Consider the following 60,948-nt stretch of genomic DNA (forward strand, 5'->3'; position numbering starts at 1 on the left):
AAAGCACTCAAACAAAGACATTCCATTGATGGGTGGTTATCTAAAGCTCTTCTACAATAGCAAGACTACATAGTCACCTATGAGAATTGCACAGGGACTTCTAAGACTATGTAAATATTCCTTGAAATTGTACTTCAAAGGGACTCCTCGATGGATGGTCCAATGTAAATTGAGGACGGTATAAGGCCCCGAAAGAGCTATAGCAGTACTGTGTTTAACTTTCTGTAATGGCTGATTTCAAATTATCATTAACCATTCACTTTGTGTGTGAGCTCAACAGCCATGCAGAGTTCTCTGCAACTATTTGGTGTGTACACTTGAAGATAAAAAAATTATTACACCACAAGCTGATCAGTTGTTTATCATTACGAAGATGTCTGAATGTGAAATCCTTTTCCCAAATAATCTCAGCTGCTGATTTCCGGTTTTGACGAACTTCGTCATAGCTTGCAATATATCAATGGTAATGAAGGAGGTCAATAATTTCTCTTCATCTAAAGCGAAGATGAATTTTGACTGCAAGACCAAGTGTTGTTTGATTATATAATTTGGTGATCAGTGCCTGGATTGACCTAGTCAAAAGAGTGCGATTTGTTTGTAACAGACCCCTTCGATACCAAACGTGAAATGAAAATAAGAACACCGTCATTACATTTCTCTTCAGCTTTAACCACTGTGACTTCAACCATGTTATATGTCTTCACAGCCTTGGCTAGTTGTGTGATTGAGTCACTATCATTCACGTCCACTAGTTTTAATGTCTCAGGTGGATACTTTCAAACACAAATAATACTAGCACACCCATTTACAGAGGACAATCATACTATCACTAAAATTATCCTCTAACCTTTCAATCAGTTGAGCTCTTTATGGCCGATTGTTACCGCAGCCTTTTTAATATTTGTCGGTAATATCAGAACTACGTTGATCAAGGCTGGTAGTATCAGACGTACATGTGGAATCATAATGTATGTTGCGAAAGAAAATGCAGTACATATCATATAACTCCACCGAGTTGCATATTCTAGCAGGATCATCTTGCAGGGTATCTACAACATGCTGAAATACACTATCTGCCGGATCTATGTATTTGGTTCTTAAAGCAACCAAAGCTGCAACAATGTTTCGTTTTCTAGTAATTCCTATGTAGCAACCATAATGATACCGTGCATCTGCTGCAAGCAAGTCTAACACGGCTCCGTGGATTCGTCAACGAACTCCAGCTGCTACTCCATCACCCCTTTCATCACATATTTTGAGAAGATTCTCTTTTTTATCCAGTCGTACAAAAAATGTCCACAACTCTTTTCCAGCGATCTCGATGTTGGGGATCTATAGACAAACCCTCCTGATTACAAATTAGACAATGCTGTTGAAAATTAAATCAAACAAGTTCAGACCTCTTTGGTTATGGAGGCTCATTAAGTGCGCTTGAAGTATTTCTTAATGTGAAATGAGAGAGTGTATGTAGAAACACATGTCTTAAGGAATTTAATTTGTATAATTTTCTAGTCGGGTATTTTTTTCAGTTGTATGTGGTTCATCATTCCTAGTGATGTTGCAAGAAATTATTTTGTTGATTCTCTGTTATCTGTCAGTAATTAAATCAGCATTTTGTTTCACATTTAAAGAAGCATTCAGATGATTCCATGATGTATTAATTTCATACTAAAATTGACGTGGTTAATACTGTTTATATTTTGACCTCAGACCACATTAAATGACCGCTGTAAACATTTAGGTGTGATTGTAGTTATTTTAACCTATGTTTACGTCATCTCCATTTTTTATTTTGATTGATTGAAAATATATTTTATTACATAAACAACAAAAGGATTGGGCACAGGTTTGCCTACTTACTAGGCCCTTTTCTATATACATACAATATAATGGCAACAATTACATATTTAATAATAATAATAATAATAATAATAATACAATAGTACTGTATACATATAAAATTTGTATACAAATGTATTTCTATAACAATCAAATTAAAAAAGAGGGTATTATTTAAAACAGGATTTTGAAAGAAACAAGAAAAGAGACAAAGGGCATGTGAAATCAAACCATTTAATCAAAACGATGTGTTTATTTTAATAAATATTTGAACATAAATATATTTTTTTTAATATTAATACACCTTTAAAGTAGTTGGTTTAAAAATTATTGTTTCAGTTGATGATAAATATATAGCGTTATCGTTTCTTTGCTTTAGCTGCCATTCTAGCAGTCATCCTGAAACAAGAAGTTATAAAATATTTCTTTTAGAAAGTGAATGTGAGGACTGAATTCTTTGCACAATAGAACCTTGCATTTCAAGTATAAATTATTCTTTGGGTTAAAATAGAAAGTCAGATCCTGCTATGTTCTTACCCATGGCTTCATCATTTTCATGGTTATCTTCGATTTAAATGATATACAATATTTGACTTAGCAAAAGCTTCTCATAAATAGATCCCTCGGCCCATATAGCTCAGTCACTAACATAAATATATTTGCCTGGTCGATGTAAAATGGGATGCATTGTAATTTCCTTGTTCTGACTGCTGTAGTGGTGGCAATCTTGGAGTTAAATGATGTTGCAACTTAGAATAGTTCAAATGAATCCCTTGATCTTTAAAACACCGTCACAGATATCAACAGTTTTATCAGAAGTGATAAAATACCATACTTATTGCCAGTTTGGCTTTTGGGCAGCTATCTTAGACGCCATTTTGAATATTTTAAAATGCTCAAGGGTGCCGAGTTTGCACCCTTCGAATCCTCAATCATCACCTTCCAAAGATGCAAAAACCGCAAAGAACAGTTGTGGGTACCAAAATGCAAGATTCAGACAAAAATTAGTGTTTGGTAAACAGATTATACATATATGTATGTATGTATGTATGTATTTTTATATTTTGAATATCTCTATTGTATGTATGTCGGGTTTTGACTTAAACATACATATATTCAATGACGCACTGGCACAGGGGATATTAAAATCCTTTATTGCCTTCACAAATTTCCTCACGCCGTCACCGAGACCCGAACCTGTGGCACGCAATCGCCCGCAATTGTTGGGCCGGAACGCTACCAATCAGACCAACTACGTTCCACAAAAATAGAACGATCGTTAGTCGACCATATTCGTACCGGTCCAACAACCACGCGGTTCTAAGGCCCCATGGCTTGGCAATGTTTGACTTACATGCAGATGTGGACAGACCTGGCACTGGCTATATATGTATTTTTATATTTTGAATATCTCTATTGTATGTATGTCGGGTTTTGACTTAAACATACATATATTCAATGACGCACTCGCACAGGGGATATTAAAATCCTTTATTGCCTTCACAAATTTCCTCATGTCGTTACCGAGACCCGAACCTGTGGCACCCAATCGCCCGCAATTGTTGGGCCGGAACGCTACCAATCAGACCAACTACGTTCCACAAATATAAAGCCATCGTTAGTCGACCATAATCGTACCGGTTATCCAGAGTTTATTGAACTTGTAAATAAATATGATGTTTTATGTTTTGTTGAAACTAAAACAGATGACTGTGATCAAATAGAAATATCGGGTTTTCAGTTGATACATATGCAAAATAGAGTACCCATGGCTAATAGACGATCGGGCGGCATTGCACTTTTCGTTAAAAATAACCTTGTACCATATGTAATTTCGGAAAGTGATTTTATATTATGGTTTGAAATGAAAGGTTGCGTTTTAAATGTAGATGATGATATATTGTATGGCGTTGTATATATACCGCCTGAGAACTCTATTTACTCATCACCAGATGCATTTTATCAAATTGAACATGAACTTTTAACTATGTTAGCCGAATACGAAATAATTTGTTTAACTAGTGATTTTAATAGCCGTATTTCAAATGATGATTGTATATTCAATGATAAAGATGGTGAATATACTGAATCACTTTCTGACGCATACAAATTAGAAATACTTAACATTCCTCTTAAGAGAAAAAGTATGGACACGAAAAAGAATAATTATGGAAATTTACTTATAGATTTGTGTAAATTTAATAATTTGTACATTCTTAATGGTCGTGTCGGTGAAGATAAACATTTTGGTAAATTTACTTGTAAAAACTCTAGTGTTGTAGATTACTGTATTGGTACTAGTAGTTTATTAGGTCTGGTTGATGACTTTTGTATACTAGAATTCTCAAAATTATTGTCTGATGTTCATTGCCCACTATCCATTAAGCTAAAGTCTCATCAGACTTTACAAACTGATAATAATAATGATGAGATATATATGTCTGATAAACCACAGAAGTGGGATTGCAGCAAAATAGACGATTTTTGTGGCAATATTAATATTGATACAGTGCATGAAACTTTATGATCAGTTATGTAATACTAGTACTGAGTTTAATACTACTACTGTTACATTTATCGATGGATTATTTGATAAACTCAGTAAATTATTGTTAACGGCTGCAAAAAATACATTTGGTGCTACAAAATCCAAACAGAAAAAATCAGGTAAACATACTAAATGTAAACCATGGTTCACAAGAGATTGTAAATCAGCTAGACAGAATTATCACAAAGCTAAACGATTATATAAGAAATATGGTTCTGTTATTTTTAAAAATGAAGTAACAAAAACAGAATGTAAATATAAGAAAGTACTAGACAAAAGCTTACGGTCTTACAGAATTAGCATGAAGAATAAATTAAAAAGATTAAGATCATCTAATCCAAAAGACTATTGGAAAATATTAAATTCTAATAAAAATACCAATGAGAACAAGAACAGTATTGATATCAATACATTGTTTGATTATTTTAAGAAACTGAATTCTAATGACGGTGTCAACGAAGAATGTAGACTTGATAATATTATGCCAAATATGGATTATACAAATAATGAACTTAACAGGCCTATCACAGGTGAAGAAATAAAATGTTGCATAATGAAAATGAAAAACAACAAATCATCTGGGAATGACCTGATCATCAATGAATACATCATTTCAACATGTGATATTTTATTACCATTTTATGTTACATTGTTTAACATTATATTTGATACTGGAATAATTCCTACTGCTTGGCTGGAAGGAAATATAATCGCTATATATAAGCAAAAGGGTGATCAGCTTGATCCGAGAAATTACCGACCTATTACATTGTTAAGTTGTTTCGGAAAAGATTTCGTGATGACGGTATTACCATTCTTTTGGATTCAGACCACATTGGAATGTTTGAAAACCACTTACAAGGGCTACATCCACCCAACATCAAATGGATACTAAACTCACAATAACGAAAGACAAAATCATCACTGATGTATATTCAAACAGCTGTCATTCGTATCTACCCCCCCCCCCCAACACACACACACACACACACACACACACAAGCTGTCATTCACCTGCGGTATTCAAAGGCCTTATAGCGGGAGTAGGTACACGTCTGCGCATGCTATGCAGTGAGACGCAAACTTTAGAGAAAAGGATTGAAGAATATGCCAAGTATTTTGTATTGGCCGGTTGGGATTATTCCAAGGCTGTTACAGAATTAAAGAGAGGTGCTAACACAAACAGAAAAGAGCTGCTTACAAAACCAAGAACAAAGAAAAAGAAAAAAATATCATGGATTACTACATACGATCCGAGAGTTCCATCCATATATATATATATATATATATATATATATATATATAGATAGATAGATAGATAGATAGATAGATAGATAGATAGATATAGATATATAGATATAGATAGATAGATAGATAGATAGATAGATAGATAGATAGATATAGATATAGATATAGATAGATAGATAGATAGATAGATATAGATATATAGATATAGATAGATAGATATAGATATAGATAGATATAGATAGATAGATAGATAGATAGATAGATAGATATATATGGGATGTAAGTGTCAATAATGACGTGTTGTACCACTGGATTAGTCGGTGGGCGGACATACCCTACCTCACCCCAACCCAATCAAACCTCATTTTCTCACCACCATTTATATTTGCCTGTCGCCTCATAACGCGACTTAAGAGTGCCTGCCCCCTCCTCCTCCACCACCACCACCACGTCATGCCTACATTATAAAATCCCAGTTACAATTAAATAGTAATAACATGGCAGAGGCGGATCTAGGGGGAGGCAGAGCCCTCTGCCCCCCTAAATTTTGCGATAGTTATAATTTTATTATATATTAAATTTCTTCTTTTTTGTACGATCCCCCTCCAAACCTCCACCAAAGTTCCCTTGGCATTCCACTTAATCTCACTGCGCCCCCCCCCCCCCCCGCCAAATGGATTTTTTTGGATCCGCCACTGCATGGGAACAGTGTAGTGGAAAGAAAGAAAGAAAGGTTTTATTTAACAATGCACTCAACACATTTTATTTACGGTTATATGGCGTCAGACAGATTTTGCTACTCTTTCCGATTAGCAGCAAGGGATCTTTTATTTGCGCTTCCCACAAGCAGGATAGCACAAACAATGGCTTTCGTTGAACCAGTTATGGATCACTGGTCGGTGCAAGTGGTTTACACCTACCCATTGAGCCTTGCGGAGCACTCTCAGGGTTTGGAGTCGGTATCTTGATTAAAAATCCCATGCCTCGACTGGGATCCGAACCCAGTACCTACCAGCCTGTAGACCGACGGCCTAACCATGACGCCACCGAGGCCAGTACAGTGTAGTGGAGGTAGCAGAGGCGTGCTCCCTCTTTTTCGCCGACTTCAAATAAATAAATAAAAGCTTGTTTAAACACCTCTCACCCTGTTCAGCGCCCCCTCCCCCCTCACCACCACCACAACCACCACCATCACCATGAACCCCTGGATATGCACCTGGGAACTGTTGTAAGCATAAAACAACATAGACCGAATTATCCATACAATTCAGGCCCGTACGCAGGGTGGTGCGAGGGGTGCGTACGCATCACCACCCCCCCCCCCCACCCCCATAGTCTGCGTAGGTCCGTCAGTGGCTGTGTAAAAAATATATTTGACATATTTTGAGGCAAAGAAACATTTCAAATTTACTTCCCAGAATGCAGGAAAATGCATCTCTTGCATTCTAGATTTAAAACAATTTCGGGGGCATACCCCCGGACCCCCCTTGCAACTCCGGCCTTTTGGGCCGTCGATTACGCAACCACCCACACCCCACCCCCATATAAATTTCTGCCTACGGGCCTGCAATTTATCATAGACTATTTTAAAACGACAAACATATATATATATTTGAAAATATTATCATGTCTGCTTATAGAACTTATTATAAATTTGTAAGAAACACTGGTGAATATTTGCTGTATTAGCCACTCTCGAGGAAACCCCACAAGAATGTGCCCACCCCTGCATTATGGTGAGGAACAGTACATGCAGCATGAGTAATGTTACTAAGAAATCACATGGTCAATTTCTGGAAAAATGTTTAGCTTTGCTTTACGTGTCCAAAGGAAGTAATATTAATGTTACTGAGAAATCACGTTGTAAATTTCGGGGAATTTTCTAGTTTTGCTATACGTTTCCAGAGTTTAATACATATTTTATTAAGCAGTAACATCAGGTGATACTTTCAGATGTAAGTTGTTGTTGCTGCTGTTGTTGTGTTGTATTGTACGTAATTGTTATCACAACTGACTTGTATTTTCGCCTGTCTATTTTAGTATTTAGTATAATCACAGTAATGTGGGACGTGTGGTAGGTCAACGCGGAAGTATCTAACGGCAACTTAACGGAGTTGCAAAACAGAATGAGTCATGGGTGTGATCAGCCTGTTCTCGGGGGAAAAACTTTCCTTTCGGGAAGTCTTCTACGTTGCGACTAAAATGTTAGCGTGGCGACCGATTGAATTTATTATCGTCGCCATCTGGCGACTGACTCCAAAAACCGTAACGTCTGAGTATTAAATTATTTGCCATGTTCGTTCAGAGTCCTAACAGTGAAAACCAATGAAATTTGTTGGCATCATTGTGCAGTCGGAACACTTCGTTATTTACGAAGTTGTCCGATTGATCACTGTGAATTCCGTATTAATTTTCGGTACCGTTCGGAACTCATCGCGAAAACAATCCAGATACTTGCCAAAACAGTCCAGATATTTCGATTGGTGTATTATTTTAATGCACACAACCATTTGGAATATCTCAATTGATATGGATTTCCGGATCATGTATGTAATCGGCCACTAAAGAAGTTCCGAATACTGTATTGTACCGATTCACTATGGTACATTAGTGGTGGTTGCATTCGATTGAAGAACACGAGTACAAAATCAAGTAAAGGTTGCTCACTCACTGTTCAAACTATACACATTGTAATCAAACGTGAAAAATGGAGATTGAGTATTAAACAATACATTATAAATGAGCATTTCAACAATTACGTAACGCTCTTTGGTGCAAAATGCGATGCGTTACAAACATTATGGGGGAGGGGTTGTTTGTCAAGATTAACTTACCGGCAATGTCTTTAAAACAATGTGATTTTTTTTAAAAGCATACACTAAATACCGGCAGCCATACATGGCTATATTTTCTATTACATGTAGATGATTTTTTTAAATAAATTATTTATTTAAAATAAATTCAAAAGAAAAAAATGCAAACCGAATGATGTTGGTTAAAATGCATAACTGTGACAAGGGCGTTACATAATTTTAGAAGGGATGGTGTTCTTAATGTTACAAAATGTTATGTGGAGCAGGGTAAAAAAAACAAAACCTGCCAAAGTTTCCACTATGTAATTATTGAACGGACACAAGTGTTGCGTTTGATCTACTAACCCATTACGCATGTTACTACACTCGTTCAAATCGAATGCAGCCTCAGTTAGAGGCGTTTTTGTTTTTCTTGCTGTGTAGATGTATGTTGTTTTCGCCCAGCATGTAGATGCATGGCAAACACTTTCAAAGCGGAAATTTTTTAAAATATTACAATTCTTTAGGAAAACGAAAATCTAAAATTTTAAAAGCTAATCAAGAAGATGAGACGGGTGAAACAAGTACTGAAAAGTCAAATGAAAGCCAATCCGAGAAATCTGCAGCTGAAACTAAAACAGAGCCAGCCAAAAAAACGTAGAAAATTTAATGAAACTTGGCTTTCAGTTTCCGTGGCTTCAGCATGACGATAATACTGACACAATGCGCTATACCTATTGTAGAAAAATTAGAAAGCATGTTGCTGGCACAAATCAAATAAGGTTTTTTGTATACCCACCACCCACAAAATAATATTTTATTTAAACTGTAGGATACGTAGGGGGGTAAATAGCAGTCATATGAGGCATAAAATAGCAGTCATATGAGGCATACAATTATAATTACAGTCCCTCCCCACCTCCCTCATGCGATCAGTTCTGAAATGGTCCTCATTTCAAATTCATTTAGTGAAAACTAAACAATTTCATTGTTTCAAACTATTTATTTAATCCAGCAGCATAAGTCATGTATAATGTTTAGATGGTTACAACAAATGCATAAATGATACAAAAAGAGTAGTGTGGCAAGTAACATTTTAAGCTTGACGAGTAAATATTTTTTGTCCACTAGCCAAAGAAGAGTAAGTTATAAAACCGAGCGTAGAACACTGCAAAGTTTGACACTGTCACTAATCCTAACTCTAACTCTATTTATTATAAGTATTTATAATGTTCTTTATACGTGACAGTGCCAAAGGAAAGTCCTACCATGTTTCAAGCATAAGAGGTATTCGATGAAATAAAATTGCATACGTTTTACAACAAAACACAGTCACATTTCAGGGCCGTAGCTAGGATTTATTTTTCATTTTTTATAGTTTTTTGGGGGGATGGGGAGCAACTATTTAGTTAATAGTCTAAAACTCCATAAACAGTTAAGAGGAGAATTTTCTTTAAGTTCCTATATTGCTTTCCGGATTTTCTTCTGGGGGAGGCAATTCCCCCTTGCCTCCACCCCACCCCCACCCCCACCCCCACCCCCCACCTCCCCACCCCGCTAGAGGGGGTCCAGAGCGAAGTTCACACAGTCAGTAGCGAGTGTGTCCACCTTGAGCATTGATACAGGCCTGACACCGTCGTCTCATTGAGGTCACTAAACGCTGGAGAAAGGGGTGGTATGGGCTGTGAGGGTTGCTGGCTGGAACCTGTTTCGCGGATGCGTGGTTCGGATCCATGTGTCTTGGCTAGGGGTTGTCACAGGTGGTCGGCCGCTACGGCGACGGTCCCTGACCTGGTTGTTTTGTTGATATCGTTGCCATAAGTGCCATATGGTGTTTTTGTGGACGTTGAATTGACATGCGACGTCACGCTGCGAGGTCCCAGATTCAAGCATCCCTATGATTCACTATCTGTCATTTTCACTGAGGCCTGGCATGACGAAATTGCATCAACTGACTTCTGGACTTCTGAATGCTGCACAGAGTGGCAATGGTTTGCAACTGAATGTCTGGCCTTTTATGGTGAACACTGGACAGCATTTCTCCCGAAAATTCCATGTTTCTTGCACAAAGCATGCAATCGCTGCAACAACTGCTTGGTTGCATTTCTTTAAGCTGTTTCATGCACATTTTCTCTGGTTTACATCCATAAATCCATTTACAAATTGATTACTCCAAACAATCCATGTCACAATAACTTTTGCCTTTGAGTATATTTATTTGGACAAGTGAACATATTGTCGGACAAGTCGATTTCTAGATGTATTTGCACACACACAGACACACACACACACACAGACACACACACCACACAGAGACACGCACACACATGGCTCCATGATGTAGGGTGGGGGTCAGACCCCAAGATATCCACTACATCCGTTGCTGCGCCTGTCTTGTTTTGTAACCCGAAGACCACTCCTAAAATTATGAAGGCTAATGCTTGTTAACACATGCACACTCGCACAGACATGCACAAACACACACACACACACACACAGAGAGATAAACACAGACGCACACACAGACACACACACACACACACACAGTGTGTCTGTGCGTGTGGTTGTATGTGTGTGTGCGCGCTGTGTGTGTGTGCATCACACACACAGATACACACCACACACACTGTTTTTCTTTTCTTTTTTGTCAGGGTAACTTAATTTGACCCATTTTATAATACTAGTACCTCTCAAGACCGGACATTGATCCATATTCTTACCTTTGTTTGACACTCACTAGTCATTGTATTCTTTGTGCTGGGATGGCGTTGAACATTGTTTCCATATTCTTACCTTGAACATTGACACTCACTAGTCATTGTATTCTTTGTGCTGGGGTGGCGTTGAACATTGATCCATATTCTTACCTTTGTTTGACACTCACTAGTCATTGTATTCTTTGTGCTGGGATGGCGTTGAACATTGATCCATATTCTTACCTTTGTTTGACACTCACTAGTCATTGTATTCTTTGTGCTGGGATGGCGTTGAACATTGATCCATATTCTTACCTTTGTTTGACACTCACTAGTCATTGTATTCTTTGTGCTGGGATGGCGTTGAACATTGATCCATATTCTTACCTTTGTTTGACACTCACTAGTCATTGTATTCTTTGTGCTGGGATGGCGTTGAACATTGATCCATATTCTTACCTTTGTTTGACACTCACTAGTCATTGTATTCTTTGTGCTGGGATGGCGTTGAACATTGATCCATATTCTTACCTTGTGTTTGACACTCACTAGTCATTGTATTCTTTGTGCTGGGATGGCGTTGAACATTGATCCATATTCTTACCTTTGTTTGACACTCACTAGTCATTGTATTCTTTGTGCTGGGATGGCGTTGAACATTGATCCATATTCTTACCTTTGTTTGACACTCACTAGTCATTGTATTCTTTGTGCTGGGATGGCGTTGAACATTGATCCATATTCTTACCTTTGTTTGACACTCACTAGTCATTGTATTCTTTGTGCTGGGATGGCGTTGAACATTGATCCATATTCTTACCTTTGTTTGACACTCACTAGTCATTGTATTCTTTGTGCTGGGATGGCGTTGAACATTGATCCATATTCTTCTTACCTGGGATGGCGTTGAACATTTGACACTCACTAGTCATTGTATTCTTTGTGCTGGGATGGCGTTGAACATTGATCCATATTCTTACCTTTGTTTGACACTCACTAGTCATTGTATTCTTTGTGCTGGGATGGCGTTGAACATTGATCCATATTCTTACCTTTGTTTGACACTCACTAGTCATTGTATTCTTTGTGCTGGGATGGCGTTGAACATTGATCCATATTCTTACCTTTGTTTGACACTCACTAGTCATTGTATTCTTTGTGCTGGGATGGCGTTGAACATTGATCCATATTCTTACCTTTGTTTGACACTCACTAGTCATTGTATTCTTTGTGCTGGGATGGCGTTGAACATTGATCCATATTCTTACCTTTGTTTGACACTCACTAGTCATTGTATTCTTTGTGCTGGGATGGCGTTGAACATTGATCCATATTCTTACCTTTGACTCTCACTAGTCATTGTATTCTTTGTGCTGGGATGGCGTTGAACATTGATCCATATTCTTACCTTTGTTTGACACTCACTAGTCATTGTATTCTTTGTGCTGGGATGGCGTTGAACATTGATCCATATTCTTACCTTTGTTTGACACTCACTAGTCATTGTATTCTTTGTGCTGGGATGGCGTTGAACATTGATCCATATTCTTACCTTGTTTGACACTCACTAGTCATTTATTCTTTGTGCTGGGTGGCGTTGAACATTGATCCATATTCTTACCTTTGTTTGACACTCATTGTATTCTTTGTGCTGGGGTGGCGTTGAACATTGATCCATATTCTTACCTTTGTTTGACACTCACTAGTCATTGTATTCTTTGTGCTGGGATGGCGTTGAACATTGATCCATATTCTTACCTTTGTTTGACACTCACTAGTCATTGTATTCTTTGTGCTGGGATGGCGTTGAACATTGATCCATATTCTTACCTTTGTTTGACACTCACTAGTCATTGTATTCTTTGTGCTGGGATGGCGTTGAACATTGATCCATATTCTTACCTTTGTTTGACACTCACTAGTCATTGTATTCTTTGTGCTGGGATGGCGTTGAACATTGATCCATATTCTTACCTCTGTTTGACACTCACTAGTCATTGTATTCTTTGTGCTGGGATGGCGTTGAACATTGATCCATATTCTTACCTTTGTTTGACACTCACTAGTCATTGTATTCTTTGTGCTGGGATGGCGTTGAACATTGATCCATATTCTTACCTCTGTTTGACACTCACTAGTCATTGTATTCTTTGTGCTGGCGTTGAACATTGATCCATATTCTTACCTTTGTTTGACACTCACTAGTCATTGTATTCTTTGTGCTGGGATGGCGTTGAACATTGATCCATATTCTTACCTCTGTTTGACACTCACTAGTCATTGTATTCTTTGTGCTGGGATGGCGTTGAACATTGATCCATATTCTTACCTCTGTTTGACACTCACTAGTCATTGTATTCTTTGTGCTGGGATGGCGTTGAACATTGATCCATATTCTTACCTTTGTTTGACACTCACTAGTCATTGTATTCTTTGTGCTGGGATGGCGTTGAACATTGATCCATATTCTTACCTTTGTTTGACACTCACTAGTCATTGTATTCTTTGTGCTGGGATGGCGTTGAACATTGATCCATATTCTTACCTTTGTTTGACACTCACTAGTCATTGTATTCTTTGTGCTGGGATGGCGTTGAACATTGATCCATATTCTTACCTTTGTTTGACACTCACTAGTCATTGTATTCTTTGTGCTGGGATGGCGTTGAACATTGATCCATATTCTTACCTTTGTTTGACACTCACTAGTCATTGTATTCTTTGTGCTGGGATGGCGTTGAACATTGATCCCTATTCATTTATTCTTTGTGCTGGGATGGCGTTGAACATTTGACACTCACTAGTCATTGTATTCTTTGTGCTGGGATGGCGTTGAACATTGATCCATATTCTTACCTTTGTTTGACACTCACTAGTCATTGTATTCTTTGTGCTGGGGTGGCGTTGAACATTGATCCATATTCTTACCTTTGTTTGACACTCACTAGTCATTGTATTCTTTGTGCTTATTCTGCATCCCAGGATAGACTAATCAAATTATTTACAGTAGTTTCATTATTGGTCGTCTCAAGTTCTTAGATGACTTGGGTACATCTCACATGATGATGTAATTTTGTGTGTTTAACTTTACTTTGGTAATTGTTTTAAAATCATTTTAGAACATACACTTGGAGTTAATGTGACAGTACTGTATAAAATGGTTGTTAAAATACACATTAGAGAGAATACTCTACATGTTAATTTGTCGAAATTATTCAGTTAAAAATTAGCAGTCGCCAGTGGTGATCTTTATTGGCTAAGGGCGACTATGAATTTTACAAAGATAGTCCATCGGGCGACCATTGATTTTGCTAAGACCTTCTAAAAAATAAAGCTCAAAACATATTGCAGACACTGCATATATATCTTTTAATCTTTTAGTCGTCAACTTATTAGAATGGACTGCACCCATAGGAACCGGGGTGCTGTGTCCCCAATTTGCCCTAATCTATATAAATAATGACAAAAGAAATCTGTTTTCTGCCCCTCTCCACATATCATTCCTACAAGCCTATGTCATTAGCTTTATTATTCTGAGACAAAAGCAACATTTGCCAAGTCTATCTTGTACTTTTAGGTGGCACTAACATGAGCGCATGTGCGCATATATAGAAATAACATTGAAATAACATTAACGTCTGCAAAGGGTCAAATACAACATGGTTATCCCCTAAATTAAATTTTCCATTACTCCAGGGATTATTTCTAAGGTTAATTTATTTTTGATGTCAGTGTTTTAAGTTTAAGTGATTTGGAAGAAAGAAGACCAAATCAGGTCTAAAGTTTTGACATCGCCCCAATATTACTGTAATAAACATTTAAGTGACGAACTTGAACACCACTTGAACACCGCTATAATACAGTACGCTTGTGTGCATGCATGGTATCTTTTGGTATGGGGTTTTTTTCATGTTTATTTTAGTAGTAGCATTTACTATGTCGAACTTAATGTCACACACACACACACACACTTTTAAAGTAAATAATCATTTTGAGGCTGCACAGTGTGCACATGGTTATTATTCAACAAAGAACATTCAGTTTTGAGTTTGATTGTGAAGTTGAATTTTAACGCGATAATTTAAGGGTTAGTTGAATTTGAGAGACCAGTAAGATTTTTCCTCAACTAGCCCTGCTGGAGACCATGATTTTCATGTTAATTTTCAACCCTGATAATTTTATGCTAAGCATGGACAATCAAAGCATAGGTATTTACCTTATTTATTATGATACCATGACTAGTAGGTACATAGGCATCAGAAGTTGGGGTTGGGACCATGGTGTCACTAGTCTCTCCAACTCTCAGGGCACACTATTTCATTCTGTTATTGTGTTGGTTATGCAACTTCAAATTTAAGCTAACTGCCAATCAGTTGCCTGGTGAACACTTGCTCAATGCAAGTTTGGGGTAACTGATTAGGCAATTCACTGCTGATGTTGATATGCTTGATAAACCAACCACTTAGTTACCTCGATTTTGAAATATCTAACTAGAACTCTGAAGATCATGTATTGGCCCCTTCCTCCCAGTTTAAAAGCAAATTAAAATATACGTCTTGTGATGCCTGTGAGATAGTGTAGAAAATATTCTTTTTCATAATGGTGGCAATGTAAAGACATCTTCAAATATACAACAAAGAAAAAATCAATGTAAAGACATCTTCAAATATACAATAAAGAAAAAATCAATGTAAAGACATTTTCAAATATACAATAAAGAAAAAATCAACAGCTCATAAAACAAAAATCTGTAAAATTTACTTCATTTAATTTTGCATCAATTCAACATTAATACAATGGATATATTTTTCTTTTCTTTTCTTTGTAGTTATCAGTAGCCTACTCCAGGACACATTAAAGGATGGTTGAGATTCTGAAACCAGCAGATAAAAAACAGCTTTCGAAATGGATAGGTGGTGGATCAAGCAAACAGTTTGAGCTGTTGTTTAAAGCCACAAGGGATGGGTGTGCCGCCAACGTCTTCCATGCAAAGTGTGACAATAAAGGCCCTACTGTCACGGTTTTCTACAACACTGTTGACTGTATCTTCGGGGGTTATACCAGCATGAACTGGTTGTCTGTTACAACCTACAACTATGACGAAAAAGCTTTCTTATTTCGGCTACAGTTAAAGGGTGCTCCAGAGTACAAAAAATACCCAGTGAAAGTCTTTAACAATGCTAGCTATTCGAATGCCACTTATGGCCCAACATTTGGTGCAGGTCATGATATATATTCCTTCAATGGTACACTGGCAAAAACAGGAAACTATTATGCCAGCAATGGTGGAGTAACTCTGGGACAAACATACAACATGCTTGGAGACACAGCTGCTACATTTCATGCAGAGAATATACAATATACAGACATCGAAGTTTATAAAGTTATTGGTATATATACTATACTATACTATACTATACTATACTATACTATGCTATACTATATGTCATATATGTCATATATGCTGTTTTCAATCTGATTTTAATAAAATTAAAACTTGGTTCATTTTTACACTAATCATACTGTAAATAACTCACAGTACTCCCTCAGTTATAAATTTCTGTTAGCTTATCGTGGATTCTGTTATAATTTCAAGTTAAATCCTAAACCAAATGATACATTACAAAATAGCAATCCTTAAAGAATGTTGGAACCTATGCTTTAGAAAACAGTTTCACTTACCAATACAGTATGACAGGGCTCCAACTTAAGAATTTGTCCCACAGCAATTTTCAAAAGAATTGCCATGGGTGAAATGTCCCGCCAACAGCAATTTTGAGCCTGCCTATGACATTTGCAGCAAATAAACATGCCTGAAAGGTTATTTTTGTGTATGTAGACATTTGAAATGTGCAAATGTTAAATACTGGCAGATAATGTACACCAGGTGAATACAATTTGCCCTTGTTCAGAGCTTTATCGACGGCATAAAAGTGCTGTCGGTGATGCTCTCTACCTACGACAATTTATATCTCAATGACAGCAATTGCAGTAGGTGCTTTCATTAAGTTCGAACCCTGGTATGAGTAGCATATGTTCTGAAACAAATAGCAAAATTAAGTCATTATGGACAACGAAATTGTAAAACAAGAACATGTATTTAATATATAATTTTAGTCATTAAAAATACTGTAGTAGTCCGAAACCTTTTAGTGACAGCAAACAGAAGAGTCTCTTTAATGTCATTACAGAAAAACATGAGCCAAATTTACAAACCCTGTTTTTCTTAAACAAAGCAAACACACTGTTTAATGTATGTACTGAAGTTGCATCCATGACAGACCGAAACAGGCTTTGTAAATTCACTTGTATGTGGATGAGTCGTGGTTCCAGTAATAATAGCATGTATTTAATATCCATTGATGTCACGTTCAAAATGAACCACTGATTGACAAATGATCTTGATTTCAGATGGAGGTTTGTGTCTGGAGAAGCCTTGGCGTCCAATTCCTGGTCTCAATATGAAGGTGAATTTTGGTGTTTTAAAAGTTTAATTTAATACACTTTACTGACAATTTAGATTTGTGTGTGTGTGTGTGTGTGTGTGTGTGTTTGTTTTGAACACTGGGAAAACACTTAAAACCAGATCCTCTGTAAACCAGAATTCCCTCAAAACCGGATGTTTTTCCTGGTCCCTTTTTAAAACTGGGTATGGAAAATAACCTCTATAAACTGGATACTCCTTAAAACTGTGTTTGTTAAAGGGGTTTCTCTGTATGTACTTCTTGAATTCAATCTCAAAATTAGGCTCCTAATTAGACATTTTTGGATATCATAAATTTATTACCCAGTTTGTTATCAGTAAGTGCAGACATGATTGTTTTCCGTTATAAAACAGATTTCCGCTTTTTAAATATTCCGTTACTGATTTTATAATTTTTAACGAATGGTAATTCGGAGCACCGCCTTTATTTATGGTGCCATGAAAACGAAATTTGCCAGGATATACAGAAAATAGCCAAATATTACAATCTGAACTCCTTGACTGTCCTGTATTGTGATTGGCCTACGGTTTCCAATAGACTAATGATTCGCTGCATAACAAGTTGGCAAACAGTTTGCCTTTTGAAAAAATGGTGCCCTGTGTTATTGAACGCATCGCACATACTGGAAAGCCATCTCTCAGTCTGCATTAACATTCCTATGTTTGAGTAAAATCAGTTGGGGTTTTTTGGTAGGGTGCACAATCATGTGTGGTAAGTGGAAGGTAGATGTTAAAAACAACAAGAAGCCTAGTACTCGACAAAACATGTCTTGGCTCCATACAAGGTTATACATTTTTTAAAACTCTATACTCAACATTTTACAAGCACGGACCCTATGACTGATAATTCCTGTGACCAGTGATATGTGGTATCTGGATTGGTATGCCACAATATTATAGTTATGAATGACAACAAAGCACACACACAATACGTATTATGTATGCCTATGTTATATACAATATGTGTAAGTTATGACACATTGTATTAGATATAAAATGGTGTTCACATTGTTATTCATTTCCTGTGTGTCCATACACATTCACCAGGGTCGTGCCTAGACATTTATGAATGGTGGACATAACCAATAATTTTTGTTTTTAAAAAGTGTAAAATTCATGACAGTTCTGCTAACATGGTATTATCATAATCAGCAGCAACAGTGCTGGGTAGAATGTTAGTATTCCAGTCAGAACTCATCAGCAGAATCTTAATCCACAGTCTCGTAACCAATAGATTATCCTAGTCATGTGTATAACATTCACAAAACTCAGAATTGTATTGTTCCCTTGCACATTCTTCATACAACGCACATTGACAGGGTATTGAAAAAACTAAGTAATTGTTTTCTTGCATTTTCTTTTCTCCCAAGACTCTGATGTCCGAAGTAGAGAAGTATTCCCCTGTGGATGCTGTGAGCATCGACTACGTGAACATCCTGCTGATAGGAGCTGTAGGAGCCGGCAAGTCGAGTTACTTCAACACCATCAACTCCATATTCCGTGGTCATGTGACGAGTCAGGCTTGCAGTGGCAGCGCAGAGCACAGTCTCACTACCGTGGTAAATAATCTGTTTTGTGATCTCATTTTATTGGTGATATACACCTTTCACAGCAATGAAAGTTTAAAGTTGGTTTTGTTTAACGACACCACTAGAGCACATGGATTTAATCATCGGCTATCAGATGGCAAACATTTGGTAATTCTGACATATAGTCTTAGAAAGGAAAGCTGCTACATTTTTTTATTTGTAGCAAGGAATCTTTTATCTGCACTATCCAACAGATGGGATAGAACATACCATGGCCTTTGATATACCGGTGCCAGTCATGGTGCACTGGACACACTGACAGGGAACAATCCAGGACTGACCCGTCATCAAGCGAGCGATTTACCATTGGACTACATCCTGCTCTTCCCCTTTTCACAACAATCACTTCAGATTTATTTTGTTTTATACAAAATTCAAGTAGTTTACCTCTTCATGCAGAGCACCTCCAGATAAAGACTATTTTACAGATCCCTTGGATGTTCTACGGGGCACTTTTTGATGGCTAAAGCAGTTTCCACTTTGCATTCTTCTTAACCGCAAGCAGTAGATGTACTTTTCTCAAAAGGTTGCCTAGTCCCTGAGTGTCCTTTGCAGACAGGTGTATCTGTATTTGGTGTAATAATCAGTGTGTAATACATTTGTCACCAAAAATTCATGATCAGTTTTCCAATGATTGAATCTATGTACAGTGTTTTCACTTGTTTGTTTTATATGTCTAAACATCTTCTAATTTCAAGTATCGAGTGTACAAGATTCGCTCTCAGGAAACTGGTTTTCCACTCAAGTTTCGACTGTGTGACACGCGAGGTCTGGAGGAGGCGCAGGGAATGGATTCAGCAGATCTGTTGGCCATACTTGACGGTCACCTTCCGGACCGCTACCAGGTTAGTGTCTTGTCAGTAGTAGTCTGTTTGATTTCAACTGTAATTTGTGTTCATAAGAAATGTGGTTAGTATATGCTGCTTGGGCAGTGAAATCAGGAAAAATATTAACTGTTTAGTTTGAGAGGAAACCTTCCAGGTGCTGTAAATGATGGGTTTTTAGAGATCAGTTATATACCAATATCCATAATAGAGTGAGGGTGACAATGCATATATTTCACAAACAGGACAGTACCTACCATGCTATTTTATAAACTAGTCATACAGTACTGGGACAATGGGAAGTTACTAAACATCCAGTAAAAACTAGTATTTTTGGTGTAAGATCGAAATAAACGAGTTAATGAACATGTTTTATTACCCATATGGGCTCAAATATACGGGGTAATATTTTTTCGATCTCTGCACAGTGTGCAGATTGCTTCTACAGTCACTGATTGGCTGGCTTTAAAAAGACAAGATTTGATTGGCAATTACATACTGCCGGGACCACTTTTTGTTCATTCATGATTCCATTCATCGGTCAAACTATTACTACGAACTTCAAATATTTTTGTACGATACGAACATTTACGGAATTAAAAATCAAAATATATGTACAAATGTTTAAAAAAAAAATTATTTTATTATTTTGACTGGGTTTTTTTGGAACTATTCTTTGGTGGATACTGTTGGGTGTGCACCGGTAACGGCACGTATGAATATATTGTTATGGCTGGTAGAGCTTGTTAGTTGTTACAGCAGCGACAACGTAAATATACTTTTAAAATCGTTAAAGATTGACAATGGATAATAAAGAGAATAACCAACTCACTACGAGGAATTACGGATTATCTGTCCCTCGTGAATTAATGCTGTAAAACATTAATTCACTCGGGACAGATAATCCATAATTCCTCGTAGCTCGTTAGTTATTCTCTAAATACCACACAGAGATATATATTTTAAAGTGCTTTCTTCATTTTTATAATTTCACGCTCCATCCAGTGCACCACGACTGGTACATCAAAGGCTGTCGTATGTGCTATCCTGTCTAGGATGGTGCAGATAAAAGATTCCTTACTGCTAATCGAAAAGAGTAGCCTATGAAGTTGCAACAGAAGGTTTCTTCTCTAATTATCTGTGTGGTCCTTAACCATATATCAGACGTCATAAAACATTTCCTTCCTTCATTATTATACTTCATTAAGAAATGACAGTCATGACTCTTAAAGGAGCATTCCTGACTTTATAGACATTTAAACAGGTCCCCTGCTAACAAGGCTTTTAATGAATAAAACTGGATATTAATTATATTTTTTTACTTAGAATATTAATGTTTGTACACTTGTGTTTTTGGAATTCCTAATGTTTATAACAGCTTAAACAGGATTTGGTTTTACATGTACAAACTTATTCAAGGCAAAATCCAGTTTGAGCTGCTAATTTGAATTTTTAATTTTTAATTTTTGGGCCTTGTTGCACTTTCCAAATTATTCTACAGATTTTATTTTCAAATTGGTATTTTATTCTTTTAACAGTTCAATCCATCAATGCCAGTCAGCCCAGAAGTAACAGGCTACAAGAAAAATCCAACTTTACAGGATAAAATCCATGTCATTGCATTTGTCATGGATGGATGCTCAGTGGATGTTTTTCCAGAAAAGATTCTTACAAACATTAAGGCTACACAACAAAAGGCAAATCAGAGAGGTACGTCAATACTGAATGTTTGGCTCAAAACGTAATAGTAGTTTAATTAATAACTTTTGTGTTATAAATAGATTAAGCTTCATTGCACATCCTCCATGAGTTCTTGTTTCTTTACCATTCTTTGGTCATCCTCTATAAATTCTTTGAATGTTTAGTGTGTAAGTTGTTAGGTCTCTTTAGCTCCCCTTAAATTTTCCTTCATCAAATTCCATCCTAATTACAAGTACATTTTCACCACTCTACCAGGTACTCTATGCTGCAGCTGTCTTTATTAGAGATCATAAAGCGGCAGTATCCGAATATTTTTATTATTTAACCATATAGAACAGAAAATCCAATTACGTTTGGTGCATATACAGACTTTGCCTTTTAAGGTGCGCGGGTGCGATTGCACTCGTACAGCATACGTAATTTCAATCTGGTGAGTGAAAAATAACGCACGTTACACTTAACAGCGCACGTAAAAACATTTGTATATTGATTGCCACTATTTACCTTATGTAGCTGATAGAAAGATCTGTTTAATAATACCAGAAAACAAATGTTACGAGAAAGGTAGCGTCCGTGCAAGATTTTAATATATGACTGGTACTTATCTTTGCTATACAAATCGGAAAACACAGTTTTAATAGACATCTTCTGAGATGTACCAATCCAATCAAAACCTCTTTGTCTATTTATTATTAATTAGAAACAGTCCACTTTTGTACGGTAATAGATCACAACGTCTGGTAAGGATAATTCATTTATACTGTTCATATAGTTGAGACAAAAAGAGAAAATGGATTGAATTAATTAGTGGCCTATGTAGCCTACACAGATGAACTTGTTATGGAAAGTTGGTAAAATTGTCTCTATTAGTTCATAACTGTTAGCCTACAAAGCTTACGTGAGGTCCCGAAAATGGCAATCATGTAATTTTATACTTTCTTTATAAAAAAAAAAAAGAGAAGAAAACTTACATTTAGACGGAATAATAAAAAGAAGGAAAAGAAATGGTCATAGATATGTAGGAATAAGCCTAGGTTTTTTTTTTACATCTATTATTTTTCTTTTTTATCTTTAAAAAAAAAAATCAAATAAAACTTCATTTAAATATTTGTATTCCACCAGAGGTTAATGCATGTGCATATGTTATTTATATATGTACACACTATAGTAACAGTAATCAATGATCATAGCCAACTATTTAATTTTTGTTTCGTTTGTTAGAAAGTCACAGACCATGTGACTGGAACATGATTTGATGCGCAGTAGTCTGTGGAATATTGACCAATCAGAGTTATCTGGGTCAGATTATTTTTACTATTGGAATTCTGCACGCACACGCTGGTTTACTTGACAACTTATTACACATTGATGACGATGTCTAAAATTATGGGGTTTTTTATTATCTTTGTTATGACATCCCACGTTTGGAATGAAATCCTTTGTAATGACAGATTTTGTCAGAGTTTGTATAGTTTTTTTATCAACAATATTGGGGCTGTTCTAGATCAATGACATAACGCTGTCAGAGCCGTTCTTAACTTGTAGCGGTAGGTCAAATGACGTGTTGCAAAATGTTGAGGGAGGGAGACTGGTTGCATAATTGTTGAATTAAAAATGCCACGTGAATGTTCCAACCAACACTATCAATTGAAGTAATTGTAGGCCTACGTTTCAAGAGTTATTTAAAAACAAATGTTTTAATAATATGAGTCGGTAGTGCACACCTGAGATGATTGGGTCGTAGTTCATAAACCACCTCCTCGGAACCAGTGGGTTTTTCCTATGCCAACTATCCTAATCATATTCATTGTACATAATAATGAAATTCAAGACAAGTTGATTCCTATATATGTTTAGCTGCACGTTCATCAAACCATCTAAGACTGAAAATGTATATTATATAATTGTGTGCATCAAATTATCTAAATAGTACATATTGTAATTAAATAATCCAATTGTCTGCATCACTGTATACATGTCATAATTATATTTCTGTAGTCCTACTCCTGAAACTTTTTAATAAATTAGAAGTCGGACTACACTAATGAATCAAACAACATAAAATGAGAAGAAAATTCTATTGGTTTATTGGTTAATTTTTGCAACATATGTCTCTGCATTTACATGTACCAGTTACTTCATAAATTAATAATGCTTGGTTTTCACTCGCCTCAGTATTTTGATGAGTGCAATTTTTCATTCGCCTAGGCATTTTGAGGTGTGCGACTTTTCACTCGCCTTTGTTTTTCAAACCGGCCTCGGTGGCGTCGTGGTAGGCCATCGGTCTACAGGCTGGTAGGTACTGGGTTCGGATCCCAGTCGAGGCATGGGATTTTTAATCCAGATACCGACTCCAAACCCTGAGTGAGTGCTCCGCAAGGCTCAATGGGTAGGTGTAAACCACTTGCACCGACCAGTGATCCATAACTGGTTCAACAAAGGCCATGGTTTGTGCTATCCTCCCTGTGGGAAGCGCAAATAAAAGATCCCTTGCTGCTAATCGGAAGAGTAGCCCATGTAATGGCGACAGCGGGTTTCCTCTCAAAATCTGTGTTGTCCTTAACCATATGTCTGACGCCATATAACCATAAATAAAATGTGTTGAGTGCATCGTTAAATAAAACATTTCTTTCTTTCTTTTTCAAAAGGCAAGGACTGCATATATGACGCCGCACTCTGCATTGGTTTCACTACGCTGGCTTATTCAGGTCAAAAACAAAGCTAGTATTTCGAAAGTGGGACACTTTTGACGGGCTCCTACCGATCTCAGTTTTCATTGGCTTATCACAAGTGTGGAATTCCCCCCATAAAATACATTTCAAAAAAAAATTATCCTTGGGCAAGTAAGGGTTTCGACCTCCAATACCCTCCCCCTGCACATGCACCCGATTCCTCTCTAAGATTATATGTCAAAATTACCAAATGTTACACATCCAACAGCAGATGTAAGGATAGGATATGTTTTATTTAACGACGCACTCAACACATTTTATTTACGGTTGTATAGCGTCGGATGATTATTAAATCAATATGCTCTAACTTTGATGTCATTAAACAACCCCCCACACACCCAAACAACCCCCCCCCACACCCACCCCACCCACCCACTCCGTAACTTTACCCTTTCCAAACGAAAGAATATTTATTTGAATTTGTCTGTTTTCACACATAAAATTAAGAAGTGAAAACATTCATTGTCTACTTTAGTATATTTTATAAAAAAATATTTGAAAGTTCTACTAACACTTTATAAAATATTAATTCTGAAATAGGAAGGTACAATTGTCGATAATACGTTGTCAAGATCAAACCGGTTTTAACGAAAGACCCTACAATTTGAAATCGGCAAACGCACGTGTTAACTGAAACTGACAAAAGGCTGTCATTTGTGCTTTGCCGAGCTATGGCGGCACAGGCGACTAATCAAGCGTATACTTTTGACGATCTCCATTCATAGCGAACACACACGAGTTTTTTAGAAGTGCATTTCAGCTTGTATTTCATATTTGTACATGATGTTATAATATGGTAACCAGAGATTGTAACTTTAAATATGTAAAAGTCAGCCCGGATTGTAATTAAAATTTTACGACCAGTTTTGGACTACATAAGCCTTGAAGTGGTTGTTATTACTGGTATATTTTAAAAACAAACATCTTCAAATAACTATCATCAAGATGATTTTTCTGTTTTACAACAGGTATCCCCCAAGTGGTTCTGCTCACCAAAGTGGACCGTGTGTGTCAGGAAGTGGAACAGGACCTGTCACAGGTCTTCTACAGCCAGGCAGTCCAGGATCTTGTTGATGAGGTGTCACAGCTCGTGGGATTACCACGGGCTCACATCCTGCCAGTCAAGAATTACGAGAGAGAGATGGAGTTGGACCAGGATGTCAACATACCGGCATTGCTGAGTGTCAGACAGATGCTGAGATTCGCAGACGACTATCTCTACAACTTTGTTGATGAAAGTTAAACATGACATTTTAAATCTTGTTGAGGTGCTGGAACCCATGGCTTCTGTGTTGTGCACATGTAATCAATTACATTTATATACAGGCAGTTTTAAGCCTTCTGGTGGATAATAGTCATTGCTTTTTAATTTTTTTAGACATCCATACAACTTTATCATATGATGCATATTACATAAATGTATTTCTTATTTTATATTGATACAGATTTTTGTAATACTGCATACATTGTGTAAACTTGTGCATATTTTGTAAGCTATGTAAACATATTTTTTATAAAAAAAATTGTTTTTTAGACAAATACATTTGCCTGGGGTTTTTTTGTGCACAATCAAAATGTGATTTATAGAATCTTAACAAATTATTGGTTTTCCTTAAGTTAACAATGTATTAATGGTTTGGGTTTCATCTCACCTCATCTCATGTAGCAATGTTTCCCACACTGAGTGAAATGTTTAGTGGTGTAGCTTACAGCCAGAACTTTATAAAACAAAAAGTTTCAGTGTTTTATAAAAACATATGTTAAAGGAAGGGCACATTAAGGCACTTGGCCTGGTATGCATAGTCAACGATATATATAATGCACATTATTGTGGGATATTTTTCGTTATTTTTTTTAGACAAATATAGTTGCCTGTTTTTTTGTGCACAATCAAATTGTGATTTATAGAATCTTAACAAATTATTGGTTTTCCATAATTTAACAATGTGTTAATGTAGCAAAGTTTTCCACACTGAGTGAAATGTTTAGTGGTATAGCTTACAGCCAAAACCATCCAAAATAAAAAGTTTCAGTGTTTTATAAAAACATATATGTTGTTCATGAGAACCAGTGTTAACAGACAACATTTTTGGAAAACAAATATAACAATTCTGATAACTTGTAATCAAGTTATAAGTTGAGCGAATTAATGGTTATAATGGTACAACTGTTTGATTAAAAAATTATAAGATGCATTCTGAGTTTTAAAAAATATATAAATAACATCCAGAAATACACTTATGTTAAAACATATAAGGACCATATATTTTTGGCAGGTATCTGGGAAGAGCATTTTGCCAGCAGACACCATGACAATCCTGTGACTTCAATAACTAGATAGCAGTACAGCTGAGGACAGACAAAAATAGTTTTCTTAAATTAAGGTATTTTTTCAAATTACATTCTTTGAAAATCATAGAAATAAGGTATACAAAATTTGCCGTATTTATTAGTGGATTAAGTTCAATGTTGCTTTCTTTGCTCATTTTAGCCTCATTTTACTAACATTTCTATGAATGCGACAGAAATTTGTTTACTTTTGGCTGGGTTTCCATTGAAGTTCACTTTTCACATGTCATGATTCACTTTTCACCATTCACGCGTGAACAGAATATCAATTTTTTCTTGCAGTGTAAACAATATGAACAACAGAGACTGATTCTATGTAATTCCTTCCAGCTTTTTCAACCAATAGATTTACAGTTACTGTTATATGGTAGAAGCACATTAAACGATGCCAATAATAAAGAAATATTTACTTATGTTCAAATATATATAAAAAAAAACCTCATCGTTTTGATTAATAAAGTATTATTTAAATTACCAAAAGGATTATTTGTAAATGTGATAGCAAATTTAACTGCACGTGATGTACTATTTGTGTAATCTTTTGTATCATATTTGTTTTTCTTTCCTTTACATTCTTTTGTATATAATACATTTCGTTACACTGGTTATCCTTAAATGTATACATGTAGTTTATATTTACAGCTATGTAATATAGGTCGCCAAGTATATTGTATGAATACAAAAGAGGGCCTCGTAAGTTGTCAAACTTGTGCCCAATTCTTTTGTTCTTTGTACAATAAAATATGTTTGCAAAAAAAACAGAATAACGAACTAGTCATTTTAAAGTGCATGCCGCATTGGCATTCATGTGACACTTTACACCTTCATGTCATGGGTCACGTGTGAATAAAGAAACGAACATGCTAGTTTTTTGTGAACAGTGAAGTACAGTTACACTAGATTTGTAAGTATGCCTGTTTAAATCATTTTATCCTTGTTGTTTGTCAAAAATAGCTTTGTGAAATGAACCTACATATTAATGCAAAAACTATTACATTATGTTAAAAATGTAAATACTGTAGTTTCTTCTTGCATGGATTTTGGGTACATTTTACAAACATCTTTGATTTATGTTTGGTTGCTAACTGGGTGGAAATGATACGATACGATTAGATTAGATGGTATGGTATGGACATTATGGTAGAATCCATGACCATCCACAGAAACGAATGTTACAAATTAACTCAATCTATGTGAACTTGGTGGAAACCATCATGAAAGTGAATTGTGAAATGTTAATCAGGATACGTGAAAAGTGAATTTCTATGGAGACCCAACGTTCCACACGTAAAGGTCAGTGTTGTCAGAAATCTCCAAATGTATGTACCGTTACGTGACAACCACCGAAAACAGGTCTCTTACCAAAACAGATCAACAGATGATATATCATATCCAATGGTAAATGGATATGTTATACTGTAAATCCTGAAAATCTGTAAATTATGGAGAGTGATGATGGCCAGACTAAAATGCAACATGAAATTAATGCAAGTGGCCTCCCTTTGAAATATTACTTTCCAAAACAACTAACGATTGTGTATTTTTCAGTTAAATTCGAGTTACAGACGTCTTCAATGAGATCAACTCACTAACATGTCTGTGTACACATCAATTAACCCATTCAGTCTGTAGTGTTTTTTGTAAGATCAACTCGAAGCTTATTTTTGCAGTAACCATTTACGTGACGTGTATAGTTACCTAAACCTGGCTAAACATTAACACACATGTACCATTACAAATGTACCTTCCTAAGTTGGCGAGTTGCAACCAGTGGACTTATCTGTGAACATCGATTTCAAAGTCATAATGAAAGAACAATTCACCCAGTGGTATTCTGACAAAGCGAACTTGAACAGTAAAAACAAACCTCAGGATTAGCATGCTAAAACTAGGGACTCAACGAGTTCAAAAGATTTAACTCGAGTACTCGAGGGTCACACTCGACCTGGACCCGAGTACCCGACACTTAGTACTAGATGATAATGAAACTAAAGAATAAAGTAAAATATTTGCATCTTAATTCCAGCACAGAATATGAATCCGAAATCATGTCACTGAATTGCATTTAGAAACCGGTTGATACGTATTGTGAAGGATGGACGGCCAGATTAAAAAGAGAAACTAGCACCTTATCACATGATTATTGTGTAACTTGTATTACTGATTAATTACTGCTGAAACTAATGCTCTACATGGTCTCATTTGTACAGGTACTCGAGTCCTGTGAACAGACTCTAGTCTTACTAGACTCGACCCATGCCCAAATACTCTAGTATTTCTGGAGACCCTAGCTAAAACCCATTTAGACGCAATGGATTTGGTCAGTTGTGTTTTATAAATATATTAGAATTTTAATCTTTGTTTGATTTGTTTTAATAAAGTGGAATACACTGACAAAACAGAGAAATAAATATGTCATATTGTTAATGTGAATAACACGAACTCGCATTTTTCGCATTAATAATATGATCACATTAATTTCAAGATCTACAGTATTTAACAAATGGTACTTTATAAAAAAAATTGTCTACTATTATGAAAAATAAAAACAATGTTATGTATATATTGTAAAGAACTTTGTCTGCTCAGTATGGAAACTATTTCCAAAGGGGTGAAGGTACATAGATGGGTTTTTTAATGTTGCAAAACACAGTAATAATATAGCTGGTTTTGAATTTGAATGCTGTCAATATTTGAATGACATAATAATTTAAAAAATATTTATATATTTATTGTGTACGATTCAAATATGATGGTGCGGAAATGAAGCAATAAACATATAATATTGAACAAACACTCATAACAATAGAATGGATTTATTTTTAGTTACATTTGAATGGCAACAGCAAACAGGTTACAAGAATCCTGTATAATGTCTAAAATGATCATATTTAGTTTACCATTTACACTTTAAACACATTATATTACAACCCCCACATAATTTGTGAAATAGGAATATTGTTTTTAGATACATGGTCTTCATTCAAGATGAGTAAATCAGCAAGGACTTCATTATACATAGCATATGTTTCAATGTTCATGCCATACATTTACTGTCAAATGTACAAATGGTATTTATTCCAGGGACAATATTTAGAAATTTTAAGTAATTGAAAGGTGGTTCACATGATTTTTCAGTTACATGAATTATATTTATATAACCTAATCAATTACCTCCAATTTCCATTCAAATTAAAATAATTAGTTATCTTCTGGAGTGTACAACATTTAATTTTGGAATGTGTGATGATTCACTATGTAACCAGTTGGCAGCATGTATGAGTTTAAAGGTGGTTAATAACCCACATGCAAATAGAAGAACAGTTTAAGAAAAATATATTTCCATGTATCTCTTAGTCATGTGGAACATTCCTAAACAGCTCTGTACAATTAAACATTTTAAAGATAAATGCAGATGTTTATCCATCTGAAAATGCCATAATTTGTTCGCAGTTAAGATTTAAATACTTCTAAAATAAATGTGCAGTAATCACTTTTTGTCAAGTGATTTTTCTGTTTTTAGTGTTTTAACATTTTGAGTGGGATGATGTACATGAGAATCTAAAAGTCTTGCAAACTGTATTGTACCAGTTTGTAATAGACCAGTATACAGGAGAAAGTATCTCAAAAGAAGGCGAGCATCTATGACATTTTTTAAATATGTGTGCACATCACAGACATAAGTGAAACAACCCACACAACCATTTACATGATATTACAATAAATAATTTAACATATCAAAATGTACAATTTACTTTTTGAATGAAAATAAATACTTGACAGACTTTTTGTTGTTGTCTTCTTTCTTTTCTTTTTTTTCTTATTTGAAACTTTCGAGTGAGGAAAACAGCAATTGTTTGAATTAATTGCAAAAGGAGCAAACATCATTTAGTGCCAAATACATAGTCTGTTAAATGGCTTTCAAACAATCCAGAATTGCTATCATGATACCATATATGGTTTCAATTCACATGAAACGAACTGTTACATTTTAATATACATACATGTATAAACAAACGGCATGTTTTGGAAGTTAAAATTATTAACAATGACATGTGTAACACAGCCTATATATTTGATTTGTAAATTATATTACTGACTGTTTGTTGTAGGAATGAGAGTATACTTGTCAAAAGGACGTCAGTGTACTGACTTGATCTTATTTGTGGCAGTTCACTATTCAGTTTTTTCTTTTATCTACCCTCATCATCAGACATGGCTTCTGTTGTAGCAGTGGACACTGCAGTCTGTTGTCTGCTTATTCCTCGATCTGAAGACAACAAGTGAAGCAAAATATTAACAAAAGTGATAGAAGTAACTAAACATTAAGTACAGTGCTAGTGATTTTCAAAATATCAGACATGCAGTGGCTGTTTTAAAAAACCCATAAGATGTTCAGTAGTGTTTATCAAATCACAAGAGATGGAGTTTTTGTTTATAAAACTATCAATGTGAAGTAGTGAATTACAAAACTGAGATGTGAAGTAGTGACTTACAAAACTATGAGATGTGAAGTAGTGACTTACAAAACTATGAGATGTGGAGTAGTGATTTACAAAACTATGAGATGTGAAATAGTGATCTTTAAATGGATGTGGAGTAGTGATTTACAAAACTGAAATGTGAAGTAGTGATTTATAAATCTGAGATGTGGAGTGAGGATATACAAGACAGATGTCGAGTAGTGATTTAGGTTCTATACCACCATGCAGTTCAATACTATTTAAATGTTAGAATATATTCTGCAAAAAAATACAACACTATCGAGAGGGTTATGTGACTACTAAGTTTAGGGAGTGCTCTCAACTGACAAGTACCATGTACAAAATCAACATGGGTCAACCACAACATTATTTAGTTTACCACCCTCGTGCCAGAGTACCGCCTCGTGTTGCTGTGATACAACTGGCACTATGCCACGTGCACAGTTGTTATCAGTTAGTACTACATATAACAACTAACTTCAACCCAATGGGTTATTTAAATACTACAGAGGTCAACCTACTTGTAATCATCAAGGAAAGATTTCAAAAGGCATATCAGAATTTTTTTTTATTTTTTTTTATGAAGAACCATTTCCTAAACCGGACTATATTAAGCTGCTACAACTAGTACTGACATGACAAATGGTGATGTGTTGCCTTAAAGGACTTATTATATTCAAGAATCAACTTCAAATGTCTATGTAGTAATTCAACCACCATTCATATTCGTGAAACAAATCAGAGTGGATGGTAACTAATCTAATATTCACGTTTCCGTATCAGCTATTCACATATGTAAGAAGAGTTAACAAGCTATTTCAACTTTACAAACTTTGGAATCTGCATAGATACAGAATGGACACCAGTATTAAATACAACACTTTTAACAGGAGGATGATACAAGGTATAAAACAAAGACTACTGATACCTGAGGTGTGACCTTTGTCGCCTGTACCTTCCTCTCCCGTTCTGGAAAAACAAAATGTGTGGCTATAACATTCCATTTAGAAAATTAATCACAATTTAAAAAAACATCAAAATATACTTACACACATAAAATAAAATATAGTACCACAAAATAAAAATAAAAATAATAAAAATATATATACTGATTCACATAAAATAAAATATACTACCATACAAAAAGAAATTCAACACCTGTTGATAAATAAATAATTTTATTGAATATCTTCGATAGTTTACAGTTCTGTTATTCGATTCCTATGGAATCCCACTTTACTGCCAGAAATGAAACCACTTTGTATAAATATGAATTCAAATGCATGGTTTTTTTGTCTTTCAGCACATTAACAACCACTTACTCTTTACATTCCCCGTCACCCTCCGTCTCCTCCTCAGTTTCTGTTCCCACGGGGGTCAAAGTCATGCTGTTAAACAGGTTGTAGGGTTCGCCAAGAATACCAACTCTGAAAAACAAATTGGTGCTTTAGTCAGTAACCTTTTAAATGGTCATTGAAATTGTGCTGTGACCAAACACTTAATTGAACCTCCAAATTGTAACATTTAGAAAATCTGTCCATAAATATGTTCCTTCTGTGTGCAAATATATGTAAATCTTTAACCAAAGGCCATCTAATGTGACCGTTACAGACAGGTTTTACGTTTTGTCCAAACAGCTGCAGAAATCAGAATTCCAGTAGTGTTCGATTGGTTAATGATTTTCAGTGTAATGAGACCATCACATCAAATAAAATTCTGAATAACATTGTTAACAACTACAATAAATTACTCTCCTACCTTTAATTACCGTCTGAGTTCACCCACATTTTGTTTAGACACAAATCAAGAAAGAATAGTTACAACGACATGTATTCCACAATCTAATTAAAATTAGCTCCACTATTGCATGTGGATCTAACAGCAGCCAGTTGTTGCTCATGTCCACCAATCAAAACCTTACTTGCAGAATCAAGAGAGATGGAAGGATGTGATGTAATCTAATAATGTCAAGAAAGATATAAAGCGGTTGTCATGATGTCAGATTAATTATATCACAAACTTCAGAGGCTTCCACCCCTCTTGAAGAGAGTTAAAAAACTAAATGGAAGATGGCAAAATATTGTGTGCTTTTTGTCCTAGAAGATCTCAGCGATGTTGATATATATATATATATATATAGGTGGAATCTGTGTAATTGTAGCCTAATGTTTTTTCCCCAGTTTGTCTCAGAACAAAACATGGGGAAATCTAATGGTAATTAAAGGTAGGAGAGTACTTTATTGTAGTTGTTAGCAATGTTATTCAGACTTTAGGTACAGTGAACAATGCAAGCAAATAAAAGAAACACCCTAGCTAGACTATTTTAGAACTGTTTGATATTGAATGATGGTTTTTGTGCCTAACATTAAGTGATGGGATTGATATCTGTCAAAATGTGCAAACACTTCTGGGTCTTCTTGCTTAGTTTTCGTTGATTTTATTTCTTCTACTGATGACCATAAATGTTAGGTTTGGTTTGTACATCAATCCAAAACCACATAGAAACACCTGAATACTGAAGGTATTACAAGTACTTCATGTCTGCATGCTGTGTGATGTCCTGTCTGGAATAGTGATATACAAGATACCTTGCTACTGATCAGTAAATGTAGCTAGATTAGGCTATGTCACAACAGCAGGTTTCTTCTCACATTAACAGCTAGGCAGTGACTTGCATGCCCAGAGCAGAATGCTTGAGCCTTAGTTCAGTATACTGGTAACAATGAACGTGTTGCAGTACCATCAAATAAAGACTCACTTGTATTTCTTTGGGTTAATGGTCAAGTTCTTTTTGATCTGCGCGTCTAGTTCTTCATCTTCTTTGATATTACTAGCCTGCATAGCTTGAGCCAAAAGCTTAAATGAAAACAATAGGGTATGATAACCACTGACGGTAGCACTTTACTGTAATCTCACTATTAAGCTTGAGTTGATCATTCTGTGCCATAAATGAAAAAATATATATTAAAGGACACATTTTTTATTGAAAAAAGAAACAAACAAGCTTATAAAATGATCCAAAGCCATTTTTGTGACTTGGTAGCTAACAAAAAATTGAAAATGTACAATAATACATGAAGTAATTTTTGTATAATGCACTCCCTACTGGCTTTAGCTGGTGGGAAATTCATAAGCTAATTAGCTGGTCTTTCACAGAGAAACTCTGGTTCAACCTCAGTTGAGGTGATGGTGAGAAAAATTCAACTGTCTAAGCTATTACATGTTCATTATCACATCTTCTAATCTGGATATAATTATATTTATGTCATACTGCATGTATATATAATATAATATAATGAGATGTATAATATTAGCAAGTTCTACACACCCTAACCCTGGTTATAATTATACATATATGATGCTGCATGTAACTATGAAATATATAATATTAGCAAGTTCTACACACTTTAATGAGTAACTTCAGCATTACAAGCTGCTGTTAGTTTAATTTGCATAAAACTGACGATTCATACCTTGTGGCCACTGGCTCAGATTTCTTGAAAAGCCAGTGTGCTTCTTCTTTTGGTGAAGGCAAAATGGAAACAACAGCTGGTGACCTCTGACTGAAATACAATGGTCCAACACATCTTACATCAACTCTATTAAATTAAACCATCTTTACTTCTGACTTAGTTTACTTCATAAATACACATGTATTATTATGTTTCAAGTAGTAGAACTGGTTTCTCTTTTTCCCCATTACCATCATTCTTATTTCTTCTCTTTGAGTTCTTTTTCTTCCTATTCCAATAGAACTTCCACATCCCAGTCTCTGACTGTACAGACGTCCATCTGTTCTTATAATTAGTGCAACATATTTTATAATCACCACTAGTTTTTATTGTCTGGTTTTCAGCGGTCCTCACATATCAGCCGGCGTCGGCGCAATTTTTCTAATCGCAGGAGTCGATTGGGGATTTAGAGCCTGTGGATGAATCGGGCGAATTTCATGTCTGCAACGTGTGCCCTCACATATTAGAAAGGGCCCGGGCGGTGCCCTTTGAACATTGGATCGCAGTGGAGACAGTGCGGCCACCAGGGTGTCGGCCGGACGCCACTAGATAATCTGGCGGGCGCCGGCTGATCAAAGAACAGATCGGTAGGCGTCCTGGCGGAGCACAGCCAGGCAACTGGCGATTGATGTTTGGCTTCCCCCCAGCGTCCATGCCTTGAGTGTATATAGATGTGCTGTATAAAGTTGTACAGTAGGCGTGCGCTACAACAGCTTGCTCTGAATGTGCACATAAAGCCCTATGACCTGACCTTAAGTTGTACATTTCCTGTCCTGGACAGAGGAACCAGCTGAGGCTGACACCTGTGCCCAGGACAGGCATGCGCTACAACAGCTTGCTCTGAATGAGCACGTTAAACTCTCTGACCTGACCTGACATTATTTCTGAGGACTTCTTGGAGGTTGGACGTGTCTCTATTTTTATATTTAAAGTTTTAAAGCTTTGGACAAATTGCTCAGCTGGGGGAGCAGGGGGGTTGGGACCAGCGGGGCCCCCGGCCTATGTTGAACAAATCGTTCTGTGAGGGGGCCGTGAAAATTCCACGGCGCCCAGCTAATTTTTTTCCAATAATTTTCATCACAATCTTCAGGTGGCCACCAGAACAACAGTTGGCTTCCGGCAGCCCACTGGTCGAGGCCCTAGCAACGTGTCTACGGGATTGCCACGACCTAAAATCGCGCTTGGAAAATTGCAGATTTGGGAGTCAGGTTTTCACGCCCGCGGGGTTCGGGCGACCCCTAAAAATTGCAGCGGAGCCCATAGAAATCGGGCAGTGTCCACCCAGACGCCTCGCGAAAATGCCCTTTTTGGTCTGTTTTAAGAGTCGCGCGGGCGCCGCGACCGATATGTGAGGGCCGCTTTAGGAAGCACTATCAATAAGCTACATTGCTTTCCTGATCATTATCTAGTGTCTTGGAGCAGAAGACTAAAAGTCAGAGATTGCATCTTGGGACAGCTATGGTCTTAGCCTAATGTCATCAAAACACTAGAGATATTTTGTTGTTTGTTGTCGGACTGTAAAATGTCTTTTAAACAAAATGATATGTCTATTTCAATCATAATTCAGTTGTAAGATCAGTTTGAATATCCTTTAAAATTTAAATGATAAAATGCTTTACTTACGTAATAATGGATTTTATTGCTGGTCTTTTCCTGTTGGAAACAAAAACAATTGTGTAATGCAATACGTACAGGTAACACAAGAAAGAATTGGGATCACCTTAAGGTCATGGTTTAAGTTTGTTTTTGTTTAACGACAACACAAGAACACATTGATTTATTAACATCGGCTTTGGATGTCAAACAGTTTGTCATTTTGACATGTAGTCTTAGAGAGGAAACCCACTATATTTTTCCATTAGTAGCGATGTATCTTTCATATGCACTATCCCACAGACAGGATAGTACATACCACAGCCTTTGATATACCAGTATAGTAAATTGTATCAAATATTTGTCAATTTAGTACCTAAAGGCCTCAGATAAGATTAGCATTGCTAATGTGTTACCTTCAATAATTAATTTAAAAGTATTTATTATAAATATAATATTATAGAAATTATAGCATCTAAATTGAATTTTCATTTTATGTTTTACAGGTTGCAGAATTTTTTAAAATAAAGATAAACTATTGAATTACATTTCTGGGTGACAATATTAGAAATCATTGCAACGAGAAAGTTCACGCACGGATGAAGTCTTCTGTATTCAGCTGGTGTTAATTTCTTTTCTGTAGAATCTCTTCTTTCTTCTGGTTTTGGTGCTTTTTTCAGATCTTCTTTTAACTCTGACAGATTGTGTAACAGTACGTTTACATCATAAAATAGTTCAAAATTGATTAAATAATAAAATATTTATATCATAAAACACTCTTCAAATGATTAAATAATAAAATGTTTCTATGGCAAACAGATCTGAAATTGATTAAATAATAAAACATTTGTATCATTAAAAAAAAGTCCTGCACTTATTAAGTAATGATATATTTATATCATTAAAATTGAATTCATCGTTGCAGCAGTTTGAGAATTCACGACATGGGAGGGGCGGGAGTTGACTTTTTAGTATGCTCACAAAATTATATTTTATTTAAACCCAGTATGCACAGACAAAATGTTCAGCAGACTACCAGGCATGAAATAAAAATGATGGTGCCTTCTGTCTCCCTGTGTGATGAATTGTGCAGCAGACCATCCTTTAATATTTTTTTTGAAAGGTTAACTTTAAATCTATTTATTGTATACTTTTTATTCCCAATGAGTAAAATGTGTTATTCCTACTTATGCTTTCAGCTAATTGCTGCAAAGCTTCTTACACCTTAAGTGACATCAATGTTTTCATTATGTACAATACAGAGCAGATGTGATAAACTGTACAAATTAAATCACTACTATACAAACTGTCACTATTCAAGAGTGTTAACTCTTGGTCCTTTTTCCTTTTAGCCAAAAATCTATTTTACTGCAGGATTTTTAATAATTTTTATAAAATTGAAATAGCCTTTATCGGAAATGAAAATATACTTAATGCCATCTCCTGGTATTTTACCATAACTTGGTAAAACACGTTTTGATCTGGTTTTAAATTTACTTTATTATAAAGTTACCTTTAATATTACTATTAAAAACTAGGTATAAATTATTGATGAAGTAATGTCTCTATCTGTGTGAGCACTGGTCTTATCTTCAGGGGCGTACTTGACACGAATCGCTGGGTTATCTGTGTGAGCACTGGTCTTACCTTCAGTGGCGTACTTGACACGAATCGCTGGGTTGAAGGTGTCCGATCTCAACATCCTGCAACCAGACAAAAACTCTGTTATACATCTTGCACTGACCCAAGGGGCGTGTATTGGGGGGTGCAAACCCCTCCCCAACATTTGTTGTGCTCATCCCCCACCCCAAACAAATGCAGTGTTTAACAGATGAATAAAAATGTATTTATTTATTTTTAGCAAAGGAGATGTAATATCTTGGTCTGTTGGAGGATGAATGAAAGAAGGAAATGTTTTATTTAACAATGCACTCAACACATTTTATTTATGGTTATATGGCGTCAGACATATGGTTAAGGACCACACAGATATTGAGAGAGAAAACCCAGTCAACACTTCATGGCAGGGGTGGGGGAAAATAAAATTGTCAATCGCTCCCATGTGATGTCATCATACCAGGGAGGGGGGTGGGGGGAAGAAGAAAGGAATACAAATACAAATTATAAAATCATTTAAAAGGTGATATTTGCCAAATAGTGTTTTAAAAACAAAATCATAGTGGCATTTGTATATTTATATCTTGAATCATGAATGCTAAACGATAAACATCAAAACATGAAAGAAAAACAAAATGTTTGATCACATCAGTGAAAAAAACTAATTGTACTGTATATATTTTACATAATGGAAAAAATAATATAAAAAAAGGAATAAAAGTTATGCATTTTAACTCCCATATATGTATAAAAAGTATGAGTATTCAGTACTGTGTCCTGAAAATTAATAAACAATAGCACCGTTGGAGCGTTTGACAACTTGAGCTAGCACACATTTAGACAAAACCATTAATAACATTGTCGCCGATTGGATGACATTTGACCTCTACTGGCTTTAGAGATAGCCGGTTTAGCTATTCCAGCTCACTCCCACTTGTAACAAAAAAGGTGGAAACCTTTTTTTAATTTTAAAGTCCTTTATAATTATTTGATACACTACATTGAACAGTCAACAAGAAATACATTTTATAGATTATTTCAGTATATTTTATGCTATTTCAAGCAGTTTGTATTTCACAAAAGCCTCTTGCCTCACTCAACCCGACAGAGCTCGTACACAGTTATTAAAGGAGAGGACAATTAAGGCATTTGGCCTGGTATGCATATTCAACAATATATAATGCACATTATTGCTTAATATCAACACGTATAATCATATAGTTAATTAATAAAACGGTTAAATGTGACGGCTATTATATATAACGGGCACAGCTATTTTGTACCATCTCAGTGAGTACGCCCTCTGGCGAGCTGGTGGTTACGTAATACTTAACGTGTAACGTCAGGAATGAGCCTTAGAACTAGAGAAACACAATCTACCTGGTTTTTGCGGGATGATAAATAGTCGTACATTGCAATGTTCTGTAATAATACACATTCCAGTAAGCCAGCAATAAGTATATCCAGCACTATATATATATTATTTTTCAATACAAAATAAAATACCATTGTCAAAGTGGCTACACAACAAGTCGAAACAATTAACAATGTTTTGCCCATGCATTAACCTACGTACTGAAATGATACACGGAGTGTTTTCTTAGTTAATTGGTCTATGCTGTTAGTTGCTTCTACCTGTGATTCCTGATTGGCAGGTGTGTATTTGATTGGTAACCAGACGAACCAATTAATTGACGCTGTCTAGACACAAAAATACATACCGGTATTGTGGAATATTACCTGTCGCCCCTAAAATTGTAATGGACATGGTTTATTACTGTAAATAGTTCTGTAAAACTATTGATTAAGTAGACTTTTCCATCTAAAACCACAGAACTGACCAATTACGTAGTTCCAAAGAAAAGAAAATTATCACTTGGGTATCGTGGGTTGTCATTTTTGCTCCAACGTAGCATATCAATAGGCCTAATAGTGTACATTTTTCCTTTGGATTATTTAACAGAGAAAAATACTATAACCCCATTTTGTTCCGTTAATGCAACTTGAAATATATTTAGTTAAATAGTTTATTATATTATTACGTCATTTATGCTGTTTTACAAGTCAGGTTGATCAAAGAAAAGCACCATGTCGAAAATTACTGCTTTCGCCCCAAGCTATCCCACCGGACGTCACAAAAACGAAACAAAATGGCTGCCCCCAGTTAGCAGGAATAATCAAGTTTTTTTATTAACTCTAAAATTACACGTTTTTCATTTGCTAAAGTATCAGTATGTGTTGGTGGTCCGAGTATGCATCTTTCCAACACATAAGGCTCTTGTTTGAGTTGATCCTACCTTTAACAAGTGTTGATTGTGACCAGTTGCAAACTCTGGGTCCTTTGTTTTAATTGGAGTGTAGCTTTCTCACCAAGAATGGTGTTATTGTTAACATCTGTTTAATCCCGTAGCCAGCTCAGCGGCTTTGACCAATGTCTAGCCTAGTTGCAGTGGATTGATACTATTGTAGGTCCGATTTGAGGTAGACTAAAATCACAGACGTCTGAAACACCAGTCAGTTTGACAACTATTTATTTATTTATTATTATTTTAAATTATGCACAAGATACCAATGTCTGGGCAGGCCAATCCAATTGATGGATAGGAATTTGTTCCAATAATAGAAATGGACAGGTGCTTCAGACCGACAAGAATGACAAAAGTGGGACCGGCAAACAAACGTTTTTAAAAAATAATTTTAGTCTCAGAGATCGAGAATCGGTCCCAGACCGGGAAAAAAAGGGCTTTTCCCCACCTCTGCTTCATGGGCTACTCTTCTCGATTAGTAACAAGGATTCTTTTATAAGCACCATCCCACAGACAGGGTAGTACATACCACAGCCTTTGATATACCAGTCATGGTGCACTGACTGGAACAAGAAATAGCCCAATGGGCCCGACGGGGATCGATCCCAGACCGACTGCGCATCGAGTGAGCGCTTTACCACGGGGTTACATCCAGCCCCTTGTTTTGTCTATGTATAAAAAATGCCTGTTAATATATTTTCGAATACAGTAAATTCCCCTTTTTTAAATTGCACCCTTTCTCTAAATAAAAATCCTGCACCTACCCATGTACATTATTCTTTTACAGAGACCATTCAACAATTACATAACTCTCTAGAGTGAAGTGGGTTCTATGTTACAGGGGAGGGAGGTCTTTGTCAGGAGTTGCATAACATTTTTTAAACACTGTCTCATATTTATTTATAAAATAAAATAAAATGCCACCAGTCATTGATATTATGTTCTCTGGTATTTATTACCAAACCAAACAAACATATGAAGAGAATATCAAAGAATATTGGTCAACTTATTATAAGGAGAGCTGGGATTGGTGGTGCTTAATGGCCCCATACAGATAGTTGCCATTGATCTAAACTTTTGTATACACAGTCAAGTACTGAGTTATCTTCTATAAACAATATTTCTTACTGACTTTATAATAAGTAATACTCACTATACACATGTCTATAAAGAGTTTATGATAGATTCCATTTATCAGTCTATGTGAGTCAAGGTAAGTCATGTTTTATCATTATGTTACCTGCCAATTTCTTTCTTGACAACTTCAAACTCTTTTCTTCTGAATGTGATCCACACAACATATGTGCAAAACGTGTAAAAAGCCTGGAAAGAAATCAAAATACAATTTTCACAATTTACAAAGAATAACATACTTCAATCAAACAAATTTGTAAAAGTCTGATCATTTTGAGCAAATGTTAAACATATAATCAATGCACATGCATGTATTTGTTTAATTTAATAACAAAATTCAGTATATATTCTCCTTAATTTTGTTCATAACCAAAGGCCACATTTCCATAACACTTTACCATAATTAAATTATCCATTTGTTATGTAATCCAAAATACATGCATTGACTAAAGGCAAAGAGCAATAGAAAAGTGGAACATTGAATTACCGGTAAGAAAGTAAATAAGTAAAAGGGCCTGCATCTTTCAAAGACATTACATCAATTCTGGTGGGGTGGGATGTAGCCCAGTGGTAAAGCATTCGCTTGATGCACAGTCGGTCCAGGAACGATCCCCATCAGTGGACCCATTGGGCTATTTCTCGTTCCAGCCAGTGCTCCACAACTGGTGTAACAAAGGCCGTGGTATGTACTATCCTGTATGTGGGATGGTGCATATAAAAGATCCCTTGCTGCTAATCAAAAAGAGTAGCCCATGAAGTGGCAACAGCGGGTTTCCTCTCTCAACATCTGTGTGGTCCGTAACCATATGTCTGATGCCATATAACCATAAATAAAATGTGTTGAGTGCGTTGTTAAATAAAACATTTCTTTCTTCAATTCTGGCAGACTTTATTAACTTACCTCAAACATACTTTTATCTTTGTGTGTGGAGGATACTCTTGACCTGCAAAATAAAGAAAACGAATTAAAAAAAAACATGATTGTTTGGTGAAATTTTTAGTGGACAGGTTTATACATAGAGATAGAAAACATCCACTCAGCAGATGAGAAAAGGAATGGAAAGGATATTTTTAATCTACGTCTATTTGGAGTTTAATGTATGGTTAGTTTGACATTTGGTCGAGTAAGACAGAAAACCTGAAGCTACCACACAGACTATTCCTATATATAAAACAGCAAGGGGATCTTTTATTTGCACTTTTCCACAGGCCAGTGAGACGTAGCCCAGTGGTAAAGCGCTTGCTTGATTAGCGGTCAGTCTATGATCAATCCTTGTTGGTAAACCCATTGGGTTATTTCTCATTCTAATCAGTGCCCATGACTGGTATATCAAAGGCTGTGGTATGTACTATCCTGTTGCATATAAAAAGATCCTTTGCTACTCATGGAAAAATGTAGTGGGTTTCCTCTCTAAGACTATACACCAAAACTACAAAATGTTTGACATCCAACAGCCGATATGCTCTAGTAGTGTAGTTAAACAAAACAAACTTTTAATTTTTTTCCATAGGAGTGTATATTATTCAGTGTTTGATGTACCAGTTGTGGGGAACTGGCTGGGACTGAAAAAGACCTATAAGTGCATGGAGGACAACTGATCCTCTACCTCAGGCAAGAGCTCTTATCACTGAGCTACATCCCACCACACACAGCTGGGGATCACCGTTAGGATAGTGAATTAGAGATGGCGATATCAGCTCACCATACTTTACCAATCTGTATGCAAGTTCAAGAAGATACCAAATTTAGACAGTGTTGCAAAAAGGCTTTTAAATTTCATTACCATTTTAATTTTAATAAAATAGGATAGTGACTTAGAGATGGCGATATCAGCTCACCATACTTTACCAATCTGTATGCAAGTTCAAGAAGATACCAAATTTAGTATTCAATGGCTGAATATATTTCATTACCATTTTAATTTTAATTAAATTGTTTCGGTGGGTGTTAAAAAAGAAACAGAATCAAACTGTTTAAGCATATAATTATATATTTTAACCAAAAATAAATATATTTTAATTCTAAAAATAGTTTAAAATTTGAAAGCTGGACTTTTCAATGGTTGAATATATATGTTATTAAAAGTACTGACTTTCCACAACACATGTGGTGGTAATCCTCAAGGCCGAGCCCCAGCACGAGCACACAGTAGTATTGTCCCAGCAGGCACTGCGCCACCTCGATACGCACGCACACCTCCGCATACGCCTTCTTCTCCGACAGACTCGGCTCGCTGAAATCACACGTTTCATAGATTTAGCTTTTATTTTCTATCTGCCAGTTTAAAGTAGATCTCGGAAAACTGCTAGGTTGATAGCCTTATTCACCCAGAGTTCTCATCAGTCTAATTTTGAATTACTCTTTTTATTTGCACATTAGAGTTTGGACATTATAAACATAGCTTATGAAAAATGACAAGGGTTATCTGTAAAAATTTAGGTATAAAACATTATAAATGGTTTGTGTAAATTTTCAAATTCTCAGAGGTCCACAACGCAATTTGTTTAATAACTGGTTATCATATCTCTAGACAACAATGTCAACAATAATAAAAACCCTTTCTTTGATGACACGACGACTGAGAAGTGGAGTTGGATACCAAGATATTTTAACTAGTATTAACATACGATTTTAGAAAGTTTCAAGCATAATATTTATATTGGGTTTTTGTTTTAGGAGCATTATTTGAGCTACATTAAATTTCATCCTTGATTTATGTGGACCCCAAAAAATAAACAATTTTTTTTTTTTTATTCAAATAGTCCCATTGTTATGTGCATTAATAGACAATACTAAAGTTGTTATTCTTGGATATATTATGTATTTTTAATATTTAAACATACAATGATAATTTTTGAAATAAATAACTTGAAGACGAACCTATACTTACATATACATAGGATTTTTCTTATTTTCTTGACTCATTTTCTCAAAAAAGCAGTTGAAATAACTGAGAAGATGAAGTAGAAACTCATCAAACTGTTCCGTCCTGAAACATGCAATACAATTATTAGACAACAAATTTAAATACAAAAACAAATCATCCCAAGCTGCCATCTGTCATTGGGTGACACAATAGTGAAGTATGTTTGAATGAAAGTCTTTTTAATTCATAATTCCTATTTAGAGAAATAAAGGAAGTATTTTTTTTTTTTTTGACTCACTCAACACATTTTAATTACAGTTATATAGCATCAAACATATGGTGAAGGACCACACAAATAATAAAAGAGATATCCTGCTGCCGCCATGCAATGGACTACTCTTTATGATTAGTTGAAAGGGATCTTTTATATTCAGCTTCCCACAGACAGGATAGTTCATACCATGCAGCCTTTTTTACACCAGTTGTGGACCACTAGTTGGAACGAGAAATAGTCCAACGGGACCACCATCAACAGGGATCAATCCTAAACCAACCACACATTAAGCCGATACCAGGCTGCGAACCCTGTACCTACCAGCCTGTAGTCCGATGGCTTAACAACTGTGTCACTGAGGCCGGTTTCTCTATCTACATATCTGAAACAGTACAATGACCTACACTAAGCAACCACATGTCTTAAATGGACATTCTGTTTTGTAGTCACTTTCGGTGCTGCTAAAACATAAGTTCAAGTTAAAAGTTAAAGTTTGTTTTGTTTAATGACACCAATAAAGAACATTGATTTATTAATCATCTGGTTTTGGTAATTCTGATATGTATTCCATTAGTAGCAAGGGATATTTTATATGCACTTTGCCACATACAGGATAGCACATACCCAGGCACGGATCCAGAGGGAGGTCAAGGGGGTATGGACCTCCACTGCTCAGAACAACCTTTTTTTAACTTTGTTGAATGAGTGATTGAATTAATAAATAATTAGTTGCATAAAATTCTGAATCCGCGCCTGCGTGTGGGTGTGGGTAATTTTTGGCATGCTTCCATCAGAGAACTGTTCAAGCATGCCTGTTAGTGCACAACTTCTGACTTCGCCAGAGATGGGGGGAAAAACGATCAGAAAATAGGTCCACCAAAGGGTTTTGATCCTGCAATGAAAGCACCTCAGGCGAGCAATTTAACACATGTTGAACTGTATACTGACACTATTTTCTTCATTTTACTACAATGCATTAACGTGGCTATTTAATATTACAGCACCTCAGGCGAGCAATTTAACACATGTTGAACTGTATACTGACACTATTTTCTTCATTTTACTACAATGCATTAACGTGGCTATTTAATATTACAGCACCTCAGGCGAGCAATTTAACACATGTTGAACTGTATACTGACACTATTTTCTTCATTTTACTACAATGCATTAACGTGGCTATTTAATATTACAGCACCTCAGGCGAGCAATTTAACACATGTTGAACTGTATACTGACACTATTTTCTTCATTTTACTACAATGCATTAACGTGGCTATTTAATATTACAGCACCTCAGGCGAGCAATTTAACACATGTTGAACTGTATACTGACACTATTTTCTTCATTTTACTACAATGCATTAACGTGGCTATTTAATATTACAGCACCTCAGGCGAGCAATTTAACACATGTTGAACTGTATACTGACACTATTTTCTTCATTTTACTACAATGCATTAACGTGGCTATTTAATATTACAGCACCTCAGGCGAGCAATTTAACACATGTTGAACTGTATACTGACACTATTTTCTTCATTTTACTACAATGCATTAACGTGGCTATTTAATATTACAGCACCTCAGGCGAGCAATTTAACACATGTTGAACTGTATACTGACACTATTTTCTTCATTTTACTACAATGCATTAACGTGGCTATTTAATATTACAGCACCTCAGGCGAGCAATTTAACACATGTTGAACTGTATACTGACACTATTTTCTTCATTTTACTACAATGCATTAACGTGGCTATTTAATATTACAGCACCTCAGGCGAGCAATTTAACACATGTTGAACTGTATACTGACACTATTTTCTTCATTTTACTACAATGCATTAACGTGGCTATTTAATATTACAGCACCTCAGGCGAGCAATTTAACACATGTTGAACTGTATACTGACACTATTTTCTTCATTTTACTACAATGCATTAACGTGGCTATTTAATATTACAGCACCTCAGGCGAGCAATTTAACACATGTTGAACTGTATACTGACACTATTTTCTTCATTTTACTACAATGCATTAACGTGGCTATTTAATATTACAGCACCTCAGGCGAGCAATTTAACACATGTTGAACTGTATACTGACACTATTTTCTTCATTTTACTACAATGCATTAACGTGGCTATTTAATATTACAGCACCTCAGGCGAGCAATTTAACACATGTTGAACTGTATACTGACACTATTTTCTTCATTTTACTACAATGCATTAACGTGGCTATTTAATATTACAGCACCTCAGGCGAGCAATTTAACACATGTTGAACTGTATACTGACACTATTTTCTTCATTTTACTACAATGCATTAACGTGGCTATTTAATATTACAGCACCTCAGGCGAGCAATTTAACACATGTTGAACTGTATACTGACACTATTTTCTTCATTTTACTACAATGCATTAACGTGGCTATTTAATATTACAGCACCTCAGGCGAGCAATTTAACACATGTTGAACTGTATACTGACACTATTTTCTTCATTTTACTACAATGCATTAACGTGGCTATTTAATATTACAGCACCTCAGGCGAGCAATTTAACACATGTTGAACTGTATACTGACACTATTTTCTTCATTTTACTACAATGCATTAACGTGGCTATTTAATATTACAGCACCTCAGGCGAGCAATTTAACACATGTTGAACTGTATACTGACACTATTTTCTTCATTTTACTACAATGCATTAACGTGGCTATTTAATATTACAGCACCTCAGGCGAGCAATTTAACACATGTTGAACTGTATACTGACACTATTTTCTTCATTTTACTACAATGCATTAACGTGGCTATTTAATATTACAGCACCTCAGGCGAGCAATTTAACACATGTTGAACTGTATACTGACACTATTTTCTTCATTTTACTACAATGCATTAACGTGGCTATTTAATATTACAGCACCTCAGGCGAGCAATTTAACACATGTTGAACTGTATACTGACACTATTTTCTTCATTTTACTACAATGCATTAACGTGGCTATTTAATATTACAGCACCTCAGGCGAGCAATTTAACACATGTTGAACTGTATACTGACACTATTTTCTTCATTTTACTACAATGCATTAACGTGGCTATTTAATATTACAGCACCTCAGGCGAGCAATTTAACACATGTTGAACTGTATACTGACACTATTTTCATCATTTTACTACAATGCATTAACGTGGCTATTTAATATTACAGCACCTCAGGCGAGCAATTTAACACATGTTGAACTGTATACTGACACTATTTTCTTCATTTTACTACAATGCATTAACGTGGCTATTTAATATTACAGCACCTCAGGCGAGCAATTTAACACATGTTGAACTGTATACTGACACTATTTTCTTCATTTTACTACAATGCATTAACGTGGCTATTTAATATTACAGCACCTCAGGCGAGCAATTTAACACATGTTGAACTGTATACTGACACTATTTTCTTCATTTTACTACAATGCATTAACGTGGCTATTTAATATTACAGCACCTCAGGCGAGCAATTTAACACATGTTGAACTGTATACTGACACTATTTTCTTCATTTTACTACAATGCATTAACGTGGCTTTTTAATATTACAGCACCTCAGGCGAGCAATTTAACACATGTTGAACTGTATACTGACACTATTTTCTTCATTTTACTACAATGCATTAACGTGGCTATTTAATATTACAGCACCTCAGGCGAGCAATTTAACACATGTTGAACTGTATACTGACACTATTTTCTTCATTTTACTACAATGCATTAACGTGGCTATTTAATATTATAGGTTTTTGTGCTTTTGTTTTTTTAATTTTTTAAAGAAAAGGAAAGGAATATTTACTTAATGACATGTCAGTCTTTTTCCATTAACTAGGGCTCTTTGGTGTCACTGTCTAATGTGGTTATGTTGACACTTGGTCAAGACTGAGTGAGGGAATATTTGCTGCTGCTGTTGCCACAGGTTATTCCAACCAAAAAACAGCAAGGGTTCTTTTATATAAATTTACCTAGTCAGGACAGTACAAACCATGGCATTTCATGTGTACCAGTTGTATGGCACTGGTTGAGATGAGGGGGAAAAAAAGCAGTCCATCAAAGTTGATCAATCTTACATCCACCCACACCTCTGGCATGGTCAATGGGTTGGGCCAGGATTTAGTTCAGGCAGTTGAGTGCTCATTTGATGTGCTTGCATCACAGGATCAAATCACCTTGGGGTGGATCCATGCAACTGACTGGGTTTGTTCTCATTCCAACCAGTACACCACAACTGATCAAAGGCCGTGGTATGTGCTTTCCTGTCTTTGGGAAAGTGCATATAAAAGATCCCTTGCTGCATTAGGACAAATGTAGTGGGTTTCCTCTGATGACTATATTTCAGAATTACCAAATGTTTGACATCCAATAGCTGATGATTAATTATTCAATGCGCTCTAGTGGTGTCGTTAAACAAACAAACTTTAACATTTGGACATGGGGTTTGCAGGTTTTGACAAGTGTTACCGAATAGCATGGTCATGGTCATAGTTTTAATATGCACATTCAGAGCAAGCTGTTGTAGCACGTGCCTGCCCACCTCTGGTAAACATTCTGTGGTTTATATCTATAGGCCGTTAGGAACAACATCTAGCACCTGGTGTAAGGGGCACAATCTCCAGTGGAGGGGAGTAAAGTCTCTAGTGGGGGAGTGCACAAGCCAGATTTTGATCTTTATTTATATACAGTAGGACAATTTCATTCTCGAATGGAGGAGGGGTGTGGGCTGTTATAAACACAACAGACTTTGTGACAAGTCCTTGTGGTGCTGAAAATACTTCCTGAGCTGGTCAGCTAATTAAAATAATCAAACTCAAAAGTATTAAAACACAATTCTTTCACAGATCAACAGTAAAAATACTTGAATGAATCACTGAATTTATAGGTTGATGTATATAAGAGAAAAACCTACTAACATAAAGAGATTGCGAACAGCGTCTGGAATCAGTTCACCTGAGCTTTCAGACATCATTTCATGGGCTACCGCTGAAATATCAAACAACAAGAGTAAATAATTTAGGAAAATTAAAAGGTAGTGCTGGTATACAGTTGTTTGGGGTTTGTACGGATGGGGGTATATTATTTTAATTGAAATGATGGTGTTATATGCTGAGATTAAGCTGCTATTCACCAAACATATTTGAAAGTTGAATTTAGCAAATATATTTCATTAGTAAATCACAAAACAAAATTCAATTAAAAAATCAATTAAAAAAAATAATTCTGTAACAAGCCTTATTTTTGTTATATTTTAGATAATGCAGTTTTAAAAACACAGTGTCGGAAGAAATAAATGAAAGAACCCAAAGGGCCAAACGCAATTGTAAATATAACCAACACTTAATATCGAGCAAGGTGACAGTGGGGTGATCTGCTGTGTCTTTCTTTGATGCATATGGTGACTTGGTGAGACCAGTCAGGGTCTGACCGCGGCCCCTTCCGACAGTGAGAGACCGAACTGTGCTGGACGCAGCCCTGAAAAATACACATGCAAATACACAAATCACACAGCAATATCAGCAGTAGAGTGCACCAAAATCTGCTGTAATGTGCATCTTGCATAGCATCCAATCGTACATGAAAACAATTCACATTGTCATCTACAAATACATGTCTATAACTTTATTATAACATCTATTTAAAGGCAAGGGTGGATCTATGATTTCCATGGGGGAAGAAAATTTTTAAAAGGAATTTTAGAAAGTAACACAAAATGAATGCTGCCCCACATTCCCATTACATAGATCTTGGAATTGAATTGAATTGAATGGATGTTTAACGACACCCCAGCACATAATAATACATCGGCTATTGGGTGTCATACAATGGTAAAAATAAAAAATAAAAGGTTAGGTTAAAAACAGTGTATAGAGCTGTGCGGTGGTACATGAAATTTGAAATGTTAAGTCAAAGACAGTCTAAAGAGCTGTACAAAATAATACATATCACATTTGTTATAAAGGTAAAATTCATGTTACAAATCAAATATTACACAAAAGTAAATATAAATTTGGAATAAAATCCAGTTTCTTTTAAAAACTTTAGTACAAGTTCAGGGTGGAATCTAAAGGATTCCACCACATCTCTTGCTTCGAATATATCGTTTCTAGTCTGGATCAGATGATTACACTCCACCAAAATATGGTGCACCGTCAGTGTACACTGACAATGCTCACACTGAGGTGGATGATCCTTCTTGAGAATAAATGAATGGGTAATGTAAGTATGTCCGATGCGAGCACGACACAAGACTATTTCATCCCTTCTGCACCGACTATAGGAGGACTGCCACTCTCTCAGGACTGGCTTAACAGAATGAAGCTTGTTCGCGACCGCACCGTTCCAATCATCTTGCCAAGTAGAAAAGATATAATTATTTACGTGATATTTGAGATCACTATAGGGAATACCAGCATTGGCATGTGGCAAAGTCAAAGCAGACTTGGCAGCACAATCTGCCTTTTCATTGCCTCTGATGCCAACATGGCTGGGTACCCAACAAAACACAATATTCTTATTATTAATAGATAAAAAGACACACTTTCGTATCAGCATCCCAATTAAGGGATGTTCTAGCTTCATATATTGTAAAGACTGGAGACACGAAAGTGAGTCGGTATAGATTATAAATTTAGAGGAGCTAGAGTTTTTTATTTCCTCTAGGGCTTTAATAATTGCCCAAGTTTCGGCACTAAATATAGATGCCAAATCAGGCAATCTCATAGAGATTATTTTGTCTGATGGAAAAACTGTGGCACAAGCCACAGAATTCCCATCCCATGACCCATCCGTGTAAATAGGGATGTAGTCACAGTATTTCTCTTTTATTTCCATAAAATATTGGTTATAAATAATTGGATCCGTGCGATCTTTCTTCAGATGCACGAGATCCAACACAATTTTAGGTGGTTTTATGCACCAAGGTGGCAAAACAAAATATGAAGGTGTTTCCAAAATGTCTGAAAGATCAATGTTGGAAGCAGATAAAAGCTGCCTAATGCGAAGACCAAATGTGCAGATTGCATTTGGCTTCGCATCAAACAACTTCATAAATCGGTTGTCAAAGATAGCGTTATGGGTGGGGTGTTTTGGCATTGACTTTATCTTGGTAGCATACTGCAGAGACAGCTTTGCACGTCTAGCACCCAAACTAGGTTCGTGTGCATCGACGTACAAACTTTCCACAGGAGATGTTCTGAAAGCACCAAGACAAAGCCTAAGTCCCTGGTTGTGTATGGGATCAAGCATCTGCAAGTAAGTCTTGCGTGCCGACCGATACACAATAGAGCCATAATCTAGTTTAAATCTAATCAAAGATCGATACAGTCGGAGCATAACCTTACAGTCTGCTCCCCACTCTGTGCTGGCAATAACTTTGAGAATATTTAGGGCCTTTAGCCCTTTCTTTTTAACATATTTTAAATGAGGTATGAAAGATAGCTTCCTGTCAAATATAATTCCCAGAAATTTGGTCTCCTCGACCACGGGAATCGGGCTTTTGTCCAGAAACAGCTGAGGGTCTAGGTGGTGACCTCTTTTCTGGCAGAAGTGCATACAGACCGTTTTTGACTTTGAGAATCGAAAGCCATTGTCAGTTGTCCATTGTTGAAGCTTATTCAAACAAAGCTGCAAACATAGATCTAGCAATGTATAAAAACAACAGCAAGTTTTGTTTACCTGTCACTTCGTCCTTTGCCATGTTCACCCTTTGCTTTCCTTCGTTTGTCTTGTTTATCACCAACTGAATTATTACTGCAGGTGAAAACATAAATAATAATCATATATATACATACACACACACACACACACACACTAATTTAATGAGACTACATGGTTGTGCTAATCACAGAGCACCTATAAATGTATTTCAGTAAAATAACAAAGAGCAAGGTGAGAATATATAAATTAAATTTACTAATTATGTTTGTTGCTACATGTGTAAAATGAGCATATGCAGTGAGATGATAAAATACTTTTATGAGATATCCTAAATATGCATTACAGTAAAACTTAATATACTACCGGTATGTCCATGTATATGTATTGCAACATTTTTCTAAATTACTTTATAAAGTAATACTTTTTTTAACTTTAATTTTACAAGACAAATTATTTTTACAAAAAATATTTCAATGTAAAACACTACATAGTTTAACACAGACAGTGGCAAATCTAATGAGGGCACCCTAAATTTTGCAACTTTTTTTTTTCCATTTTTGTTTTACGGTGGAGAATCTAAGGAATCCCATTGGGCCTTCAGCCACATGTCATTGCCCCCCACACCCCACTCCCCAAATGGATTTTCTAGATCTACCACTGACAGAAAATATTAATATAATACAATTTACTGGCATGTTCTGGAAACACTGTACTACTTTGAATCATTTTTGTAATTGGGGGGTGGGGGGGATGAATTCACAAATGTACAAACCATACACTGGGGCAGAGGGAGTTAATGGCAGTGAAGCTAGTAAGACGAGTTCTTTTTGACAAACCTACCCTTGGGAAAATTAATATATTTGATATATAACCTTTATTAAGGGGGAGATAGGTATCAAAGAAGAATACCTGTACTCTTTTAATTGTGGTTTGTGAAAATGTCAAGAATTGTTACTGGCTCTAAACACATTGTCATCAATTTGTTCAGTAAGTTGTCAGTTTTATTTCTAGAAATCATTGATATAACCTTAATGGCATGTACTTCACCAGTTTATGTACACTTTAGAGATCCTGAACCTTAATGGCATGTACTTCACCAGTTTATGTACACTTTAGAAACTGAACCTTAATGGCATGTACTTCACCAGTTTATGTACACTTTAGAAACTCTGAACCTTAATGGCATGTACTTCACCAGTTTATGTACACTTTAGAAACTGAACCTTAATGGCATGTACTTCACCAGTTTATGTACACTTTAGAAACTCTGAACCTTAATGGCATGTACTTCACCAGTTTATGTACACTTTAGAAACTGAACCTTAATGGCATGTACTTCACCAGTTTATGTACACTTTAGAAACTGAACCTTAATGGCATGTACTTCACCAGTTTATGTACACTTTAGAAACTCTGAACCTTAATGGCATGTACTTCACCAGTTTATGTACACTTTAGAAACTGAACCTTAATGGCATGTACTTCACCAGTTTATGTACACTTTAGAAACTGAACCTTAATGGCATGTACTTCACCAGTTTATGTACACTTTAGAAACTGAACCTTAATGGCATGTACTTCACCAGTTTATGTACACTTTAGAAACTCTGAACCTTAATGGCATGTACTTCACCAGTTTATGTACACTTTAGAAACTGAACCTTAATGGCATGTACTTCACCAGTTTATGTACACTTTAGAAACTGAACCTTAATGGCATGTACTTCACCAGTTTATGTACACTTTAGAAACTCTGAACCTTAATGGCATGTACTTCACCAGTTTATGTACACTTTAGAAACTGAACCTTAATGGCATGTACTTCACCAGTTTATGTACACTTTAGAAACTGAACCTTAATGGCATGTATTTCACCAGTTTATGTACACTTTAGAAACTCTGAACCTTAATGGCATGTACTTCACCAGTTTATGTACACTTTAGAGATCCTGAACCTTAATGGCATGTACTTCACCAGTTTATGTACACTTTAGAGATCCTGAAGTGCATAAATATTTAATATAGATTCATACAATTTTCACTTTCACTGTCAACTTCAGGGTTCTGCTTAGAAATTTATGAATGGTGGAAATGGCATACCACTTATTTTAAAATATGTGAATTTCACGACTTTATAATACTGATAAAATACTGGTCAGAACAAACTAGCATGGGTACAAAAGCTCTGCAATTATGTCACAAAACTGTTATGTATGCAATTACTGTTGATTATTAATAAAGACATTTAATTCAAACATAAATGTTTTATAAAGTAATATTTTGGTCTGTTTCTAATTTGTTTTGTTGTTGTTAATTTACAGGCAGGCCTGGAGGATGGGCATTTAGACAAGTGGGCTGGTAAAAATAAAAATAAACAAATACTTACTTCAAGTGACAGATGCTAGTTTTTATACACTAATGCATATTTTTCACTATTAGAGCCGTTTTTGTAACTGAAATCATACATTACTTACATTTTATTGTTTAGATTATTCATTTCCGTACATCCAAAGTATTTCTGGTTATCCTGGGTTTTTTAATATCACAAAATGCATTTATCATATTTTTAAAAAACGCACATGCATCTGAGAAGTAATGGTTATGGAGTCGAGTTCTAGTCTATTTTTACGGGTATTTCACAGTTTCAATGTCACAAAGTCTTGTTTCACTCTGTTATAACTTTATCCAAATGTGTTACAGGTTTATAAACTAGGGTCTGTGAAGTACTTTAATAAATAAAATATATTTCAGATAATCATACACATGTATGTATTAAGGATACAGGTTAGTTTTCTTTATAAATTCCAGACATACACATATATGTATTAAGCATACAGGTTAGGTTACCTTATAAATTCCAGACATACACATGCATGTATTAAGGATACAGGCCAGTTTACCTTATAAATTTCAGACATACACATGTATGTATTAAGAATACAGGTTAGTTTACCTTATAAATTCCAGACTTACACATGTATGTATTAAAGGAAGGGACAATTAAGGCATTTGGCCTGGTATGCATATTCAACGATATATAATGCACATTATTGCTTAATATCAACAAGTATAATCATATAACGGTTAAATGTGATGGCTATTATATATAACGGGCGCAGCCATTTTGTACTATCCCAGTGAATACGCCCTCTGGCAAGCTGGTGGTTACGTAATGCCTAACATGTCACGTCAGGAATTAGTCTTCGAACTGAAGAAACAAAACATACCTGATTTTTGCGGATGCATCGCAATTTTCTGTAATAATTAATTATTAATAGCCATCCCAGTAAGCCAGCAACAATTTAATTATATATTATTTTTTAATACAAAATAAACCACCATTGTCAAAGTGTTGAAATAACTGTACTGAAATAATAATCGGGAGTGTTTTCTTGGTTAATTGGTCTTTTCTTTCCGTGGCCTGTATTTGTGGTCCCTGATTGGCAGGTGTATATTTAGATGGTCCCCAGACACTGTATCTAGACACACTAAAAAGATGTGCCTCTTTTATTAAGATCACAGGGTATTGTGTAGTAACCGTACGGATACCCCTTCAATCGTAATGGGCATTATCAGCCACCTTGCTTTATTACTGTAAGTAATTCTGTAAAACCCTTGATTAAGTAGACTTTCCCATCTAAACTCACAAAACTGACCAATTATGTTATCCCAAAGACAAGAAAAGTATCACTTGGGTATAGTGAGTGGTCGTTTTTGCTCGAACGTACCCTACCAATAGGCCTAATAATATGCATTTTTTTCTTTGGATTTTTTAAAAAAGAAAAATGCTATAACTCTATTTCATTCTATTGATGCAAACTGAAATATATTTAGTTAAATATTTTATTATACTATCAAGTCATTTATGTTGTTTTACAAGTCAGATTGATGAAAGCGAAGCGCCTTGTTGTAAATTAGAGCGTTTGTTTACACTGTGCATAGCTGTAGGAGATGTACGGAGCTGACGTCACTTCGTCACAAAAACGAAACAAAATGGCTGCCCCCAGTTAGCAGGAATAATCATGGGTTTTTTTATTAACTCTAAAATTACGCATTTTTCATTTGTTAAAGTGTCAGTATGTGTTGGTGGTCCGGGTATGCATCTTTCCAACACATAAGGCTCTTGTTTGAGTTGACCCTACCTTTAAGGAAACAGGTTAGGTTACCTTATAAATTCCAGACATACACATTAAGGATTAAGAATACAGGCCAGTTTACCTTAATTCCAGACATACACAGGTATGTATTAAGCATACAGGTTAGTTTTCCATATAAATTCCAGACATACACATATATGTATTAAGAATACAGGCCAGTTTACCTTATAAATTCCACACTTACACATGTATGTATTAAGGAAACAGGTTAGGTTACCTTATAAATTCCAGACTAGGTGGTTCTTCTTTCCATGTCCAGCGCCCACTGGTTGGCAACAGAATCAGACCCTAAAATATGATTACATGACATTTTACAATAGGCCTAAATAATATTCGATTTAGCACATCAAGTCATGAAATGAATAATAAATAATATATAAAACAGACGGATGAACAGACAGGCAGAACATACTGTCTCAGACTTGGACGGATCGATTGACCCGTCAGAGAATCAACAAACAATTGAATCGGTCAACCAACCAATCTACTTTACTTTTCATTGCTTCCATGGATAAACAATGAATAAATGAAGTTGATTTTCTAACAGTAGCTAAGTTAATCAGTGTCTTAGAGATACCATTGATTTCCATGATTCTCATTAAGAAACCAACACTGGGTCAAAACACCCAAATTCCAGCCCTGATTTTATCAACCAAATTACTTGGGCCAGTAAATCAAGAAGTCAATACTAGAAAGCCATTAATAATACAATTGAATTTGAGCAATACAGATTACCTGAAACATATTAATAATTAAACTATACAGATACTAGTTCGAGTATCCTCTAGCCTTGTCCTACTTATATGTAACATTTGTTGGGTCAGGGCTAAAGATGTACTTTATCATAAAAGATTGTCAATTTTCAACAACCAAATGGAAGGAAGGAAATGTTTTATTTAATGATGCACTCAATGCATTTTATTTACAGTTATATGGCGTCAGACATAAGGTTACGGATCACATAGATATATAGAGAGGAAACCCACTGTCGCCACTTCGTGGCCTACTCTTTTCTGTTAGCAGCAAGGGATCTTTTATATGCACCACCCCACAGACAGGATAGTACATACCACGGCCTTTGTTACACCAGTCATGAAGCACTGGCTGGAACGAGAAATAGCCCAATGGGGCTACCGACGGGAATCGACCCTAAACTGACGGCACATCAAGCGAGCGCTTTACCAATGGGCTACGTCCTGCCCAACAACCAAATGGTTGCCATGTACTGTGTTTTAAGGTTAAAGTTTGTTTTGTTTAACAACACCACTAGAGCACATTGATTAATTAATCATCGGCTGTTGGATGTCAAACATTTGGTCATTTTCACATGTACACGTAGTCATCAGAGGAAACCTGCAACATTTTTGCCAATGCTGCAAGGGATCTTTCATAGGCCTTTTTTCACAGACAGGAAAGCATGTACCGCGGCCTTTGACCAGCTGTAATGCACTGGTTCGAACAAAAAAAACCTGACTCAGTTGAATGGATCCATCGATGTGGGTACTGTTTTAAATGTACACATTTATTTCTAAATTTAATGCTACAGTTTGATTATGTTTGAGTTTACTCATGTCATAGCATTAAACTTACATGTTAGTGATTATTACAAATGCTACTAGAAAAAAAATCCAACACTCTTATCCATAACTAGCTGACTGTTTCAAAAAGGGGTTTCTTCGCCTAACATTTGTACTAATCAGAAAAATATACGTTTAATGGTACTGGAACACCAGAATGAACTAAAGGCATGTGGTATCAGATTTAAGAAACTATTCATTTTAAAATGATCTTTATTTTGGTTGTCCGATATTTTGAAACTGACCATTTTTAACACTATGGGCTCATTCACACTGAAATAATTAAATAACATTGGCTTAATATATCAGAATGAATGAATGAATGAATGAATGAATGAATGAATGAATGAATGTTTAACGACACCCCAGCACAAAAATACACATCGGCTATTGGGTGTCACAAATGGTAAGTATATGAAAATATTAGCAGATGCAAAAGGTTAGTTATTTCACTGTGGCTGGTTTCATGCATTTACATTTGGTGTGAATACTCTCATCGGACACAGTGTATTTTAATTTTTGTCATCATACATTTCCAGTGTGAACATGCCCTACTGTGCACTAGGTTATGGGTCATTTGGTAACTCCGATCTGGTTCATCCCTGGATGTTTCGTACTCACTTCCATTTTATACCCAAGAGGTTTTTTCACCTGATCATTTAATACATATATAGTCCTTCCCATCCCCCTACAAAAATGTTTTTGTAAATATTTTCAGTTTGGGTTGACACAGAAAGAAAAGAAAAAGTGTTTTGTAAATAACAACAACAAAAATATTATTTTTGTGTGCAATTTAGAAAACAATTTGTTTAGAAATAAATAACTTTATGTAATTTCCCTGTGGAAAGGACTATTATATATCTTGTTTGGTCTATCTTAGTTTGTTGTTGGCATCGGATATTTTAACTGGGGTTTTTGTCATGAGTAGGAGTGTCTCCAAGTGTTGTGTAATATTTGGGGGATGTATGGTCTAGTGTTATCGAGCATTACTGGGGGGAAGAAGGGTGTCTAATTCTGACCAAAATAGTGTTACATAATATTTGAATGGCCCCTTTAGTGACATATAGATTTAGGAGTGTGTACAAAGCATCCAGGGACAAACTGAATCGGGTACGAAACATCTCGTAGCTCTAGCATATAAACAGGAGAGGGCTAAATAATGCTGAAGAATACTTGACCTATACGCTACTGACACTGGAGACACTGGAGGGACCTTTGCCCAATCATATTCTATTTATATAATATTTATATTTTGACAGGTTAAAAATACAATAGTTTTACTTTTTTCAACACTAAAAGCACATCCTGTATTTTTCGCAAAATGTCCATGTTGATCAGTATTATTAATAAGCAATGTTCATCATACAGTGTTGTGCAGGGTGCACATTAGTGAATACTTTCCTTAATGTGCAGGGCGAGTTGCTTCCCTCTATTTAGCAAATTTCTACGTTCTTTCAGACTACATACAGTGGCTATTTCCAATTTCCCCAATTTTGAATATATCAAGTTTGCATTTGATACGTTTAAACATTCCATCTTTAATAAATTTATTGAGGCCATATTAGGAATACCAATAAACCAGACATTGAGAATCCAATGTACTTATACTGATTTAATGTTAAAATAAATAAATAAATTGTTTTAGTAAAGTGTTTAATGCTTTTGAACTTTAACAGGTACATTGTGAAGAACATGATGATGAGATGTGAAATGAGAACACTAATTTGACCAATGTATGGATGGATATTGGTTATATTCTTGAAAATCCCCATTTTTCTATTTAGAACATTATTTTTTCCCAATTCACCAAAAAGGGATCCTTTAAAAAATTGTCTAGATTACACCCTGCTTCATTTGTATAATGTTTTTATATAGGCTATGCCTGTTAACCAATCCCATATGTTAATAAACAAAACAGGAATATATGTTTAACAGGGACAATAGTTCAAAATTTTAGGTAACCGGAAATCAGTTCACGTAAGTTTTACTTAGGTAACCGCTTGTTCGGTTACGTGAATATAGTTCTCGTAACCAATTAGTTATGCCTACCTAATCCTAAAACACTTGAACTATGGTTCTGTGTTACATTAGTGATTCAAATGTATTTAAAACAAACTAATTTTCACTTTCATGACTGATATATGGTACTTTTAATTTTAGAATGTAATCGTTCACCACGTAACCGATTGGTGGTTCTCGTGATTTTAAAGTTGCGTAATCGACACACGAAAAGAACAACGGTTTTCGTGAAATATTGTGCCCTGGTTTAAACTATATTCTATTTATAAATAGGTAAAGTCAATCAAAAGGTGCATTCATTCCACGGGCTGCTGGTTGCAACAATACTACACTACACCTCCCTCTCGTATTTCCTAAAAAGAAAATTCTATAAAATAGAAATTAGGTCGAACATTTAGCAAAATTGCAAAGCAAATGCAACTGCAACAAGTGCAAGTGGCAGTGCAAGCAACATCGGAAACACAAAACAGCATATTATAACAGTGCTTCACATTAAACTAACTCAACGAAACTTCTCAAATTCAGTTTAAAAAAAAAAAAATTGAAGCCTAAGTAGCAATACTTGCCGGTTCTTGGATGAAAGGTAATTTAGCCATGTTCTTTTAATAAGATTTATGAAAATATACGAAGCGTTTTCAAGCTGTCCATAGCAACAAAATAGTATTTTATATTAGAGTTGTTTCCCTTGGTACGAGAATTTGTGAAATGTGTCAAGGAGGGAAGAAAAAACGTTAATTTTGTTTAACGACACCACTAGAGCACATTGATTTATTAATCATCGGCTATTGGATGTCAAATATATGGTAATTTTGGACACAGTTATAGAGAAGAAACCCGCTAAATTTTCAATTAGTAGCAAGGGATCTTTTATATGCATCATCTCA

At 35.7% G+C, this 60,948-nt stretch overlaps 2 protein-coding genes across 6 annotated transcripts in view; one reads left to right on the plus strand and one right to left on the minus strand.

Annotated features, from left to right (window-relative positions):
• Positions 1–27,313, plus strand: part of LOC121371325 (interferon-induced protein 44-like) — a 219,557-nt gene extending 192,244 nt beyond the window's left edge. Inside the window, exons 2-8 of one of the 5 annotated variants that reach the window (XR_005957789.1) lie at positions 15,952–16,513; positions 17,535–17,590; positions 18,978–19,166; positions 19,895–20,041; positions 21,559–21,730; positions 25,422–25,755; positions 26,730–27,313. Coding sequence is in view for 4 of the 5 variants with exons in the window: in XM_041497130.1 (XP_041353064.1) it covers positions 15,985–16,513; positions 17,535–17,590; positions 18,978–19,166; positions 19,895–20,041; positions 21,559–21,730; positions 25,422–25,696 (1,368 nt within the window). In the remaining variant the exon portion in view is untranslated. Of the gene's footprint in view, positions 1–7,270; positions 7,372–7,504; positions 7,591–8,891; positions 9,085–15,951; positions 16,514–17,534; positions 17,591–18,977; positions 19,167–19,894; positions 20,042–21,558; positions 21,731–25,421 lie in introns of those variants that run through there. The other 4 variants (XM_041497133.1, XM_041497131.1, XM_041497132.1 and 1 more) reach the window with 4 other exon arrangements.
• A 2,291-nt stretch (positions 27,314–29,604) lies between these two features.
• Positions 29,605–60,721, minus strand: LOC121371330 (protein phosphatase 1 regulatory subunit 36-like). The gene is given in 18 exon segments (XM_041497139.1): positions 29,605–31,072; positions 32,215–32,255; positions 32,609–32,713; positions 34,045–34,085; positions 34,088–34,142; positions 34,760–34,849; positions 36,422–36,451; positions 36,989–37,085; positions 38,039–38,094; positions 41,555–41,637; positions 42,350–42,392; positions 43,542–43,682; positions 44,340–44,438; positions 49,569–49,638; positions 49,991–50,127; positions 52,330–52,404; positions 56,686–56,756; positions 60,631–60,721. Coding segments are annotated over 18 exon segments (1,341 nt in total). The 5' UTR covers positions 60,661–60,721; the 3' UTR covers positions 29,605–30,995.
• Positions 60,722–60,948: the final 227 nt, after the last annotated feature.

The sequence above is a fragment of the Gigantopelta aegis genome, chromosome 4 (assembly GCF_016097555.1).
Source record: "Gigantopelta aegis isolate Gae_Host chromosome 4, Gae_host_genome, whole genome shotgun sequence".
In the NCBI taxonomy this organism is placed as follows: domain Eukaryota; kingdom Metazoa; phylum Mollusca; class Gastropoda; order Neomphalida; family Peltospiridae; genus Gigantopelta; species Gigantopelta aegis.